This window comes from Pseudoliparis swirei, chromosome 17, assembly GCF_029220125.1.
Source record: "Pseudoliparis swirei isolate HS2019 ecotype Mariana Trench chromosome 17, NWPU_hadal_v1, whole genome shotgun sequence".
NCBI lineage: Eukaryota > Metazoa > Chordata > Actinopteri > Perciformes > Liparidae > Pseudoliparis > Pseudoliparis swirei.
In genome coordinates this window covers 5,658,552-5,730,640 of record NC_079404.1, presented here as the reverse complement: position 1 = coordinate 5,730,640, position 72,089 = coordinate 5,658,552, and the positions used below count along the sequence as shown (strand labels likewise).

The 72,089-nt window shown below is 41.8% G+C and overlaps 2 protein-coding genes across 3 annotated transcripts in view; one reads left to right on the top strand and one right to left on the bottom strand.

Moving 5' to 3' along the window:
* Positions 1-5,316, top strand: part of LOC130207394 (sodium- and chloride-dependent betaine transporter-like) — a 16,614-nt gene extending 11,298 nt beyond the window's left edge. The window contains exons 6-10 of one of the 2 annotated variants that reach the window (XM_056435975.1): positions 333-470; positions 555-657; positions 1,281-1,381; positions 4,908-5,061; positions 5,182-5,316. In XM_056435975.1, the coding sequence (XP_056291950.1) occupies positions 333-470; positions 555-657; positions 1,281-1,381; positions 4,908-5,061; positions 5,182-5,213 (528 nt within the window). In that variant the 3' untranslated portion in view covers positions 5,214-5,316. The remainder of the gene's footprint in view (positions 1-332; positions 471-554; positions 658-1,280; positions 1,382-4,907; positions 5,062-5,181) is intronic. The other variant, XM_056435976.1, reaches the window with a different exon arrangement.
* A 13,138-nt stretch (positions 5,317-18,454) lies between these two features.
* fbxw4 (F-box and WD repeat domain containing 4) lies at positions 18,455-67,616 on the bottom strand. Its single transcript, XM_056435584.1, has 9 exons — positions 67,296-67,616; positions 65,950-66,045; positions 65,401-65,586; positions 65,075-65,207; positions 63,828-63,913; positions 38,868-38,933; positions 25,143-25,280; positions 18,958-19,099; positions 18,455-18,696 (listed from the first exon to the last, which is right to left on the bottom strand). Exons 1-9 carry the CDS (start codon positions 67,478-67,480, stop codon positions 18,520-18,522), a joined length of 1,209 nt encoding a protein of 402 aa, XP_056291559.1. The 5' UTR covers positions 67,481-67,616; the 3' UTR covers positions 18,455-18,519.
* Positions 67,617-72,089: the final 4,473 nt, after the last annotated feature.

Sequence of the window (72,089 nt, the reverse complement as noted above, 5' to 3'; positions counted from 1 at the left end):
AGCAGTAGGAGGAGGAGGAGGAGAAGTAGTTGTAGTAATATTACTAAGTAGGTGATCAGTCTGCATTTGCATACAAATGAATATGAATTATTCCAATGATATCTGTTGGCCACACCTACTTTATATCGTCTGAATAGTTTCTCCTTCAGTTCATACAATTCCCGCAGTAATCATAAAAAAATGTCACACCTGCAGAGTGAATTGATCTAACACCCGACACTCGAGCCCAAAGGAACATCTTTGAGTAAAAGTTAAACAAGACAAAGTGCTTGTTTAATGTGACAATGATGTGAAGTTTCTTTATTTTTTTCGTCTGTTTGTTCATGTGTTAGTTTGCAGGTCTGGAAACTATCATATCGTCCGTGATTGACATGTTCCCGGGACAGATGCGCAGACCTTGGCGCAGAGAAATCGTCCTCTTTTTCTTCTGCTCCATCAGCTTCATCATACAGATCTCTCTCACCACTCAGGTATGACTAACAGGCCCAAACACACACAAATGAAGACCATTTGGAGGCAACACTTCATGAACGTAGCTCTTCTGTGGTGTCCAGGGAGGAGTGTACGTCTTCCAGCTGATTGACTACTATGGTGCCAATGGAATATGTGTAGTATTTGTGTCTGCGGTCCAGTGTGTGGCTGTTGGATGGGCCTTTGGTAAGTGGTTTACACACAATGTAAAAATTAATCTGTAGCCCACAAGATATAATAGCACTACTCATGCATCTTCCCAAGAGCTATTCAAAACAAAGGGACTTTATGAGTTTTCACCAAAGGATCGAATGGGCCACATGTATCATGTTCATATTTGACGACTCCACACCTCCCGATTTTGCAAATTTCATCCGATATCAGCATTCATGTCTGTGGATAGAGTTGATCATTTAAGTTCCTCTATCATAGTTGATGAACCCACATGTCCTCTTGTAGACGATAGATTTCGGATAAACCGTGAAATAAATAGTTCTGAGAACGTACGGTACATTGTTGTTGTGTGCTGTTTTACCGCTTTGTTGATGCAGTAAAGTGTTTAAACAAGGCAGACATTTGGAAAAATCAGAAATAGTGTTTAATTATTAGAGTGGTGTCTACAGATTTATATAATGCTTTATAATGTTCTTTTAACATAAAATGTCTTTATAGTATGAAAACCATTTGGTTTTAGAACCCATTTTTTAAAAAGTGGTTTCCAGCCAATCTATGAGTGCCCTGCATCATGCTTCTACATCAGCAGGTCTTGTCTTTTAAATTAGCACCAACAAACTTTATTAATCATACAGGAGCTGACCGGATGTGTGACGCGGTGCAATTTATGACAGGACAGAGGCCGTGGGGTTATTTCACACTGTGCTGGCGCTACTTCACCCCTCTGATATGCATGGTGAGTTACACACTGTAAACAGCTGCAGGGGAAATGTCGGGAGGATGCAGATGGCAAAAACTGGTCCATCTACCTTTTGATTGACAGGTGTTTATTTTGTAGAGCCCAAAATCACAAATTTGCTTCAGAATTGTACACATACAACCTTACTGACCTTTGACCCAACATCGGATTAGGAAAAACTTCCCCAAAAAAGGATCCCTCTCCCCGGATGGACAGATGTGTCATGTGTACAGAATCAACAGAGATACAAAGCATTCAATGAATATGACAGACATTATTAATAATAATTAGTCATGGACCAAGATCCAGACCTCCACAATCCATGAAACAGAAAGAGGAAGAGATGGTGGAGGAATCAGCAGGTCCATCGAGGCAGGAGGCCGGCCCAACAGGCAAGAGGCATCGCGAAAGAGGCCAGACCAATAAGGCCAGGCCTGTGAGGCAGGAGGCACAAAGAAGGAGGAAGGGCAATTTGGAAGTAGGCCAGGGCTGGATGCAGAGGCAAGGAGGAAGGACCCATGAGCCAGGACCAGCTTCAGAGACAGCCAGGTCCAATGGAACCTATAAGGCAAGAAGGCACAAAGACTCCAGGGTGCAGTGCAATGAAGATATCTAAATGAGAGAGTGGAGAGGAGAGAGGAGCTCAGTGGATCCTAAAACATCCCCCAGCAGCCTATAAGCCTATAGCAGCATATCAAGGGGCTAGACCAGTACAAACCTGATTCAGCCCGAACGATAACCACTGTTAAAGAGGAAAGTCTTAAGTCTACTCTAAAATTTGGTGACTATGTCTGACTGAAAGTGGAAGCTGGTTCTACAAAAGAGGAGCTTGATAACTGAAGGCTTTGGCTCTTATCCTATCCTCATTTAGTGAGCGCAGCGCTCTAGTGGGGCAATATGGTACTACAAGCTTCTTAAGATATTTTTGTGCATCACCAATCAAGGCTTTATAGATGAGTAGAATAATTTTAAATGTGATTCTTGATTCTACAGGGAGCCAGTGCAGAACAGAATACAGGAGTAATGTGATCTCTTTTCTTAGTTTTTGTGAGTAGGGATGTAAGAGACTTATTAGAGCAGCCTGATAATAAGGAATTGCAGTAAACTAGTCTAATCACTAGTTTACTGCAATTCGAGCTAATCGCTCGAAATCCAGGCTGTTTGCTGTCCTTGCTCCTGATTGGTGGAATGAGCTCCCCACTGACATCAGGACAGCAGAAAGTCTCTACATCTTCCGCCGGAAACTAAAAACACACCTTTTCCAACGATCTGGATTAAAACACAGATTAGCACTTCAGTGGCACTTAAATGGCTCTTACTGACAATACTTTTGTAGTTCGACTCTCTTGAAGAAATGTTACTTTCTGTATTCTTGTTGTTCTTAGTTTGTACTCTTGGTTGAAATGCACTTATTGTAAGTCACTTTGGATAAAAGCGTCTGCTAAATGACATAAGTCATTTAGTCTAGAAGTAACAAACGCATGAACCAGTTTTTCTGCAACACTTTGAGACGAGATGTACCTGATTTTTTAAATATTACATCGATAAAGAAATGCAGTCCTTGGGGTTTGCTTCACGTGGGAGTTAAAGTAGGGTGACCAGACGTCCTGTTTTCCCCGGACATGTCCTGTTTTTGAGACCTAAAAAATGCGTCCGGCAGGGATTCCAAAAACGTCCGGGATTTTGCTTCGTCGGATATTTGTGTTTCTCTGGGTCTTTCACAAACTAGTATTTACCCCTTACAAGTTTTGGAAATGGTATCTCCCTTACGTTCCACCTTCTTGCGCGAGCTCTGACTGTATAGAGAACAGTTATTGGTCGACCGATCTCAGTGTTGCCAGATACACGATAATTATCCTCCAAATACGACCATTTTGAGCCTTTGGTACGATACTTCACCATTTCCAATCTGGCAACACGGAGCACCTTGCCGCCTCCACTAGTTCATTGTTGTTTGTGCGGCATGCTATACACTACTACTACATGCTATACACTCCTACCAGCGCCGCCGCTCCCATAACGCGCACTACGCGCTGTGCGTAGGGCACCAAGTCCTGAGGGGGCTCCACAAAATAGGCAACTAAAAAATCCTCATAGTTATAATAATTATAATGCCGATATTATTTCAGTCTAGAAATATTAGGCACCTTTTAGGCATGTATATCACAAAACAGGCAGAACAAGAGAGATGTTTAATCGCTCAGCACCACCCCCCCCTCCCCCCCGAGGCGAACCTCTTTTTCACAAACACAAATCTGGTCACCCTAGTTAAAGGACAAGTCCAGATTGACATTGCTAACCAGAGCAATATACAGCATCTCTACGTCACTCCACAGCAGTCCAAGTCTAAACACCTTTGTTCACTGGTTGCATAAAACCAATATGGCGACGACCAAAATGCTAAGCTTGAGGCTTCAAAACTGCAGTCAACAAACCAATGGGTTACGTCACAACGACTACATCCACTTCTTATAATCAACCTGCACTCAAAAAAACGATTCAAGCCCTTCTTAGAGGTGACACATTTAAATATTGTTTGATACATTTAAATAAATCAATTACAAAACGAAGATATTTATATTGAATGGGTGTAACACAAAATGTCGGAATACTTTCATTTATTAGATTTATTTAGGTTACACTCACAAAACGATTCAAGCCCTTCTTGACACATTTAAATATTGTTTGATACATTTAAATAAATCAATTACAAAAATAGATATTTATATTTAATGGGTGGAACACAAAATGTATGAATTCTTTCATTTATTAGATTTATTTAGGTTAGATGGTGCATATCAACTCAAAATAAATGTGTTTCATTGAGGCGCATGCGCCAGTTGAAAATCAGTTGTTTACAAGGTGAAGACACTTTCAGGGCTGTATGGTGGTGTAGTGGCTAGCACTGTCGCCTCAAAGCCAGAGGGTTGTGGGTTCAATTCCCAGTCTAGTTCCTTCCTTCTGTGGAGTTTGCATATTTTCTTAGTTAGTTAGTTTATATTTTGAGTTGGACAAACACAAATTAATTTAATTTAATGAATATCGTTATTTAATTTGAGATGTATTTGAAACAAATGAGTTGGACAAACTTAATTACATTTTATTGCACTGATGTGCTAAATTTGAGTTGGAGTTGCATATAATTATTGGATGGAAAACCTGCCAACAATTTAATTGAGTTCATCCAATGAGTCATTTCTTTGAGTGTGTGTTTCTAGTGACTAAGAGAAGAACAAAAACTAAATTACAATAATCCTATTTGAGACAAACCTGCAGGACGCAGCAGAGAACACATGCTTTAAATTAGGCTATTTCATTCACAATTGGGGCAATGGCCAAAAGCTGGGAGTAAAAATCTGTACCAACCTCAAGACTGGATGCGCATTTATTTTCAATACTCAACTTTTTTTGAATGCTAATATTGGCTCTGAAAACAGACACTAGGCCACCGTGATGCAAGTCCTATCGATTAACAGCGTTGGCGTGTTTGCCCAATGAGTTTGTCGCTCTGTTTCCCCTCAAGGTTTGCTTCTTCGGCTTCTTCCTGAACCATCAGCCCCTGACAACCAGTGGGGGCTATATGTACCCAGACTGGGCCTACAGTGTGGGCTGGGCCATGGCCCTCTCCTCGGTGGTCGCAGTACCCATCTGGGCTCACAGAGGGCACCCTCACACAGGCAAGAGCACCAACACATCCTACTTACTTACAAAAATGATGCTTTACTTTTGTCATATTTTTCATTGCCCCCAATAGACAGTGTATTAATATAACATTGTATTTTTACTTTCCTCAACAGCGTCTGTCTTTCTTGTGCCGTCCGGTCGTTGATCATGTTGATCCCAAGTTAATCAAAGAATGTGGAACAGAGATGAAACCAATGCCAGTCCTTTAATCTGATGTGTTATGAGTCAGAATAAAATGTAATTCTGAATATCTTGTGGACAATTACTGACTTTTTATAAAATTTGTTCTGAGTGTGATTAGCCCAGACTTTATAGTATACATAAAAAATTATGTATCTACTGTTAAAATTTAATTCAGTTTATTTTATATAGCCCAATATCACAAATGTGCCTAATATCACAAGTGTGCGCTGGCTTTCTCACTCTGCATGTAATGTCTCTCTCAAAAACAGCCAGGATTACAGCCAATGAGTTGCACTCAAAGTAAATGATGCACGCAGTTCAGTTCAGTTTATTTGTATGGCCCATTCTCACAAATTACAAATTTGTCTCAGAGTGCTTTACAATCTGTACATGTATCCCAGTCCCAAAACCTCACATCGGATCAGGAAAAACTCCCAAACAACCCTTCACTGGAAAAAAGGGAAGACAAATCAGGAGAGCAACAGAGGAGGATCCCTCTCCAGGATGGACAGGTGCAATAGATGTAATGTGTACAGCAGGAATCATTACACACATATTAAAACACAGTAACAACACAATCAATGAATGAAAGGGCAATGGCATAGTTGGTAGAAGGCATACTCCACGATCCAGACCTCAATGATCCATCAGGCAGATGGAGGTAGAGAGGAGTGGCGGAGTCTCAGCAGGGCCATGGTATAGTTGGTAGTAGTCATATTCCACGACCCAGATCTCGATGATCCATCAGGCAGATAGGATCTATGTCGTCTCATAGGGTCCGATGACCCCATGAGACGTGAAGTCAAAAGGACTCCGGGGAGAAAGCAGAGTTAGGAATGTGCAATAGAGAGATGACAATTCATCCACAAGGAGGGAGAAAATAGGAGAGGTGCTCAGTGTATCCTAAACGTCCCCCGCAGTTAGTGAGCGCAGCTCTCTAGTGGGGCAATATGGTACTACAAGCTCCTTAAGATATGATGATGCGTCACCAATCAAGGCTTTTTAGGTTAAGAGAATAATTTTAAATGTGATTCTTGATTTTACTGGGAGCCAGTGCAGAGCAGCTAGTGCAGGAATGATGTGATCTCTTTTCGTAATTGTTTAGTGAGTACACAAGCTGCAGCATTCTGGATCAACTGGAGGGACCTAAGAGACTTATTAGAGCAGCCTGATAAAAAGGAGTTGCAGTAATCCAGTCTCGAAGTAACGAACGCGTGAACCAATTTTTCTGCATCTTTTTGAGACAAGATGTGCCTGATTTTTTAAATATTACGTAGATGAAAGAATGCAGTCCTTGAGATTTGCTTTACGTGGGACTTAAAGGACAAGTCCCGATCAAAGATAACGCCAAGATTCTTTACAGTGGTGTTGGATGCCAGGGCAATGCCGTCTACAGAAACCACATCACCAGATAATTGATCTCTGAGGTGCTCAGGGCCGAGTAAAATTACTTCGGTTTTGTGGGTCTGAGGGTCTGAGGGTTCAACCAGGGAGCCACACGACTGTAATTTCAAAGTTAAATTTCGGCGTTTTGATGCCTTAAAACTAAAATAAAAGGGGTTTCGAGGCGTTGCACTAATTGTCAACACATTCCGCACATCTCCTGACATTTTCAAGACATTCTGCAGCTCAAATCTCATTTTACACGACGAATCATCGACTGAGTGTCACTTTTCACAAAATATGTTTTCCCAAAATGTCCTGTCAACATTCTAAACCTTAAAACTCAAAAGGTTTCACTGATTTCTAAACTGAGAACACTTTTATGGATTTAAGGGGATACGTTAATAATAAAAATGCTAAATTAAATGTAGAAATGGTCTTACCTTATGGTCCAAATCACAGCCCGGTCCCTTCAGCAGGGGGGTCGTCCTCGGTTCTCGGTCTCTCGTAGTCCGGATCTCGTGTAGTTCTGTTCGCCAACAAGTTTTGTTTCCAACAAAAAGTCTTAAGCAGTGCAAAAGTCTCAGAGTTTCCTTCACAGGTCTGGGTTCACAGGATGGTTCACAGGTGAGGTCCGCTCGCGTCAAAGTCCAAAGTGCAAAGGGGAGAATCATAACGTCCGCGGCCTTAAATACCCTCGGTCCGGTTTCCATGGCATTGACTGACGTGCGTGCGTGCGATTGAGCAATACAGAGAGACATATTAATTATTTCCCCCATATTTTTTAAATATATATTTGATTCATACGAGTTATTATTATTATTATTAATCAGTGCTCTGTTGCTATTCAGTACAGCTGTATGAGCTGTAAAGCCAAAATGGATGCTAAATGAAATATATTATATTATATATTATTATCTTATTATTTAAGAGGGATCATTTACAGTTAAAACATAAATGTCACCATTTGATGCACTGCACCAGATTGTAGTTTCAGCTAATTAGCATCTGTAGTCTCTTGACAGACCATAACACAAGTTTCAGTGATCATTAGAAAAGAAATTTTGCCGATGGGTGACCTTTTTTGGGAGTTTGAGCACCTGCCCCCCAAAATGTCTGTGCATGTGCCTGCACACACACACACACACACATATATATATATATATACACATACATATATATAATATATATATACACATACATATATACATATATATCCATATACACATACATATATACATATATATGTATGCACATACATATATACATATATATACATATATATACATATATAATATATATATGCACATACTATATACATATATATACATATATATAATATATATATAAATTATATATATATAATATATATATAAATTATATATATATATATATATATAGAGAGAGAGAGATAGATAGAACAAAACAAAAACAAAACAGTAGTACAAAGATGTCACCAAACAAACAGTCTAACTGTGTTATAGTTGAGTGATTGATTTGACCAGAGGTATTGTAAAGTGTTATTGCAGTGGATGATCTCCTGTATCTGTCCATGTCTTCTTGTCCTTGTCTCCTGTCTATAGGAACACGTGCTCTGTTGTCCCTGCAGTAGGTGGTTGAGCCGACCTTCTTAACCAGTTTGGTAAGTCTGTTGACGTCTCTGGCTCCAATGCTGCTTTCCCAGCAGACTCCAGAGAAGAACAGTGCAGATACCGTTCTCCAAATCCCTGACACCCAAACCAAAATGAATTACAATTAAAGTAAACAAGCAGAACCGTCCACATAAATCAAGCTCTCAAGTAAATGAGAGATTATCTTGGGATTTCGAGGTATCTCGTTAATTTCAGAAAAACTAGAAAAGATTTTATTCGTCACGAACATTTTTCTCAGAATAATCATGTTGTTGCAAAAAACAAACAAAAGAAATAAATGCGATTAAATTAATTACACGCCTCAAAAAACGATGTACGGTTCAAATCAGAAATCTTCTCTATTTTGTTCACAATTAACGACAAGAAAAAAGGTTTTCTGAGCCAGCCAAACAAACACCGCTATTTTATAAGCAGACCTCCGGTATCAAACTCGTTAGTTAAATTCGAGCTAACAGCTAACAGCTCCGTCTCCCAGCTGCATGCTCTATTGCAACCAAAAGCATCCTCGTGTTGGTGGGGAGGACGAGGCTGCGAGGGATCCTCTTCAAAGCACCCACGGACCATAACCGTATTATTGGCCCTGAAAGGCAGCTCTACTTCTCCATCCTCTCTTGTTGAACCGAGGACCGACTGGACGCTACAGAGACCGGACTTCTGACCCCTCCAGTGTTCACTCTACACAAGTCGGACAGTTTAACAGTGAAGTAGTTAGTTGACTGTCATGAATCTCTTTTGTAGTGACATAAAGTCGGCCGAGTTAACTTCCCCTCCTCTCTCTTCCCCTTTCCTTCCATCTCTCTTAGCCCGGCGCTCTCTTCTCCTTTGAACTCTTCCGACCCAGTCCGAAGGGACAAAAGCGAACAAATCACATTGTCCCTTCTGGGAATTTCGGCTTGTTCGCCGCCTTTCATGACCTTCTTCTTTTAGGCACCTCTCTGCCTCCGCTCATTCAGGTTCCCCCAAGAAAGTCAATGGTTCCTTACATCCCAGTTTGACAAGTCAGGAGGATACGCGCTAATCCCCTTAATCTGGCCTTTCTCCCGTGAGCAGCCACAGGGAGAGAAGGACCACAAGAGAGTAATCCTGTCGGAGAGACAATAGGATTAAGGGCCCGGCCCCGTGAGTGACAATCAGGTATCCCCTGACTGATCTGCAAAGCAGGAGCCCGGCCACTCTCCCTTTAATGTGACTTTATTTTTGTTTGGCAGGGCCTGAGAGGGATGGGGGACGGGTGTGTTTGTGACAGGAGGGAGGATATGTCTTTGAGGGGCCGCTGGAGGTCCGACAGGCCTGTGGTCCCGTGAGCACCAGGGACCCGGGAATGACTGACAGGTGAGGGGTATAAGAGCCAGGAGGATTTGGTCTGGGAGGCCGGGGGCGGGGGGGGGGGTAGGTTAATTCATCTTCTAAAAGGTATTTTAGATAATATGAGTATTCCTGATGTGACAGAAGATGCAGCTACACACTCTCACACACACAGACACACACACACACACACACACACACAAGTGTGGCAGTCACGCATAGTCGTTTGATCCAATGTACAAATATCCACCTCATAAATACAAATATATGTGTACATTTAAAGAAAGAAAAGTTCAGGGATTTACGTAAAAAGACGGTTACTGTAGCTTTATCGCAAAAATTAATAAAACAGAGCGATAGAGAGCATTCATTGGTGACTGTTTCACTCTTTCGAGTAATACAGTATGTAATAGTAATATTTAGTGTGATGTCTGAAAAATGAAAGAGCGACGAAATTAATTGACCTCACACGTGAATGTGTGACCTTATGTGACTTTATGTGACCTGATATACCAGTGGAGATGGTTGTGGATTTCCAGAAGAACGCATACCCGCCCGCCCCCATCACTCTGTGACTCCCCCCATCGACGCTGCGGATTCTTTCTGCTTCCCGGGCTCCATCATAACCCAGGATCTTTAATGGAAGCCAAACATCAGCTCCATCACCAAGAAGCAGAGGATGTTCCTCCTGAGGCAGATGAAGAAGTTCGACCTGCCAAAGACAATGATGGTGCACTTCTACACCTGCGCCATCATCGAGTCCATACTCTGCTCCTCCATCAGCGTGTGGTACGCAGCAGCCACGAACACTAGGACCAGAGCAGGCTGCAGCGCATCATCCACTCGACTGAGTGGGTGATTGGCTGCAATCCATTCAGTTCAATTCAGTTTATTTTCTACAACCCAATATCACAAATTACGAATTTGCCTCAGAGGGCTTTAGAATCTGTACACATATGACATCCCTATCGCAGGAACTCACATCGGAGCAGGAAAAACTCCCAAGAAATAGAACAAAAAAAGGAAAATGTATAAATAATCTGCCGCCCCTTCAGGAGCTGTTCGTCTCCAGGACCCTGAAGCGAGCAAGAAAGCTTTCAGCCGACTCGTCTCACCCTGGACACTCCCTGTTGGAGCCCCTTCCCTCTGGCAGGAGGATGCGGTCCATCAGGACCAGGACCTCACGCCACGAGAACTGAGATCTTTCCAACACTTTTCTTTCACCAAGACAATTTCAAACACCCTTGCACATGTATTTTTTTTCTTATTAAATTACACGTGCCACTTTTTCTAAAGTACTGTTATCTGTTTTTATTATATATTTTAATTTACTGTTCTACCTTTCACGGAGTCAAATTCCGTTTATGTGCAACATACTTGGCTAATAAATGATCGTGACTCATTTGGACGGAACAGAAGCACGAAGCAGCTTTCAGTTTAGTTCCAATGTGAACATTAATTTCATAATGTTAGAGTTTTCTCACGTCCGCAGCAATATTTTGTAAGATGGGGGAATTAAGGGGTGGAACAGCGTTATGATCTCAAGGTAAAGAGTGTGTTGACTATCTTCTCTGCTGCCACGTGAACTTCACCGTGTGAACACCAGATGGCCCCATTGGTACACGTATGTCCTCAACAGGACTCTCCGGGTTGAACGCCCCCCCCCCCCCCCCGCCCCCACCTGAAGCCCTAAGATGAAGCTCCTCAGGTCACAGGAAAGCCAGCCTTGTACCAACATATTGAACTAAACAACGTGACTAGAAACCACACACAAAAAAACCTCGAGCTGCGAGTGTTTGCTTCTGATATCTGATCCTCCCTCCCCCCCCCCCTCTCCCACCGCCGCCGCGGCCGGGAGCCGGCCTGTGAAGGCCTCCGAGCTGGAGGAAGCAAGCCTCGCATCCAGTGAAAAGAGACACGGTCCGCTCCATTCGGCTCAAGTGAACTTGGCCAAAGAAAGCGGCGGTCGACTCTTTGCATCTCCTCGTGTTACGGTGGCGGTGCTGTTAAGTGCTCGGGGTAAATTACAGGTTAGCCATTGTGTGAAAGGGAATGAGTCATGAGGCCGGTGGATTTCCACGCGTGACAGGTGCCGGCGGTGGTCGCTCCGTGTTTGTTTAGGCGAGCTGGAGCGGCGCTCGGAGTCGATACCCGTGGAAGTTCCCACACAAGGCTCAGGTGAGGTGTCAACCAAGTGCTGACCAATCGCCGTTTACAGTTCTTTTGCCTGGACGGAAGAAGGAATATGCATTCTGGGAAAACTGCTTGAATGTGAGAAGGAAATGGATGTAGAACTCATGCTCCAGTTTTAAGCACAGAGTCAGACTGCAGGTTAGCCCATAAAGACGGTGGAGGCCGGTGGAAACAACTTAGCCCGTTAGCAGAGTATAGCATGCCGAAAAAGGTCCTACTAGTCTGAAAAAGTTAAAAAAATTCATCTCAGTATCGTAGAAGAAGTTAAAAAAAAAAGTTTGATTATATTGTAGCTCATTGACTAAGGTGTTGTATCTCATGTTGTCTGCTCACAAACAGATATGCAACACCCACAGTTTGTAGTTTTGGACTATTTCTTTATAGAAAACTGTTAATTCGTCCACTCAGAACCGGCTGCTCGCCATCCCTGGACTTCTTTCACCTAAAAAAAAAAAAAAGTATGAAGGATCACAACAGTAGCAGCAGCCTCAACAGGTGGATCAGCGTGTGGTTGGACACTTTGCCGGCCCTCAATGTATAGCCTACGTTAAATGTGCGATTCTATTTTAGACTTATGGCTGCCACTCAACGAAAAACAAAAGAGGTCAAAGGTGAGCGTAGCGCTCGACAATATTCCATGAAAAGACAGAAACTAAAGAGACGTGGAGCAAATGCAGCTGCTTCAAAAGACCCCCTCCAAAAAAACAAAGGCTCGTTTGAAGTGTGTGGGTGAACGGTGTGGCATGTTTTTTTATGGGGCCGACGCTCGACAGCAGCTTTGTGCCTCATGATGTAGCAGCACCTTCTGAAATGGATGATGTCACCCGACACACAGGTATCAGGGATGAGAGGGCAATGCGGCGGTCTAAGCTCCCAAACCCTGAGTGACACTACAGAGGAGGAAAGACATGTGCAGACAAGAAACCACAGCGCTCAATGCCAGGCTCGTTTATCCACTGGACCTAAACATCTCCGACAGAGGGAACACACATGTTGTCGACGCTGAGATTTACCGGAGTGGCAGCGTGGGTACTTTCGTCATTGAAATGTGGTTTCGTCCTTTTGGAACTAAAAGGCAAGTGAGGTTTGATAAAGGCAGCTAAGACAGATTGTATTGAAAAAAACAACAATATTAAGAGTGTTTTTGTAAAAGAAGCTGGCAGAATTGTTCTTGTTATTTGGGTTATTACAGTGGGATTTTAAATGAAGTTTTCTTACTTGTTCCACCAGAAAAGAAATGTCGGCATTGTACGCTTTTCTGGATTGGTTACCAAGCGGCTATTATAGGTCGTAACATGTACCTATATACAGGGTTCATACACATTTAAAAAAAAAGGATTTCCATGACTTTTCCATGACTTTAAACCAAATTTCCATGACCAAACATTTTTTTTAAATCTTGGTGTATACACGAAAAAGTGAGAACATTTATAATTTAATGTAACAATAAGAATTCTAAAGCATAAATGAGACAAATTTATGAGAGACAATAGTTCGATTAAAAGAGTAAACATTTCTGTCTTTTCAGTTAAGTTAAAAAATGTGCGAGTACGAGAGCAAATGCCATCTTATATTTTGAGTGTCATTCTTTTAAAAATGACTTTCCCAGGTCTGGAAATAAACATTTTAAAATTCCAGGACTTTTCCAGGTTTTCCATGACCGTACGAACCCTGTATATACCAATACATATGGTATAACTTGAGTATTATAAGTGAAAAAGTATACTTCGGGCGGATCAGAAGGACTTTCACACCCTAACCAATATTTTACGTTGAACGACGTTGTAATGTTTTTATTAGAAGACAACCGGTACCAATTTTTTAAACTGTAACCAAGTAGCCTAAACCTGGTTGGTTGGTTGGTTAGATAAATAAAAAAAACAGAAACAACATAAAAACATCATCAAACATACAATAAAAGACATTTGACATTGACGACGAGGCCGATTGGAGTACTTAGTGCTAGAGAGGTGACAGAGATCTGAACTAGGGACATTGCAATGGCCGTTAACCAATAGGCCGCTGTGTATTAAACCTTCTTTATTGTATCATGTGTACTGAAACACTCAGTGACTGCAGTGCGGTCTTGGCCACACCACTACCGGTACTGCTGCTGTTTAGACAGGTGTTGCTTTTCCTTGTATTATTAGCTAAATTACAAACTACGGATCGTGTTTGACAAAATCCTCCGCCAAAAAGAATCTGGCGTGTTGTTGTGGAGGCGCCAGCCCCCGCCCTCGATGATTAATTCAAGTGTCCGGAGTCCCTGGGGGTCACATCTCCTGCATGGGTGTGCAATGTCTGTACGCACCCTGACCACTCCTCTTATGTGACCCTGGCATATTAGCTAATGGACGACATGATCTAATATATGCCATTAATGGACAGCGGGGACGGCCAGTGCCCAGACTCACAGTGTGTGGACAACCCGGGACATGTGGCTGCTGTTAGAGTTCTACTGGATGATTCACACCTTTGATGTGAATGCCGTAGTCACACAACAACTTAAAAGGTTGTGCTTCTCCAACTTCAGTCGTATTCATAAAATTCCGTCCATTATTTCATCCAGTTTTATCCGTTGGGATCCCATTTTACTCTCTGGGATCTGGGAACATGATAATCAGACAGGATGGAAACAAACCGACATGTTATCCAGAAGATCTAAACCAAATTATGAGGAGGTCAAATTTACCTAGGATGAAATGCCTATAATTTCTCGTTGGACTTAGAAACCAGTGAGCTAGACCAAACTACTCTAACAGCAGTACTTTAAGATGTTCATATGGATATTGTACTGTTATACAATACTAGTGTCAATAATAAATGAATGGTGATATTGTAAGGTTATATAACTACATTTAGAAGAATATTAGCCAATTATTCAAGGGCCAGACAGGATGTCAATGTAATTATGAGGGGAATTTCATAAAAAGGTGTTTTAACAATTTCTTTAATTGCTTCAAAGTAATGAAATATTCAATCTCTGTGAGACAAACTTGGAAAGCAGCAGACTATAGGTCTGGGTATCTTGCAAATTGTGTTTGTAATCTGAGGGGAAATAAAAATATGAGAAATTCATTCAGGCCGTTCCCATCAAGCGTATACCTACAAAAACTGATGAGCCGCCATTCATAGATATCCCACGAAATAATTGTGTATGTTATCCATAGAATCATGAACCAGGTGTAACACCCGGTTCTGTTTCTCCTGTGTTCCGTGTCTCCTATGTCTCCTCTGTGTCTTCTCTGTCTTAATTGTTTAATTCCCTGCACCTGCCCTCAGCCACTCTCGTCTCGTTACTGTCTGATGTCGTACACCTGTTTCCCCCCTATATATTGTGTCAGTCTTTCTCTTGTCTGCTGTCGGATTGTCATCTCTAGTTCCGTGTCCTTTTCCCGTCGTCCTGTCCGTGTTCCTGGTTCTGCCTGTTGACCCTGCCTACCCCCAACCTGGATTCTCTGCCTGCCCCGTTTGGACCTTGTTTTTTTGTAAACTGTTTTGCCTCATTAAAGAGGGCTTTTTTTGTTTGATGCCCAAATGAAGTCAAAGTTCGATGGGCAATATTTGCATGACGAAGATCGGCCATATTGCCCAGAAAATAGTTTTGTTGCTGCTGATGCAACAAACCAAACAAATCGACTACAGGAATGCACTGTTTGTCATATTTTTACTTCTGTAGGAAATTGGCATAAAAAAAACTGGCCCAATTCTTACAAATCTTTTTCCTAAATCTCTTGTAGAAGCCACTTAAGAACTAATGTGTTTCTAGGAGTGGTTCTAGCATGAAGCCCAATGAGAGCAATGAAAAGAAACGGCGTTGAATTCCCCGTATGCTTACACACCACAGACTGTATAAAAGAAGTAGACGTCATCGTGTTGGTGTTTTTTTCGCAACTATTGAAATGAAGTGACCATATTTGGACTGCGGAGTGATGGTGACGCTGAATACGGCTCTGGTAGCAACCTGTCAATCACAAAGTAACCACGGCCAAAGCATATTCTGCTTTATGGTCTGTTTTACTCTTGACCCTGATTTACAAAATGAACAGTAAGCTGTATTGAAGAAGACTTGTAACTACAGATTGAGATGATGAACTCAATTTTTCAATATTTTTAGGCCCAATTTCCACAAATTACTAAATTTTCTGTCTCGTACAATTTACAATCTGTAACACAGACATCCCCAAAAAAAACCTCGGATCAGAAAAAAAACCCCAAATAACCCTTCAGGGAAAAAAAAGAAGGAAACCTGCAGGAGAGCAACAGAGGAGGATCCCTCTCCAGGATGGACAGGTGCAATAGATGTCATGTGTACAGAAGGACAACTCATGTTTACTGAGGTAGTCATTTTATCAATGACTTCCATACAGTCGGACTTCTTTTTGCAACTTAACAGATGAGTCGCCCCCTGCTGGTCAGTAGATAAACCGCAACACGCTTTCGCATTGGCTTCACTCTTCCGAACCGGAGGTTGCTGCCTGGTATAAATATTTGTCCAATAAAGATTATTCCGATGAAAGAAGATTGGAAGCTTTTTGGGTGCCTAAGAAGATCTTATTCAGCGTTCAGTTCGACTAAGGCTCTCCCTCTTGGGTCACCTCTGGTTGCAAAAGACCAAAATGGCGACGGCCAGAAACCACAACTGTTATCAGAAGAAATAAAACTGCTGCCGCCACTTAAATTGAATCTACTCCGTATTCCTGAGCAGTTTGAGCCTTCATTCCTTACAACTGACCACCCACAACCACCCACATACGCACACACAACCCGTTCCTGTGTGTAAAACTCCAGGTGCACTGTACCTGTGGTTTGATAATCCCAGATGTGCGAGAGGACATAGATTTGAGCCGCGTCCATCAAATAGATTATAACATTGTACCGTGTGGATTTGGTGTGTGTGGGTGGTGGTGTGTATGGAGGGGGGGGGGGGGAGGGGGTCAAACACTCTGATCCCCCTCCGGTGTGTGATCTCAGGTGCATGGGTCAAATGTATGTAAACCCAAACAGTGTGTTTCCACAGTGATGAGATGTTTTCTTTTTTTGTCAAGAGGCTAATGTGCCTTAATCCCTTGAGAACGCTTCAGGGTGGATCCAGGCAGCCACTCCAAAGTGTTGGGGGGGGGGGCAGAGCTGTGTTTTTCCTCACCGGGACTCTTTCACCGGCTCTGCAGACAGTGTGCGCACATGATTTAGTTTTTTTCTCTCGATGGGCTGAGCATTTGTGCTCACGCAGTGCCTCAAGCTAACGGATTAGCCCTTCTTCCCCGGCAGGCACCAGCATGCTTCGCACCTCCAGTAGATAAGTCTTGTCCAGCTGACTTTCAGCGCTTTTCCGTATCGTTGCTATTCAAAAATCACATTGATACTTGTCCAATGCTAACAAATAAATTGTAAATGGACCCGACTTGTAGCGCTTTTCTAGTCTTACGACCACTCAAAGGTCTACAACACTACATGACATCATTCAGCCACTCACACACTGATATGAGGGGCTCAGGTTCCACCTGCACATCAGTAACTAACATTACTACACATTCACACACTGTAGGAGACTTTGTTGGGCTTAAGCAAGAAAACATAGACATGGGCGAGCGGAGCTGGGGATCGAACCTCCGATCATCTGGTTGAAGGACGACCCTGTTCACCACTGAGCCACATTGTGTGTTCTTTAACTTTCTGCTACATGGTTTGTGGATCCATATTCATCTCGATTATGGATAATAAGCTCCAGGTACAGCAGCGGCTAGTCTTTAAAATCAGTTTTTTTGTTGGGGATTCCGCTTGCCAGAATAATAACCATAATCAGATTTAGTTTTGTAAAAACGTTTTGATTCATGTAGGTCTCTACTTGGCTGATAGTGGGTACGGAAAGTATTCGGACCCCAATGTTCACTCTTTGTTTCATTGCAGCCATTTGCTAAAATCAAAAAAGTTCATTATATTTCTCATTAATGTAACTCAGCACCCCGTCTTGACAGAAAAAAACTGAAATGTAGACATTTAGAAAGGGGCTGGATACTTATGACCATGTGATATTTCAGTTTTTCTTTTTTAATAAATTTGAAAAAATGTCGACATTTCTGATTTTTTGCTGTCAAGATGGGGTGCTGAGTGTACATTAAAGAGAAATATAATGAACTTTTTTGATTTTAGCAAATGACTGCAATGAAACAGAGTGAAAAATGTAAAGGGGTCTGAATACTTTTCGTACCCACTGTACATAATATATAAATATAGAAACATATAGAGATATACATATACAGAATATATACATATACATATATTTATACAAATATATATATTTATATACATGTTTAACAATTTATATATATATATATACATATATACATCTATATATATGTCTAACAATGTGATAAACCTGTGTTCATCATCTCCAATTTTTGAGATGAACCACTTAAGTTGTAATAGTTAGTTGATGACATTTAGAAATAATGCAGATTCAAGGCACTTCTTTTTCCCCTTCACTTTTTAGAGCCAATGATTGCAGCCGGCATTAACCAATGAGCACACCAGTGACTAAAGGTCCACCCACTTTTTGGAATGTCATATCACTGTGACATGTAAAAAAACCAAAAAACTGTTCTTCCAAAACCAAAATCATGGAAAGTACGTTGCCGGATTAGAAAAAGCAATTCCTTTCAAAAAAGTGTATTATGCGCGAAAATAGACAGCTTTATTAAATAAATGAATTTGAACAGTGTGTGTTTGTGCGTATCATCTGATGCGGATGGGGTTCTTTCCGAAGTCCAGTGAGCGCAGGGAGGTGCGGATGGGGTTCTTTCTGAAGTCCAGTGAGTGCAGGGAGGTGGCCAGGGCTGCGTGCAGGTGAGAGCTGCTGAACCTCAGGCAGTACACCGGGCTGCTCACCGGGTGTACGCTCAGCTGGAAGAACTGCACACAAAACAGATCATGAAATCACAAAGTGTGAGGAACATTTCGGAGGATTAATTGGCAGCAATGGAATAAAATATTCACAACTATGTTTCAATTGGTACATAATCATGTATAATTCGTGGAGGCCGAGTCAGGTCTAGCTAATACCCCCCCGACGTGCCCAAAGAGGCTGATTTAATTGATTAATCTAATGTTGTTTGAAATAGGTCTTTAAAAACAGCCAATTCACTCCTTGAGGATGTAATGGAGCCCACATACCTGCAGGCATTTGGTCTGCCGCTTGTCCCAGAGTCGCACGACGCCGTAGTAAGAGGAGCCGCTGGCTATCATGTGATTCCCGTCCGTCTGGATGCAGTAGAGCGCGCTGTCATCAGGCTCCTCCCATTCCATCACACACTTCCTGTTTGGGTCGGATGGGAGAGTTCAGACACGTGTTGAGATGGAAGCGCTGCATGATGTCCGGTTCTCACATGCTTTTTAAAACTTAATATGTCCGTCTGAACTTCTTGTTGACGGAATGAAGAGAAAGTTGTGTTTGACGTTTTTATATTTTATCCAGAGGCATTGAGGCGTCTTGCAGATGAAAAGATCATAGCGTAGTTGTAATGCATTAGACCCGCTGACGCAGCATAACGTGTTCATACATTATAATTCATCAATGCAAAAACAACACATTGTCAAATTTATTTTACGTTGTCATAAAATCACATTAAAATGCTTTAAACAATTATTATAATGCAACAAAATGTGTCCTATTCCTTTTCTATAACTTAAATATTGAACTCATTGTTTATTACATACATACAAATGAGTTAAATGTATTGGACTAATGAAGAATACCTAAATCAGGTCAACATATTTCCTATTTGAATTGGTGACTGTTTGAAGTGAAAGGGAAAATAAGAGTTATTTTCATTTATTATGTTTTTAGGAAGTTGATTTCAGAGGAATTTACATGATGACACAATTTGAATTAATCAATTGAGAATTCAACACCCTCCAACGTTACCTTCTAATGGCAAAATTGCAAAGGTGTTTCAAGGAACCTTCCTATTCATTTATAATAATAGCAGCATTGTTTTAAGGAATTTTAGGAATATATTGATTACATTAAATCAAGTGACACTAGCTGATCCATCTTAACTGTTTTGTCGGTTGTTTTGAATTCATAATTTTGACCCTTTTTTGTTTGCTAAAAATATATAAGAAATATATATTTTTTTTTTTATATTATTTATATTTTAGTTAGGTACAAAACAAACATAAACATATCACACTTAAACTAAAAAAAAATAATAATTATAATAATTTATTTTTTTGAGGTTTTTGGAGTCAAATTGATCCCAAGGGTAAAATAAAAAATAAAAATATAAATATAAATAGAGAGGTTTTAATTGAATGGGGTCAAATTGACCCGAAGGTAACAGGAGGGTTAAAGTGTCATGGTTCCAACACACAGCCAAAGGCCTATAGTAGTTTATTCTAATCTGGGTAGTTGGAATTAATTAATTTTTATAACTAATAAAAAATATATATAACTAAAATTAAGAAATCAAAAATTGTCCAGCTGAGATCACGGAAAACAAAAATGTCTAACTATTTCAACTCTCCGTGGATGTTGTGGAGCTTTGGAGCCAAATGCTGAAATTACTCTGAGTCTATACTGTTGTTAACAAGGAGGTCAAGTTGTGTGTGTGTGTGTGTGTGTGTGTGTGTGTGTGTGCACATGCTGTAGAGGGCTGAGTGAGGTGCGGTGGCGGGAGCTGTGGTTAAGAGAGGGAAAGTATTTTGGGGATAAGTATTTTCTGCCAATAGACATCGATCCTCCCTGAGTGCAGCCTCATCAATAAGTGATGGAGGGACACTAGCAGCAGACAATGGGGCAGCAGAGACGTCTGGACTCTGTCTTCTCACACACACTTACGCACACACACACACACACACAGACGATACATACAAATGCACGCTCTAATTGTAGAACATGGGGAGGTCATCCATTGCCATTGCATCCTGAAGGTGAGACACACACTTAACTAACTTAACCTTCAGTTATCAAGCTCCTCTTTTATGGAACCAGCTTCCACCTTCAGTCCGGGAGGCAGACACAGTCACCTCATGTAAGAGTAGACTGAAGACTTTCCTCTTTGATAGTCTTATAGTTAGGGCTGAATCAGGTTCACCTGGTCCCGCCCCTAGAGATGCTGCTATAGGCTTATAGGCGGCTGGGGGACGTTTTAGGATACACTGAGCACCTCTCTCCTCTTCTCTCTGATTATGGATGAATTTTCATCTCTCCATCGCACATTATTAACTCGACTTCCTCCCTGGAATTTTTGTGACTTAACGTCTCATAAGGTCCATTGGACCTGGCTGTGTCTGATACGCCGTACCATGACCCCCCCACCCCCCCTCCTCTCTACCTCCTTCTGTTTCATGGATTGTGGAGGTCTGGATCGTTCTGTCATATTCATCAAATGTGTTGTTAATCCTCCTCTGTTGCTCTCCTGAAGATTTCTTTTTTTTTCTTTCTCGTGAAAGGTTTTTTCGATTTTGTTGGGAGTTCTTCCTGATCCGATGTGAGGTCCTGGGACAGGGATGTCGTATGTGTACAGATTGTAAAGCACTCTGAGGCACATTTGTAATTTGTGATATTGGGCTATATATAATAAACTGAATTGAATAACTGTGTGAAATGGGAAGAAGAAAAAATTGTCGAGAAATGGGGCTGGGTGACAAGAAGAAAAACAATACATACTGATGTTCAAAGTATTAAACCGTGTTTTACTGCGATGAAATGCACGAGTCAAAACTTTATGTTGAAAAAGAAAATCTCAATCGAATCATTTGTGTGGACATCAGTCATATAATCATATTATTAGTGAGCTGAAAGTTGATTCCATTAAACCTCATTCCAACGTACAAAACCATTTCAGTTATTTCTCATCTTCATCGAGCTGTGTTGTTGTTACTGAAAATGTAACTTCCATTACCAGTTACATGACACTATGTGATATTCCTCACCCAAGACACATGCTATTTTATATATGGTTGGGTATATAACGTGAGAAAATAGGAGCATCTTCACTATCAGATACATAGTTGGAACATTGAAATGATTCATTTCAATATTAAGTTTCCATTGATGTTATTAAAGTATTTCATTTGTAGGGAGAGAAAAAACGCTCAGAACATAATATAATACATAGTTATAACAATATAAAATAAAAAAATATTGTGATTTTATCTAACTGTATGTGACTTGTTCCTATAGAGAAGAGAACGACAATCATTCATAAGATGTATTAAGCACCATGGGAACCATTTGGTGTTTTATCTGTCACAGTGCATTTCTCTTTGATGGTGAGCCCCCAACTTTCCAGACAACCTAAACCGCCTGGATGACCCTGGGAGGCTTTTTTGAGGCCTGTTCAGCTTGGGTGCATGCATTATTGATATCTAAAGAGGGACCCCCCTCTGCCATCCTTCACCCCAACCCAGCCCCTCGCGAAGTCCCCAGAGCGATCTGCCAATCAGATCTGATTTGTCTTACTTGACTGATCCGCCCCCGAAATACAACCTGAAACCCCTCGAACCCCTGCTGTCCAACACATATGCTGCCCTTCCCAGTCATGTTGCCGGCCTATACCGAAATGAGGGCTGCTGCATTAATATGGATATCGCGGGGGGCTAAAGGTTGGCTCCGTGTGCACACTGCTGGAGATAAAACAGACGGCTCGCAGTGAGTTTTTACGCCTCAATGTTATTCCTGAAGATGTTGCATCCCGACAAGAGACAACAATGAGAACTGCCAAACACTGTGGCAGATTTCACTTCTCATGATAGCACATGTTTGCATGAAGTAAGCAAACTATGTGCGCATGAATACCCTGACTTCAGCCAGCTGACTGGCTCCCTCAAGGTTTAGTTTAGTTTATTTCGATCAGCAATAATATACAAAAATCAAAATTTCAACAAAAGAAGAAAGTGGCTGACCGAAAGGGTCAAGGCTGAAGCTATCAAGCTTATAAGTGCCCTAACCTATGATTTCACGAATAAACTTATTTCAGAGAACCATATACATATACCTATATATTAGGGCTGTGAAACGATTAACATTTTTAATCAGGTTAATCACAGGTTTCTGTGGATTAATCATGATTAATCCCATATATACATTCAGGGTTTTTCCTGGGTCAAAATGGGTCTTCGGTGCTCCCAAAAAATTTTGTTCGTTGAGTGAGTGATCACAGCAGCAGGGTGTCCGCTCGTCCCACCTCAGCATTGATCAGTTCAGAGAAGATCAGACAAGAAGACAAACTCTCCAGTCCCAGTGTTTATAACGGGAAATCTCACACCTGTAATTTATTTTCCTTCCCCCCCCCCGCCCCCCATTATCATTTCTCGGGCGCACGAGCGAGCGCGCGCCGCATTCATGAAGCTCGCGCGCGCGATCGACATATTGAACACCCCTGCATTAAAATATTAAAGGGGGGGGGGGGGGTGCAAGTGACTTTTTTTCATCCCGATGTGCGCGCACACGCCGGCATCCGAGCTCTGCGGCGCGCGAGACGGAGATCGGCGTCGTGTTAACGCGAGACTAGAGACAGAATGACATGCTGCTGGAGAGACGACCAACAACAGACAGATTGGAAGCTCATTCTGCGCATGCGTTAAATGCGTTAAAAAACAAAAACTAGTTAAACCTGTAATTTAATTAACTGAGTTAACGCGTTATTTTTCACAGCACTAATATATACATATATATACACAAACATATATACATATACACATGCACATACATATACATACACATACATTCACACACCCATATATACATATACACACACACATACATAAATCCACACACATACATATTTACATGAAACAATAAACAAAGATAAATCCAGTGGACGGACTTGAGACCAGAGTTCAATTTTCACCTGGCATTGTGGGTTTGAATGAGAGAGAGAGAGAGAGAGACAGACATGCCAAGCTGCCAATTACGATTTTTGTAAATAAAAAAGGAAATCTCTAAGAACTATCAAAATAATGAAGAAAAAAAATATTGACTCTTGAACAAGTTACATTTGTTGAAAGGCTGCACAGAGTTGTCAAAGCCTTGCTTATAAGGTTGCTTGTGCTGCTGTCTGCGCGACATAAAACCATAATACTGCATATGTTTGGTAATTTGACTGGCAATTTTTTTTTGATATATTCGACCGATTGGTGCATTTTCCTAAAACCTCTTTGGAGGAGCACACACATCCCTCTATGCAGGAAAAGCCCCGACGTCAACTGCTTTCATTTTTGAAATGCTTTTATCTTCTGCATTTTTGTTTTCAGTGCTTACTCGTGGAATTTGAGTCCGACCACTTTCACATCAGCAGACAGTTCACCTGCTTCCAGCTCTTTCATTTAAACTATTTGCATGGTTTACACACAAACTGACAAAAGCTGAAAGCAAGAAACTAACATTTCAAATACTTACAGTATACTTAATGGCTTCAGATTACACCTCAACCTCTTTTTAAATGCATACATTTCCACCTGACACTTCAACATCTCCCAAGCAAATATTTATGGACATTTGAACGTGTTTACTGAGTTTTTGAGAACATTCAAAATGTTCTACTTCACCAATAATGTTCGGAGCTGTGGTAGGATGGTGTGCATTCCCCCAAGTGTTGAGTGCCAAGACCCTGAAATCCCGTCATAAGTGTGCTCTATGGTAGATCTGGTGTCAAGCACACTCAAAAAAACGATTCAAGCCCTTCTTAGAGGTGAAACATTTAAATATTGTTTGATACATTTAAATAAATCAATTACAAAAATAGATATTTATATTTAATGGGTGTAACACAAAATGTATGAATACTTTCATTTATTAGATTTATTTAGGTTAGATGGTGTGCATATCAACTCAAAATAAATGTGTTTCATTGAGGACTACCCTTTGCGCATGCGCCAGCTGAAAATCAGTTGTTTACATGAGGTGAAGACACTTACAGGGCTGTACGGCGATGTAGTGGCTAGCACTGTCGCCTCAAAGCCAGAGGGCCGTGGGTTCACTTCCCAGTCGGGGTTTTTCTTCTGTGTGGATTTTGCATATTTTGTTAGTTTATATTTTGAGTTGGACAAACACAAATTAATTTAATTTTATGAATATCGTTATTTTATTTTAGATGTATTTGATACAAATGAGTTGGACTAATTTAATTAAATTTTATTGCACTGATGTGCTAAATTTGAGTTGGAGTTGCATATAATTATTGGATGGAAAACCTGCCAACAATTTAATTGAGTTCATCCAATGAGTCATTTCTTTGAGTGCATGGTGTGGAAAAGGTCTGAAGCACTGTACAGTGGATGCACTGTAGGTGTCACTATTTAACAAACAGATGCTGCGTGGTCTCAGGCAGACTGAGACCACCATGGTGGCATACCGTGGGAGTCGGAGGTCCCACAGTCGGATGAAGGTATCGTAGCCGCAGGTGAAGAGCTGGAAAGGAGACTCAAACACCATGTCCAACACACCGGCCCCGCGGCGAAACTCAAAGCCCAGACTGCATACAGACTTCGACCTGGTGGAGGAGGGTGGGGAGGTGTGTGTGTGTGTGGGGGGGGGGGGGGGGGGGTGACAAGAGAGGAGAAATATGAACATGTCAAATCTGTGTTTTCACATGTGGGATGTGATCATTCCCATGTGACGCATCCAGGAACCACATATGCCTTCATGTGAATTCCATTAATTCATAAAAATGGAAAGAGGAACAAAATAATAATAATAATAATAATAATAAAATAATAATAATGATAATAATAATAATAATATTAATTCAAAAAAGAAAATACCAGTTTGGCTTCATTTAAAATGCATTTAATTTAACCAAAAAACAGACTTGTATAGCATTTCTTATAACAATTAACATAATTAACAGATTTAATAATTTCTACCTTTTTACTTAACCCTTGTGTTGCCTTCGGGTCAATTTGACCCAATTCAATGTTTCACCCTCCTGTCGCCTTCGGGTCAATATGACCCGATTCAATGTTTAACCCTCCTGTTACCTTTATATTTACTAACATATTTTACCCTTGAGGTCAATATGACCCCAGCTATTAAAATCTCCAGAAAATTATTAGAATTAATATTGTTTTACAAGTTTAAGTGTGAGGTACTTTATGTTTGTTTGTTGACTCCCGAAAGAACACCGACATTAAACATTGAATCGGGTCAAATTGACCCGAAGGCGACAGGAGGGTTAAATATTGAATCGGGTCAAAATGACCCGAAGGCAACACAAGGGTTAAGACCTCTTTTTTTTTAAACACTGAAAATGAGGACGATCTGGAGTAGATAATAATGAGAGTAAATAAGAAACCTATTGTAAATAAAGAGCTCGAAAGAAAAAATGTGGTTGGAATTGAAATCCAATACTCTGATTAAGCTCGTTTACAAGATATTTAGTCAATGCTGAGTCATAGAGGAAACCATAAAGCGCATGTTTGGATAGATGGAAAACAACACTGAATGGAAATGCCTCTGACTCTCCGAGCCAATAAATGACTGTCCGGTTTAATCAATTACCTTTAACTTTAACCTGAGCTGATATATGGAGATTGTTGGGAGTGTAAGATCGGTGGGCTGCTTTTCAAAAGACACACATCTGGTAAAGCCACTCCAACCGCATTCAGTATCACACAGTACCTACAAAGAATGTACACACATTTACTGAGAGGAATATATTGAAGGCATGGGTTAGGGTAAGGCCCCTGATCACGTACGGTACATCCATCTACCGTTCCATTCCCCGCCTATCTCGGACTGAGTAATGGTGGCAACGAACCCCGGAAGGTAGCTCCCAATAGGGAACCAAGAAGCGTGCCCAAGCTAGACAAGATATACAGTATACTCCTTCCATTTTATTCTGGGTTTACCCAGGGGTCTCCTACCATACTTAGATTGGCTGGTGGCTGTACACCCCATCCGACCTGTACGACGCCCCTGTTAGTGCTGACTCACCAATCCGCTTGCTCAATCTTACCCTGACTCGTGAACAAGACCCTGAGATGCTTGAACTCGCTCAATTGGAGAAGAAACTTGCTTCCAAGCCGGATGACACAATTTGCCATTTCGTCCTTGTGGGCACCAACTCTCAACCCGAATGCAAACACGCCCCAGTGATTCCTGAAAAATGGTCCACAAAAATGGACACTTGTGCTGCCACAGGCTGCACTTTCAGATCCTCTCCTTAAAGATCACAAATGGAGTTGGAGACATGGGACTAACCCTCGCAGATCCCAGAGACCCACTCTGCCTGACTGCTATCCTGTTATCAATCCATTTAATGTCATGCTAAATCAAAACGTACACTACCGTTCAAAAGTTTGGGGTCATCCAGACAATTTTGTGTCTTCCATGAAAACTCACTTTTATTTATCAAATGAATTGAAAATTGAATAGAAAATATAGTCAAGACATTGACAAGGTTAGAAATAATGATTAATATTTGAAGTATTAATTTTGTTCTTCAAACTTCAAGCTCAAAGGAAGGCCAGTTGTATAGCTTATATCACCAGCATAACTGTTTTCAGCTGTGCTAACATAATTGCACAAGGGTTTTCTAATCAGACATTAGTCTTCTAAGGCGATTAGCAAACACAATGTACCATTAGAACACTGGAGTGATAGTTGATGGAAATGGGCCTCTATACACCTATGGAGATATTTCATTAGAAACCAGACGTTTCCACCTAGAATAGTCATTTACCACATTAACAATGTATAGTGTGTATTTTTGATAAATGTTATCTTTATTGAAAAAACAGTGCTTTTCTTTGAAAAATAAAGACATTTCTAAGTGACCCCAAGCTTTTGAACGGTAGTGTACATCGTATGCTGGAAATTACTTTTAGAAACTTGATTCCATTGATTTATTGTTCATATCATAAAAAATGGTTGACCCGGGCAATTATAAAATCCCCTCAGACACACTGTAAATATCCTGATATCAATATATGTATATTTCTGGAAAATCTACTTTATGGATAAAATGGGATTCTCTGTTTTTGTCTAATCCAGTGAATTCAACTATTGACAAACCAAAAATCTACATCACATTAATGTAAATGTATAAAGTCTCACCGTTCACACTGAACTGTTAAATCCTCCACATTTTAAATATGTCATGATTACAGGTCTTTATTGTTCAGGTTGACAGACGGCTGGAGCCGTCCCATCTGTAGACTGGATACATTTGATAAAATACTTGTAAAGTATAAATAATATCAGTCATTTTTATGGCAGTATTTGATCATTTTGTCATCATTATACCTCCGCCAAGGATGTTATCTTTTTGATTCAAATTGTTTGTCTGTCTGTAGGATGACCGAAAAATTACTAACCTGATTTCCATAACAATTGGTGTAAAGTGGAAGCATGGGACCCTGTTACATTGCGGAGTGGATTGGCATAGGCTGAGATCTGCAGGTCCCTTGTAGTAACTAATAAGTAATAACATTATTGCTGTGTTATATATTTTAGAGACTTAAAAAAAAAAAAGGGTTAACTTGGAATCCACACTAACAAAGCCATGCCTGGGTTAGTGAGTGTGGGAGTGGGACGATGTCCAGGTGATAAATAAAGTTTGTGTGCCTGGGTTGATGTGGGGGGTGTGTGTGTGTGTGTGTGTGTGTGTGTGTGTGTGTGTGTGCATGCGTGCGCGGGTCAAGCTCCGTGCAGCACCATGCTCTTCTGATCACAGCTCCGTCCCGCCTGCTTCTCGCCTCTTGATTATTGGAGAATAACTTGCACTCGGCAGGGCGGATTATTGCAGAATAACTGTCTCTTTGTTGCCACTTAATACCCTCCATGACCGTGACTGTGTGCAACTCTCGCACGTTTGATACCTGCTCCGTAGCAACCATTTAAAGGAGGCCGCCAGCCTTGGCGACCGAGTAGCCCCCGCGCTGCGACTCGTGCCCCCCCTCCCTCGCCCCGGAGCTCAATCTGTAGGCTCAGGCTGGTAATCCCCCAGCCTTACCCCAGGGGGGCCTTCTTATTGGACCAGGGCTTTCCCCACAGGGCACCTTATTGGGTGAGAGCTTTCGCATTGCCAGGGTCTCATGACTAAGCCCGGGCCAATGGGGAGTCTGTGATGAGGCAGAGTTTGTGTCTGTGTGGGGTAGTGACCCCTCATTTTCCCCTTACCACTAAAACCAAGGAGCTTAGCGCATGGCACACAAAAAGAAACCCATTCAAGCCAAAGGGATACGAGCCTGTTCATTCATAACTAAATAATGATGTCTCCATCACAGCACGGGCCACTCTAACTAAAAAGAGATCATCAATTCATAACCCCCAACCCTCGGAAACCCTTCAAACAAGGTGATTACAATCTCTTCTGAAAGTCAAAAACAGTTACAAACACCCAAATGGGGAAAAAAAACAAAAGCCGGGCTTCCATAAAACGGACCCGACATCTGCGCGGGGATCTTAAAGCCGGTAATAGTACCATGCGAACGAGTTGTATCACAGCGCAAAAACAGCAGGGATTCTCAAATTGGTAGGTCGCTGGCTTTTATGAGGCCGCGTGTGATTACAGGATGGGAGGCATGAGTGTGTAATCTGTCAAAATGACTGTATCTGTCAGTGAGCATGCGGCGCGATCTTTCTGATCTGACCATCCTCTCTCAGGGCTTGTCTGAGTCCAGCACTGTTGAATACCTGAGACTGGCCTGAAGCGGGCTCTAAAAACAGAGCCGACTGGCTGAGTCACAGCCGGCGGCGTGCACAGAAAGTGTTGCCGAGGAACTTTGCCGCGCTCTGCGTCGCTATTACATTCACCGACCCCGAATCGGTGGGGGAATGCAGTGACGCCATACTGCGTGTCGATTATGTTTAAATTCATTATTATTATTATGAAGAAATACGTGAATTGGTCGCAATGGTCCACACGAGTTCCCCGGTTCACGGGACTCTTCGAGCCGGAGTGTTCTTCTGGTTGTGATCCTCGAATTTAAGAAGCAGTTGGCAGTCGACTGAATGGTGTCTGCTTCATTGGCTATTAAAACACTATTTTACACCCCAAAAAACTAGTCATAATTGGGCCAATTATTATTTTCTGTTAGATTTTGCGAGCAGGTCTGGTAGAGGCAGGGCACCACACAATTGCGGGTTCAACCGGCTGAATTTAAAATGGCTTGAGATCTTTTATGAACAATCATGATGTAAGGGGGTAGGCTTACAGTAGGTGGCGCAATGCCCATTTAAGGTTGGAAGTCAGCCAAAGCAAAGGTTAAGAGGAAACATTAACAAATACAAATGTTGTAATGTTCTGGCAGAGAAAAATGTTCCTTCTGCTTCATGGATTGTGGACGTCTGGATCGTGGTCCATGCCGACGACTAATAATTCATACGATCCGTCATACTGATTGAATGTGTTGGAACTCTGTAATGCTGTTCATCTGTACACGTGACATCTATTGCTTCTGTCCATCCTGGAGAGGGATCCTCCTCTGTTGCTCTCCTGAAGGTTTCTTCTCTTTTTTCCCCGTGAAGGGAATTTTTCAGTTTTTTGGGGGAGTTGTTCCTGATCCGATGTGAGGTCCTGGGATAGAGATGTCTCTGTGTACAGATTGTAAAGCCCTCTCAGACAAATTTGTAATTTGTGATATTGGTCGATACAAAATAAACTGAATTCAATTGAACGTTGGGTCAAGTCGGTCGTAACGGCCATAGACCAAATTTAAATGTAACAAATACACTGCGCCTTTAGTTATCAAGCTCCTCTTTTATGGAACCAGCTTCCAATTTCAGTCCGGGAGGCAGACACAGTCACCTCGTTTAAGAGTAGACTTAAGACCTTCCTCTTTGACAGAGCTTATAGTTAGGGCTGAATCAGGTTTGCCCTGGTCCAGCCCCTTGATATGCTGCTATAGGCTTATAGCTGCCGGGGGACGTTTTAGGATGCACTGAGTACCTATCTCCTCTTTTGTCTCTCCTTAAGGATGAATTTTCATCTCTCAATCACACGTTACTAACTCTGCTTTCTCCCCGGAAGTCCTTTTGACTTTACGTCTCATGGGGTCATCGGACCCTATGAGACGGCATAGATCCTATCTGCCTGATGGATCGTCTGGGTCGTGGAATTCCTGCTCATGACTACGCCACTGTCCTGTTGAGACTCCGCCCTCCTCCTCCCCACCGCCATCTGCCTGATGGATCGTGGAGGTCTCCATCGTGGAATATGCCTACTATGAACTATTCATACACTCTGTCATATTCATTGAATGTATTTTAACTCTAAATCTGTCCTTCTGTACACATTACATCTATTGCATCTGTCCATCCTAGGAGAGGGATCCTCCTCTGTTGCTCTCCTGCAGGTTTCTTCCTTTTTCCCCTGAAGGGTTATTTGGGAGTTTTTCCTGGTCCGATGTGAGGTTTTGGGGCAGGGATGTCTATGTGTACAGATTGTAAAGCACTCCGAGACAAATTTGTAATTTGTGAAATTGGGCTATACAAATAAACTGAATTGAATTGAATTGAATGAGAGATGGAGACTTACTGAATGTAACTCGCTTGATTCTGAACCAATTTGCTTAATATCTAGATAGTTACGAAGGTGAGAACATTTAACATGATACTGGTTTCTTTTATGAATTACATTAAATTACTGGGGACCGGATCTCATCAACTCTGTGACGAAACGGTAAACTTCGGAAAAGCCACACAATTTCCCTCTGGCACATGTAGGCTCTGATCTATGAATACCGTGGATCAGTGTCCATTGCTCAGAATTAACACTTGATGTGTTGCCGATTATACGTCTCTTTCGAGCTCAATGCGATATGTTTGTGTGTGATTGTCAGTTAAAGAGGGAGAGAAGAGGACAGAGGGGACAGAGAAAGAGACAGCAGGAAGGACCAGGTGTGGTCGTTGGAAGTTAAGTCAAGCTTGTTATCGTAAATGATTAAATGGTAAATCCACTGTACTTGTATGGCGCGTTTCTAGTCTTCCGACCACTCAAAGCTCTGTAACACTACCTGTCATCATTCACTCATTCTCACCCTGATGGGATGAGCTCCCTATGCCAGGTGCCACCTGCCCATCAGGACTAACTACCATTCATACACAGCAGAACAGGCATGGGAGCAGTTTGGGGTTAAGTGTCTTGCCCAAGGACACATGGACTAGCGTAGCTGGGAATCAACCCGCCGATCCTCTGATTCAAGGACGCCTTACCTCAGCGGGATTAGCCGGGAAAAAAACCACTTAATCTTTTACTTACTGTGGAAAATTCCAACCAAGAATTTTCCTTAACTAAATGAGGGTGCTCTGTGATCTGAGACTTTTTATTCCCAACCACAACTTTTACTCAACACTACAATAGACCACGCAACTAATTCCGTTGTTTCTGATATTGTGTACCTCACTGAATTACTCTTATTAAATTACGACTTTATTATCTTAATATTAAGATGTTTAAAATATATATATATATATATTTTTACAACTCGAATATATACCTTTAGCACGTAATATAACTTTAAACAGAATTTCAATAAATTCAGAATATTTGGAAAAAATGTGGTTGGTATGTGCTTGCTATTATCAATTAAGCAGACAGAGCCATGCATTACACGATCTCAACATAGCATTTCATCACGTCTTATTACATGAGCACCCAGGAGGTGACTCTTCAGGTTGCAAATTGAGTCTGATTGTATAGAAGTCTATGAGAACATGACTCTACTTCTCTCTTGATTTATTCCCGCCTGAGTTTATTGTCTCAATTTCTAGTTTCAAATATTCTTCAATACAGCATGATGTTCATTTAGTACATGATGGTCCATTTAAGAGTCAAACAGACCATAAAGCAGGGTATGCTTTAGGGCGGGCTTAGTGTGATTGACAGGTCGCTGCCACTACCAGAGCCGTATTCGGTGCCTCTACGTCACTCCGCATTCCACACACGGTAACTTCTGTTCATCGGTTGCGTGAAAACCCACAACCGCCATCAAAGAATGAACTATTCATACACTCTGTCACATTCATTGAATGTATTTAAACTCTAAATCTGTCCTTCTGTACACATGACATCTATTGCACCTGTCCATCCTGGAGAGGGATCCTCCTCTGTTGCTCTCCTGAAGGTTTCTTCCTTTTTTTTCCCCTGAAGGGTTATTTGGGAGTTTTTCCTGATCCGATGCGAGGTTTTGGGGCAGAGATGTCTACGTGTACAGATTGTAAAGCACTCTGAGACAAATTTGTAATTTGTGAAATTGGGCAATACAAATAAACTGAATTGAATTGAAAGATGGCGACGGCTAAATCGCCGAACTCTGGGCTTCAAAACTGCAGTCATGATGATGACGTCCTCTTCTTACATACAGTCTATGGTTGAAAGATGATACATGATCAAAGTGAATTATTGCCCAGCCCTATAGTCATAAACACCAGTTATACATTATAATCATAGGTCACGTGGCTAACTGATGGAATAAGAATCTAAAAACAAAGCTAGCACCACCCTGATGAAAACAAGATATACTCTACTGGAAAATATAGAAGTAATACTACAGTGTTCCATTTTGGATGGATTTACAATGTTATTGTAACAGAAACACACAATGGCAAGCTATAATGAATAGGAGCCAGAGGAGTAACCTAATCAGAATGATCCTTTAAGCCTCATGTAAAAATAAAAAAACGACAAAGATTCAAATGTAAATCGCGAGAATCATTTTGTTGCTCGAGAGCAAAGCAGTTTGAGCTGCAGCTACTTTGTGAGATGGGCAGACCGGTGGCCGTGCTTGGGGGGGGGGCATCGACTTAGTGATTGTTATGAGAGGACTGCTGGCTGTGTGACATACAGGGTCTAAGTCCTGATTTAAGCCTGTCTGGTCTCTCTGCAGGAGTCAGGTTGGCTTTATAGGGGCCACACACACACACACACAAGTTGTGAAAGGAATCATTAATGAACTGACAATGTCGAGGGAAAAAATAGAAGAAGCCGAGGGGCATTATCCTTTCGTGGTGGGGACGGCCAAAGAAAAGCTGTGTGTGTGTGTGTGTGTGTTTAGGAGGCTGAGCTTTAAACAGGAGCCCGGGGGACGCACTGGGAAAACAGGCCCTCTCGTCAAAAGCCGTCAGACAGGTAGAGAAAAGACGCCCCGCTGAGGTTTTTACTCCCTAAAACAAACAAGAGGGGAGCAACCTGCTGCACGTCAACCCAATTTACCCGACACCTCTGAGCACGCCGCGCGGCAGGCAGGAATGCGAGCTTTCCCCGGTGAAGGAGGGAGGGGCCATCGTCAACGACCACCGTTTAAAAGAAATGTTGCATACGTGTGCGCCGGCGCAAAGACAATGCCCACTGCAATTTGTAGAACAGAGAGTTCAACCCCGACGCAGACATTTCACTTCGCTCTTTTCAGTGTCAGGAATGTGAGGAATCCGAGCCCGGCCATTTGATTGTGAAAAAAACTGAAAAAGGAGGGCTCCTTTTCTGAAAGAACAGAGGGGAGTTGGGAGTGATGGTCAGGGTCCTTTCTCTTTGATGCCGTCTTCACCCCCTCTGTGTTTAGCCATGAGCGAAGACGGTGTGAAAAAAGTCGGGGTGCTGCTCCAATGGCGCTACTTCTGTGGGATGCCCCCCTCCATCCGGCCGATCAGAAGAGCTCTTTGTGCCGCCGAGATGAAAAAAGACAAACAAAAAAAACAAAAAAAGACAGAATTGATTGCATCAGAGAATATAAGAGAAAGTGTTAAATGAAAATAAAATCAAAGCCGCAAGAGCTCAATGGAAGCTTTTTCAACCCGCGGTGAGCCAATGGGTGCCGACCAAGAGAAAATGAATGATGGCTGGATAATTTGAGTAAAATATCTAACTGCAGTTTTTCTGACCCAAACTGGGATTGTGATCTAAATTATATTTAAACTTTAAAAAATGTTTTATTCGGCCCCTGGTGGAACTTATTTCTGTAAAAAAATGAGAAAAGTTGCTTGTTGTCGAGGAGCTCCAGTGTTCATTTCTTCTAATTAAATGTTTGAAGAAAAGTGAAGTTACAGGTAAACTTGACTAAAGTTGTTTATTTAGCAGTTCACTTTTTACAGTTTGCTTTCAAATCGTAAAAACGACATGAAAATCTTATTCTTATGACTTATTCTGCTCATCACTGAGCCCCTAACAGCACATCCAAAATAATGATTTGACAAAAAGGAAGAATTCGGAGACCTGGCAGTGAGACTTTGCCACCACAATGTTTTCCCCACAGAGACAGGAAGTGACTGCTGGAATCCTTCCTGGAAATGTGCGGTCTCTTTGCTGTGATCTGGCGGCGGCGGCAGCTGTTTTTGCCGGACGTTGTTTGGCGCTGCAGGTGGAACAGTATTTAGACTCCTGTGGCTTTCGGATCAAAGGAAATGCTGTTGCGCTAATGCACAGGGTGGAGGCTGATGGCGGTGCGTAGGGGCTGACGGCGCTGTGTCATGGCAAGAGGTCCACAAGCCACTAGTCGTCATTACGGAGTATTCTCCATCCACAAAATTCTTAACTCAACTTCCAGTTACAAAATACATTTAGAAAATGAGCCAATACAACAACAGATCTGTTAATGAGCAACTTCTTCTCGTACCCAACCCTCGGTAAGTGGCCCTACAAGTTACGTAACAAGTACTTTAATTACGTGAAGCAAGTAAAACAATTTATGTAACTGCCGTGAGTTAAGATACTAATAAAGTAAAGTAAAATCAGTCAGATTACGCTTGGACCGCACATACACATGGTATAAGTAGATAAGTTACATAACGTAAATAAGCTCAAATAAGTCACGTGGGACACAAACAGAGGTTTCCTGGGTGACAGTATGTGTTTGCTTGAGCAGTCTGGTGCTTCTCATACAGACGCGTAAGGGCCGGATGCTGAAAATGGACCGTCTTGTAAATGTGGTATACAGACATGATCCTTAGAAAACCCCTCTTTCACGTGTTCAGTCTTTAGCGGTAAGACGTACTCCCAAAGGTAGTGAGACCACTGACTGATAAACATCTCACAGACTGTCGAGTGGAAACCGGTTCGACTGATTCTCCAAATGCAACCCAAAATGCAACTCTTGAACTGGTAGCATGTGTGTACAGTTTAAGTGCTTGGGCGTACACGATAAGAGTAAACATGAACAATGGACCCTGATCACCCACACCCGTCTGACTGCTCACCCACACGCAGCCTGCTATGTCTGGGTGAGACACCCTCAGGGTGCTCGTCTTCCATGGACGATAGCAAAGAACCTGTCGACCTGCCATTCATGAGCAATAACTTTTTAAAGGTAAGGTAAGAGAAGAAGGAAAAATCCATAAATTACTATTGCATTCCCACTAGAAAGACTACATTCTTTAATTCGTCCCAGACTTGTAATGAATAGCAAATATGCAAATAAAAAACAAAGTATCCTCACATCATATCTTAACTGGCTCCTCAAGTGTTTTTTTCTGATAAAAGTCAAATGTTAACGTCTGTCTTCAAAGTAAAAAACTCAGTTAGCTGTAGCCAACAAAACTACTTTTAGGTTGATGAAAAGATCATGAAATACTAAGTTAGGTTTCGGCAAAAATTGTGCTTTTGGGTGAAAAATAACTACGGAAGTGGCGTTGCTTTAGTACGAAAGTTACGTGACGAATAAATTCACGGTGACTTCTTGTTCCTCATGGGGCGCTTCACCCAGCGGTCTCCTGGTTGTTGGAGCGATTCACCTCCACCTCCACTTCCCAACCCAGCCGCGACGTGTGGTCTTTATGCAGTCTGTATACCTCCGGGTTCACGATCACGTGGATTATAAACAAATTCGTGACGCGGGATTTCTACAAATTACAGTTTAACTAATGTGTGTAGGTGTAGCTACGCACGCCGTATGAGAACAGCCGGCTCCGTCTCTTACAGAAGTCTCTTCTTTGGAATTCAGATATCGGAGTTAGTGTTATCGTTATGACGGGACAACCTAATCTCACGGGTTAACTCGTCAAATGCCGAAGCGGGTCAGTTACCCCGCGGCGTCCGATGCTAATGGAACTTTAGCGTCTATATGAGACACAAAAGGCTTACAGCTAGATTGGATAGAAACACATTCGCATCATTAGCAGACAACTGAGGTAGTTTAAAGAGTGAGAAATGTCCTCTTCAAGTATTAAAAAAGCGAATGGATTATTATATTGTTCCTGAAGATTCTGTAAACACAAATAAATAAGTCACCGTGACTGACATTCATTATCCAGGTCTGCTACACGTTGTAACCAAGCCAATTCCCCCCCCACTATACCTGCAACCTCCAGCATAACCTCCCCTTTTCCTTCCTCTTCCCTCTCCCTGTGTCTCCTGTCTTCTCCCCTCCTCAGATTTCCAGGCCATTTGGGCGCAGGAAGCAGCGTTTTGTGTGTTGTGTCGCGTCGGCCCGTTTTAATTGGCCCAGGTAAAGCTGGGAATTAAAGCAGCCTCAGAGGGGATGTATCAGGTTTAAGCCTCGCTTTTCAGAGACAGGAATTTTCAGAGGCCCCACTCATTTTGAGCTGCTCCTCGCTCAAGAATAGCGCGTCCCATGGTGTTTTGAGAACCTGCGCTTCAAGGGAGGCCGCGCTGTCGCCGCGCGCACGCACCGATGCAGTCATATTGTACGCTGGAAAAAAAGTCACGTCAACAAAAGCCGTGTGGGAACATTGATCTGGCAAATTAGTTGTGCAACTTCTCCACAATCACAGTGCGTTTAACCCATAATGCACCTGTACTGTCGCACGGGAAGAGGAAGGTGGGCTAGACCGCAAGGGAGGAATAGTCGGACTCTGCGGAATGTTCCGTCCCTCTTTCATTGGACACAACTGTGTTTGATTTAAACTATATAAAATGTCCATGATAAAATGACCCACATGAAACTAACCCAACTCGTGCGTGTTTACTCTGTAAAAGATGATCAATGTCTAGATTGATTACAGAAGAGTTCAGTTGCTTTTGACACTTTGGTTGTTCTTAGAATGGACCGGATTTCCTCATTAATTTGTGCCTTTTAAAGTTGTTTGATGAAGACGTATCCGAGTAATGATCAAAATGAGCAAATACAGTACTCTTGTAGAATTAAAGCTTCTTACTCGAACCACCCAGGGTTGTTCGGCTTGTTCCCATTGGAGAACCCTTTTCGGTTCCCGTAAGGACTTTATTTTATAAAGGTACCACCTAGAACCCTTTCAGGTGGTTCTACCAACAACCCAATTTAACAACATGGAACCATCTGTGTGAAGGTGCCACCCAGAACCCCGTGTGAGCGATTCTTACAGAGAAGGGTTTAATCTAGAACCCATCAAGTGGGTTCTACCAATAACCCTTTTATATTCCAAGAGTTTAATCTAGAACCCATCAAGTGGGTTCTACCAATAACCCATTTATATTCCAAGAGTTTAATCTAGAACCCATCAAGTGGGTTCTACCAATAACCCTTTTATATTCCAAGAGTTTAATCTAGAACCCATCAAGTGGGTTCTACCAATAACCCTTTATATTCCAAGAGTTTAATCTAGAACCCATCAAGTGGGTTCTACCAATAACCCTTTTATATTCCAAGAGTTTAATCTAGAACCCATCAAGTGGGTTCTACCAATAACCCTTTTATATTCCAAGAGTTTAATCTAGAACCCATCAAGTGGGTTCTACCAATAACCCATTTATAGTCCAAGAGTTTAATCTAGAACCCATCAAGTGGGTTCTACCAATAACCCTTTTATATTCCAAGAGTTTAATCTAGAACCCATCAAGTGGGTTCTACCAATAACCCTTTTATATTCCAAGAGTTTAATCTAGAACCCATCAAGTGGGTTCTACCAATAACCCTTTTATATTCCAAGAGTTTAATCTAGAACCCATCAAGTGGGTTCTACCAATAACCCTTTTATATTCCAAGAGTTTAATCTAGAACCCATCAAGTGGGTTCTACCAATAACCCTTTATATTCCAAGAGTTTAATCTAGAACCCATCAAGTGGGTTCTACCAATAACCCTTTTATATTCCAAGAGTTTAATCTAGAACCCATCAAGTGGGTTCTACCAATAACCCTTTTATATTTCAAGAGTTTAATCTAGAGCCCACCTAGAGCTGTAGCACGTCAGAGCAGCTTCTCGACTTACCGTTCAACGTCCCAGACGCGAAGAGGGGAGAGGTTCTCGCAGCATGCAGTGCCTGTTACAAAGGATCTGTACACACACACACACACAGAGAGAGAGAGAGAGAGAGAAATAGAATGAATAGTCTCACACAAACCACTTAAACCCGCTGAACTCCAACTCTGGAAAAAGGGGTTAATAACAATAACATAAATATGTTATTTGGGTTTCAGGTAGCCCATACTAACTGAAAAGTACATAGGATATGTTCATATGTTCAAAACAGAGTCAGCTACTAAGACAAACCGAAAGAGTCAGAGCCTCATTTATCATCGGTCAATAACTGGCTGGGTTTATTTGACCTCTTATTTTCAGAAGCTTGTACTTTGGACCAGAAAAAGCGCTGCAATTAACCATTACTTTCATATTTTGTTCATTTGTCAATTACTTTTTGATGGAAAGAAAGACATCATTTGGTTCACATTTATTTTCTGCCAGCTAAAAGATGGCTGGATGCTTCGTCTCCCAGTGGTAGTTTTTAATGTCCGTAATGTAATATGATAAGTTAATTTTAAAAGTAGCGTTTCCCAACCACTTACAATTTTCAGACTTCATATATCAGCTGAATTGACCCATGCTTAGTTCTACAAGTCACACTTTTCCCTGAGTGGTACTCAAGGATCTCTCTTGGTCTCAAGACCCGTTTCTGAAGGTCTCGGCCTCGTCTCGCTAACCGGACGCATTTTATACTCAGTCGTGTCTCGGTCTCTGACAAAGAGGACTCTGGATTGTGTAACACTGACCGTGTGGGCCTCGCACTGGTCCGGTCTTGAATTGGTTTCAATACCTCAGAATCTCGATCTCGATACAGTCTGGTCTTGTTCATGGCTCGGTCGTATTTTAAGTGGTCTTGAATGCAATTATTGACTTGATTTACCAAAAGTTAACGTACACAGGGAAAAGGTCATTTTTTTTGCATCATTAAGTAGGAGGGCGACCATTTTAGTCACATCTGTCGCTGTTGTCAACTCTTTCCGTGAAGTACACTTCAGTTCTCACACACTCACACACACACACACACACACACACACCCCTGCCTCTATCCACCAAACATTGTTTCCCAGCAGAAGAAAAGAGAAGAAAACTACAACAGTCGTGATCCTTTGATTGGAGTGGCAGGTTGGAATTAGCAGCCTAGGTATGCACAGTGAATACCACGCATGTGGAGAGGTGGGGGAGCGGTGAAAGGAGAGGGGAGGAGCGCTGTGGGAGTGGGGCTGATGGGGTATGCTGGGGTGTTAGAAGCTATGTAGAGGGTGGGGTGGTGGCCAGGGGTGCTGGTGGTAGGGGGGCTTCTGTTGGGCCGGGCCCGAGTCTCAGGGCTTAGTGCCCTCCTACGGGGTTGACGGACAGGGGGGAGGGCCCACCTTTTACACACAGAGATAGTTACTGACAAGTGCTGTTGGCTGGATGATGAATACTGTAGGTGGAGGGGAAAAAATAAACTCCATTTCTTTGGAATGACAAAGCGGATGGAGAAGGGGGATCGCTGCGGAGAGACATGTCCGTTGAATTCTTGCGGCTGTTGGGCGGCTCTGGAGCCGGAACAACGTAAATGTCGCTTCCAGCTTGAACAACGCTGCCAGGCCGATATTTAGACCCCAACTTCTGGTAAGCCGAATAGAGCACTCTCACGTTACGGGCATCAACTCAAAGGCTGTGGATCTTAATGTACTTAACATGGTTCTCTCCTTATTCTGTATTGAAAGAGTTAACACACAAGGACACATTATCAACCCACTGAACACTGAAGCAGTTTCGGGCCGTTTCTTAGCTCCCGTCACATTTTCCTCTTTGTAGCCTCGAAGTCCTGCGCCTCGATGGAAACACCACAACAATGGCTAGAAGTAGAGATAACACTTCACGTCAGTTGTGCAGTGTAACACAGTTACAATGCCATAAATCACAATAGGAAAAAAGAAAAAATAATTTTACAAAAATGTACAATGGAATATATATATATCCAAAACGTTTCCAAGTTGTGACAAGTGTTACCAATGTTAGGGGGGGGGGAAGTGCCATATATATCTCCTGAAGGTTTCTTCCCTTTTTTTTTCCCCCTGAAGGGTTATTTGGGAGTTTTTCCTGATCCGATGCGAGGTTCTGGGGCAGGGATGTCTATGTGTACAGATTGTAAAGCACTCCGAGACTAATTTGTAATTTGTGAAATTGGGCTATACAAATAAACTGAATTGAATTGAATTGAATATAAGTGAGGGAACTGGGGCAGAGCAGACTCAAAAGCAGAGATAGACACTGGAGACGAGGCGAGGTAGAGGGCAACGTCCTTTAAGAGGCACAACGGTCATACACAGGGGTCAGTCAGTAGAGGCAAATAAGTCCGATGGGGAGCAGGCAAAAATACAAAATAAACGAGAGTAAGGAAAGACTCATAAGCCCTGGAAGCTAACAAGGGATAATACTGCTGGAAAGGTGATGAAGACACGAGGAGGGGCAAAGACAATATGGCACCGGAAAGGGGAGAGCAGAGGAGTATGTCTGGGGTCGCCAGAGGGAAACACCAGGGGCAGGTGATTGAGCACAGGTGTAGGGAATGATCAATCAGGAGGAGACACTCATGGGACTAACGGGATGTTACACTATATGTTGAGCTCTTCACATCTTTACAACCTCTCCTCAATGCACTGTGGTCTGAGGAAAATAAATGATGGCTTATAGTTTTTAATTGAAGGTTTTAAATAGTTTATTCTGAGACAACATTGTAGATATTTGAAATTTCATGAATTTAAGACAAGTTTCGGTTGCGTTTTCTCACGGAAAAGTTGGTCACACATGATGTGTTCAAGGACCGAAAAGATGAGCATCTGATGACAGTTTTTACAGCTTCTGGCTATGTAGACGGGAAAGTTTCGACACATGCTTTTCCTTCCCGTCAGTTTATTCTGAATTAACCTGACTACATTTATAATTTCATTATAAATCAAGCTGAAACCCAATTGATTATTCTGTTGATTAACTAAAGATACATTTGTTTTAGTATATTTCTTTGAAGAATTGGCCAAATCCCAAAACCTATTAAATAAAAAATATTAACTGAAACTAAGAAAATCAACAGCTGCTCAAATTTGAGAGGACAAGATAGCCAAATGTTTGGTGTTTTTGAATAAATATACAGAAATATCAGAAATTTACAGGGGACGTAATCCAAGTGTCTGTTTCATCATTTCATTAGCCTTTTAATTCAGTTTTCAATTCAGTTTATTTTGCATAGCCCATTATCAGAAATTACATATTTGCCTCAGAGGGCTTTACAATCTGTACATGTAGACATACCTGACCTTTGACCTCACATCGGATCAGGAAAAACTCCCAAGAAATAGAAAAAAGCCTTTCACAGGAAAAAAAGTAAGAAACCTTCAGGAGAGCAACAGAGGAGGATCTCTCTCCAGGATGGACAGAAGCATTAGATGTCACGTGACCAGAAGGAATCATTTCGGAGGTGCAACACATTCAATGAGGATGACAGAGAATTTTAAAATGTCAACTGAAATATGCATAATGTATCTAGTCTACATAGACCAATAAACCTTCAAGGATTGTTTTTTCGTGAAAAAAATTGCTAACGAATCTTTTGCAGCTTGTGGATAAACCCGGTGGCCTTATGAAGATGTGTATTATAAAACCCCAAAGATTGTTTCAGGGACTAAACTGTATGCATATTCAAAGCAGAAAGCACATTTATGTTGACCCTCGGGTTAACTCCCTGCCTGTTAACCGCAGTGAAGGGAAGCAGGCTATTAGCTCCAGCTGTGGTGGAGCCATAGGTCAGGAACACTGTCAGAATGTCCACACGACTAACGCTGCTGTCACGTTGTCACGTTCTCTTTCTCATTTGAAATGAAAGTTGATACGGGACTCGATAATGCTAAATATTATTGGACCGCTTTGAAAAGGTTGCTGAATTAGAGCAGTGCGGTTTGTTTAGAGCACCAGCAGAGCGATGATGATGAAGTGACCTCATCAGAATGTGAAATGTAGCTATACTCTCACCAGCGGTGTGCTTTTAGTTGCCCACAGGATGGGCCTGCATATGTACTGCATCTCAACAATGTGGCACTTCATTGAGTCATGATTGGCTGCTGGAGATAAGCACTAACATATCACGAAGATACATATTTAAACACTGTAAGGCCCTGATCAAGTGGGACAGTCTTAACGTACTGACCAACAGCTTATTGACAGTATCAGTCTCGGTATTTTAATGATGATTGTTTATTAGGCATCTACCAAATGCATGCTAATGTGAGCTTAGCACAAAACAAAAATGGTATGTTATCTTATAATTTAAAAAAAGTACTATGACTGAACAACCGGCCAGAAAGTACCGGTATAATTTGCCTCCAGACCTGCCGTTTTCAGTTCACAACGCGATAACTTCGGTTGGTAAAGTCATATCGCTCTGGGAATCCCGTAAAAAAAGTCACCGTAACGAGACAAAATATTGACGTACGTCGAGAACTTTGTCCGCTATGAGCTGAACTGTCTTCCACCTGAGGCGTTCATTGCAACCTCCTTCCCTCTTTCACCAATGCGGAAGTGTTTTTAAACTTCTAAGAGCCAAATAGACCATAAAGCAGAGTATTCATAGGGCGGGCTTGTCGCTGCCGCGACCAGAGCTGTGCACGGTGTCTCTACGTCACTCCTCCTCATTCGAATATGGTAACGTCTGTTCATGGGCAGGGAAAAAAAACAATTAGGCGGCGGCCGTAACCAAACAACCCAAAGGACAGCGAAATCAAAGGCAAACTCCAAACCAACAAATCAATAGGTGACGTCGCGATGACTACGTCCACATATCTATGGCCGAAACATGAGGCGCATAGGGCTAAAAAAACATGAATGGCTCAGCAACTCAAAATCAGCTCTACAAAACGTTCCACTCTCATTGAAGACGGTTGCAAAAAGTCGCCCTGTGCTGCTAAATCACATGCAGTGTCTGATCAGGGGTCTTAGACAACAGAAACTGAAAAGTACTTAAAAAACATTGAAAAATAGAATATTTTTTTCAATTCTATCTTAAAACAATAGTCACCTGACCGTCCGTACGATAAAAGAGTTGTTGGTTGCTGTAATTGTACCTTCTGCCCATATTGGCTGTTGATACAAGACAATTGCTTAAGAAGCCTAATAATCTATTCCATGTCATTTAGTTGTTGCTTTTATCTCAAACGACTTACAATCCTGTTACATTCGTCCACTGTAGACACAGTTACAGGGAGCCACTCAGGGTTAATAGTCTTGCTCAAGGACATCTCGAATAGGGCGGGGATGGAACCGCTATCCCCCTGATTGAAAGACGGACCTGCTAACCACTGACCCACAGTCAAATATATATTCAAGTTCCCCACATAATGTCTTGAGTTAGGTACTCAGGTGGGAACCAGGAGAGGGTGCTTTGTACTCATACAAAGCATGTTCATAAAGGGTAACTTCCTTATTTTTCATCCTGGAGCCAATTTTTCCAAAGATAATGTGTGTAAGTGACTAATGGGGACTCAAATCGTGGTGCTTGTTTTTGCCACCGACAGGCTCAGATTATGATCACAAGTGTCTGACAACAGTATGGAAAGGACCGTGCTTAGTCTTGTCGCATTTCGGATATATATCGAATATGCATACAGGCATACCGGCTCTGTGTTAGGAAGGGATCTCGTCAGGGAGAAATTACTCTTGCAACCGATAACCAATAAGACTTCTGGGAAAGACTTTCAATCTCAAACTCAATGTCAACTTTAAACACACCAGGGCACCTCGAATTAATGACGTTTAGCCTAAGAACTGCTGACACTAACCAGCTGCATACAATCCTTCAACCCTTCATATTTGGTACTTTCCCAAAAGCCACCAGTATTGAACAATCAATCAATAGCCCATTTAAAGAAAGTTCTCTGGAGAGTAATGATACAAATGGATTATCTATTACAAGGCCTTCATCAACTAACCTAAATGTGAATTTAATTATGGGTAGTACATCAAGACAGTCCCGAAACCCAAATAACCCAATGCTAACTAGGGCTCCCCAACACAATAACCAATTTCATAATAGTGTGCTACTAGAACTGCTATGCAAGAACCCCTTCCTGTATTCTGTCCCCACTCCTTTTAGAAAACCTACGCCCTGGACACAAATTGTTTGGAGATCTAGACTGGACTTCACTCACTGGACTTCTTATCAAATGCCTTTTATTAAAACAGTGATATTCAGATACATTTCATTCCAAAGGCATATCAGATCTTTTTTTCTTCTAAAAAGAGGCAATAAAGCTTTGCAGCGGTCCACAATGGAGCAAACCATGACGCTGTTGGCATCAACAGACACACTGCCAAGGGGAGAGGTGAGAAGCATGACATGTTGTGGGGCTTGAATGGGTGGCAGCACGAGGGTTGAGGGTGGGTTTGGGGGCTGAGGACGTCTAAGTGCGGCATACAGGCAGCTGTCAGGCCCATTAAGCAGTGTTGCCCATCGGCAGTCCCTCGGTGATTAGTGTTGGTAAACTCATTTATGGCCCAAATGGGTCGGGTGGGGCCGGGACCAGTATGCGTGGTGGATGACCTCTGACCCCGCTGACACAGGATACAATAGGGTTATGGTCACACTCACTATCTGGACCCTATTACTCTCCATTACTCAAATTACTTCCCCCTCACTGGGTCGTGGCACTGGCAGAGGCAGAACCGGCCATACAATGAAAGTACGACTCCCCCCTTGTCTCTCCAAGCTCTCTTGGCCTGCTGAAGGGCCAACCAGGCCTGATCTGGGGTCAGAGCTTGCACTGATATTATAGCTGCTAAGGTCAGAGCCCCACTCGCCTAATGTGGGGTAAGTGCCCCCCTAAACACACACAAACGCGCGCACACACACACAGTCATATCTCTGACCAAACAGGTTCCCGATGTGTGCCTCCCCCCCCCCCCCCTCATCATTAGCAGCATGCTGGGCCTCTGCTGCCGTTTGGGGAACCGCATCAGCTGGCTGTATTATCTAAGGGCCTGTGTGGCAGGGTCACACAAACTCCTCAGTGGGAACCCAGCCTCACTCTCTCACACACATGCACACACACATCACAGAACTGAAGCGAGGGAGGCACATTAACACACCTTCATAACACTGTGATGCGAGCAAACACACACTCGGCAGCAATAACACACACACACATACACACACACACACACACACACACAGGGACACATACAAAGTGTGAGAGCCCCTGCTGGGAGTTGAGTCCAACAGTACCAACATTGTTAGCTCCAAATCAACACGCTGGCCGCACAGGGAGCGCCCCGCGTTCCCAAGACCACCACTCACACTGCAGCTGTCCAGACTGTCAGCACACACACACCACACAGCTATTGATCAATAGCTGCTACTAAAAAGTGTCTCTGTAGATTGTGAGGTAGGAGAGTGAAATATCGCAATATTCGATCGTGAATGCAATTAGTGGAAGTCGTAGGACTCCAGTGGCTCCTCTGCAGCTATGGACTAAGACAATATCCCAAAATGCAACAAATCACTTGTTATCCACTGGAAGTGAATCATCGAGGCCACTTTGGTTTAAGTTTTTCTCCACTGAAAAGATTATCCTCGAGGGCACTTCATCTCATTTTCTCACTGGAAGGGCATCTTAGAGGGCGCATCATCTCATTTTCTCCACTAGAAAAGCATCTTAGAGGCCACTTCATCTCATTTTCTCCACTCGAAGGGCATCTTAGAGGGCACTTCATCTTATTTTCTCCACTCGAAGGGCATCTAAGAGGACACTTCATCTCATTTTCTCCATTGGAAGGGCAATCCTAGAGCGTACTTATTTTCTGGGGTGTTAATAAAGTGAAGATGATGTTGCGAGTGAAGGTTACGAGGCATTCACAGGCTCGGAAGTGAGCGACATGCTAACATGTTTACGGATTCAGTGTTGGGTCTTGTTTTTTTAAATGGTCAGTGAATAAGACTGAAAACACACATCCGTCTGATTGTCAGCAGTCTCGGACCTTGATTAGTAGGAAGTTTATGACTCCTGAACTTAATTTTACACAAATGCAGCAGAACAGGAGAATATCCAAGAGAACACCAGCATTGTGTGTTTGGCTCTATTGAAAATCATAGAGTGGAAGTGATGGTAGAGTCGGAGGTGACACATCCGAACCCGATGATGCCGTTTGTTCCAATTGATTAGTTAATCATTTAATATATGAAAGTTTAGACTTTCCAAAGTGGGAAATGAAATATGTGTGAGACCAACAGTCGAAAATCTAAAACCTTGTACTCTCACATTATGTAACAAGCTCAAACAAGTAAATATTTGGCATTTTTTCCCTAATCAAATGTTTTTAAATGATTGGTTACTTCAAACAAATTAACTTACTGTGAGATGGAACCCTGTTAAAGAGGGAAGAGAGAAGCCCATTCATTATGTGTGATGATGAATGTCACTGTGAGCCTGTGTAGCTGTACACTTCTGCTCTTGGTATATAATACAACTTACATTCTTCCAAGTCCAAAAGCGTACCTAGTTTAAAAGTTTGCGACTTCAATGTGTGCAACCTGGCTGTGATGGCGCTCGTGACCCTGAGTGACCAATGGTTTAAATTCTTCCACAATGGCCATCTTGACTTTTGTTGGAAATTAGGGAATTCCAAACAAGTCTTCTATTAAGAGGACATAATGCAAACACAAAAAAAGTAAGTCAGCATTTATCTCAGCCTCTGCCCCGAGGACCAATTACACATGAATGCAAGAGAACAGCCCACATCCCCGCGCTGGGAATGCGGAGGCATTTGGCTATGGACTCCAGGGGCGGTTTAGCTTTGCCCAGTCAGCCCCCCCCCCCTCCCTCCCGTCAGAAAGAGGGTTGTTAATTTGTTGCGCTTGACCCCGGGCTTTGTGCCCGACGTGTATCTAGTTTGTAAAAAGTGCTTTTATCTGCTTTCTAAATATGTCTGAGCTCTAAGGGTTATGACGCTTTTATATCGGTCAGGGAGGGAGACAATGGCCAAAGGGTGCAAGTGCTGACCCCCGCTGACACACACACACTCTCTCTCTCTCTCTCTCTCTCTCTCTTTTGATTTCTTTCTTTCACTCCCAGACTCCTCTCCCTTGCCCCCTCTAGCCCTTTCTTCCACACCGACATGCATGGGCAAACATATGCATGCACACAAACATGCACTTTCTCTTACAAATTCACACTGTTATGCATGGACACACACACACACACACACACACACACACACATCTATGCCTGGACACTGTTGTCCCATCCCCACCCTCCCACCCCCATGGCCCTTTTGGCTTCTGTTTGTGTCTCCTGTGTGTAGGGTCACCAGGACATTCCTCAGCCGGCCCCTCGGCTCTGTTCACCCGGCTGGAACAGACTGGGACCCCGCACAACCGTCCCCACGACACACACACACACACACACGCACCAGACACAACAACACGCTAATGTTAGCGAGCCGTCCCTGTCGGCGCTGTATATATGAGACAAACTCTCACTGTTGCCACAGGCTTCCTTTACGGGATAAGGAAACTGGACATGTAGCATAATGTATTTACACTTATCTTCTTCATTTTTTCCCCTCATAAATTAATTCCGTTATGGGAGTTGCTGATATTAGATCATTATTATTATTGGAACTGGTCACACGACTTCTGTATCGTGGTAATCCCAAAATATAACCTTGGACCGTGAAACCATATATATTCAAAAACCCCAACTATTAAAAAATCATATTTTTTAAATCATCACTTATTTTGTGAGTTTTTACTTTTTGTGTATACGTTAATAAATATATATATATATATATAAATATAAACACATGTAGGTTACATCTGCAACAAATTCAATATATATATATATATATATAAACACACACACCTTAACTTGAAGCTTCTTGACTCGTATGTATCACATGTTGAAAATTTGAGAAAGAGTTCATTAACTCAATGAGAAATAAATAAATAATTAATCTTAAATCCTTAACGATATGATGGATAGATACTTTAATTGATTGATTGATGGATGGATTAATGTTCTCTAATCAACGGATACTTAGGAATGAGTAAAGGTCTTCAATGGGAGGAGACACACTTCACCGCACTGAGCCACATCTATGAGCAAAACTATTTGGACTTCTTTTGAACGAGCGACTCAATGAATGGACGCTTTGGGAGGATTTGTGCAGAAACAAATGAGAAAACCTCAGCGAGTTACAAGTCACAATCACTCTGTGACATGTTGGTCTAGAGTCGGTGAAAGGAGGTCTCTGTGACAAGTGCTTGTATGGCCGGGGTCAGCGAGAAGCGCGACCGACAACTTTTATATTGGGATCCACTAGAAGCGGAGCTCCAGTGATCACAGAGCTTTCTGCTGCTCGAAATGTGGTGGGAGTGACGCTCATTAGGATAATGTGCTGTATGAATAACACGGCCGCCGGTACACAGCGCACACTCCCACGCTGCCCGGACCACCACACACACACACACACACACACACTTTAACACGTTGGGAATAGTGGTTTCTCTGAAGAATTCAAAAGGGTATAAAAACTTGCTAAATATACTAAACAAAAGGAAAATAACTATGACAAAAGATCATCTGACCGGCTGCTTTAACTCCAAATCTTTTATTTGTATAAAACTGTAAGCTTACTAATGAACAACTCAAATAATTAATTACACGCTGAAAAATTATCTACAACAAGTTACTTATTAAGTGATAACACCAAAAATTCTCCAGTATGAGGATAGATCAACTGTTTAGATTATTAAATAACCACCATTCCTATAGGTAACCTATACTAAAATAAGGTAACACCTGACTAACTCCCCCCTGTCTATTAGGAAGTGTATAAACATTTAAAAAATGTGTTTATTACATTACATTACATGTCATTTAGCAGACGCTTTTATCCAAAGCGACTTACAATGACACATTTGACATCATGAAGTTATGTTACCGCCTCATTTGATAATAACTATAACTGCATCTAAAAAAGACATTTGAATTATTATATTTTAACTATGTATATGTAAATACAGCTGCCTCCACTGTGTTGTAGTTCTTATATTAATAAACACTGCTTTACAGTGTATGATGCATGTAATAATGACAATGGAGCAGTTTGTTGTATTGATAATAAATGTGGTTATTTTACATGATTTTGCATACTTTTCCCAAGAAATGTTGTATGTATTAGGTTTGGAAAGATATTCTTGTTAATATTGTGATTAGAGCTGTAATGTTTGTTTTGATTTTAATCTGTGCATTATTGAATGATTAATCCGTCAATCAATTTGTGCAAATGTTTTTTTTCTAAAATAACAACATTTTTTGATTCAGTGATGAAATGTGAATGACTGAACTAATTAACTGATTATTAAAATGGTCAACAATTTTATTTTAATGAACTGATTGATTATTTCTTTATAATATTATAATAGATATTTATTTTTACAATTTCAGCCTGACGTCCCCAAAAAGCCCTCATCAATGTAAATAATAATAATGATTACAGTTTTTGCAGTCTTATTAAATGTATTAAATAAGCATTGCTGGAGGATATTAGAAGTGTAACTAAACTAACTTTAAAGGCACAATGAGAAGAATTACAACATTCAAAGTTGGCTCCTCCTCCCCAGTCACGCTTTCCGAGGAAGACGTTTGGATCTGGATGCTTTTATACTTTTGTCTCCTCGAGGCAAACCGATGCTCCTCGTTAGAAACTTTTTAATATTCTCCCTTTTTCTCTGCCTATCTGCAAGATTAAAAAAATGTTGGATGTGCAATGTGAAAGAACCCGGCGCAAGGCCCCCCCCCCCCCCTCGGGCGTAAAGGGGCGTGTCTGCCAGTGCAACGTCACTTTGGCCGTGCAGGGAACAAGCTGTATTTTATTAGCGCTGTGTCCGCCATTTTCAAACCTTTCTCTTGAGAACCCGCAATCTGGCGCCCGGTTGAGGCCCAGCCATGTGCAGAATGTGGGCAGAGTGTAGCGTCTGTGCTGGTACAGACACTTTCACACACTTTCAGTGAGTCATACGTCGGGATAAACTGATCCGATTTGTTTGTACGCCCGTTACCTACACCTGGACTTTAGGTACCAGCCGATGCCGAGATCCGATCCGATACCGGAGTTTGATCAATAAGCCGCATCCCTCGCTGTGTGGAAGTGACCGGGGTCAATCTCTCATGTGTGAGATAACACGCTTGGCTTAAACATTACTTTGTTAAACTAAATGTAACAAAGAAAATATGTATTCATCATTATATAGTATTATAATTGGAACACAACAAGAAAAACTAGCTTTTTCAGTATGTTAGCCATTTTAAATTATTTAATTTTATGAATAAAAAAATTTGTAAATTTAAAAAATCTGCCAAAACTTGAGCAGGAATCCAAATTCCAGTATGTGTTGTACACACTATAAAAACAAAACATGTAATAAATAGATCGGCCTCCTTGTCCTCTATACCCCATTCAGACCTTGGAGCCAGCATTGGCCTGATATCCGATATCGATGCATCAATCATAAATCGTGATTGAGAGCGATTACTTCCACGATACATTGCGTTTTTAGGAAAATCAAACTTGTTCTTTAAATGAACAGAAACAAAAGGCAGGCTACAGGAGTTTAACAAGCTGAGAAATCTGTCTCGTTTATTGTTTTATAATATGCTGTGACGTGTACACTTTGAGACACATTAGCATCTCTATCATTCATTATTCTGCACGTCGGAGTTGTTTGGTCGCAGACTTGGACCGTTGTTTGCGTTTCTTACGTGAGGCTTGAGTGCGTCTGGCGTGAAAACACTCTTCCCCGGTAAACCTGAGACCTGAGAACACCTGTATGAGGCCAGCACGTAATGAGAGGTCTTCATGTGCCGAGGTGTGTGTGTGTGTGTGTGTAGTACGAATGTGCGTGCAGTAAGTGTGGGGAGTCTGCAAGGTGTGTCTCTCTTCGAAGAGAATGTCTGCCTATAATACGTGTCCGCATGAAGTTATCTGTGTGTGTGAGGAATGCAAGGTGTGCGTGTGCGTGTGTGAGTGTGTAATGAGGGGGTTCAGAGGGAGCTGTGATTATTCTCGCCTCCTGCGGTGCGGGTCCTCTGGCTCCGTGGGCCCCAGGGAAAGCGCCCTGTATTTAGCGTGTGGGAACGCACATTCTGCCCCCTTATCGCTGCATTGTTGCAGCCTCGCTCTTTTCTTCTCTTTTTTTAACTAATTGAATTCTTGACTCCTGAGCCACAGGGACGGCTCGGGAGAGACCAAAGAGAGAGACATGAATTTGGGGGCTTTTTCTTGCGGTTGAGTGGGGCAGAGCAGTGGGGGTGAAATTGGAGTGTGTGAAGCCGGGTGGTGGTGGGGGCGCAGTCGGAGCGAGAGAGAGAGAGAGAGAGAGGGCCGGCTCTGGCTGGCTGGGTGGCTGCTGTGGCGTCACTCTGTACTTTGATACCAGGGGTCAAAGGTCGTCCTCCCCCGGCGGTGGTGAGAAAGTGACGAATCGGGGACGGTTTATCCAACAATCATTTTCTTTTGGAGACTTTCAAAAGCGCTTTTGGCCCCTGCGACATCTTTGTAGTTGTGCTTGAGGAATTCTTGACAAAACAATTGTAACCCCCCCCCCTCCCTGTTCTCACCTCTCTTCAGGGTAGCTTCTCCCTTCACTGGCTTCTGCCCAGCCCCCGCCCCCCTCCCCCTGCCTTCTTCTCTACACTAGTGGTCAGTGTAGCGTACCCCCTTTCCCAAAACGCCAAACCCGAACCGAGCTCCAAATCAGCATACTCGCCTCGTCTGGCTGGAAATCTGCACATGGCGATATTGCTGTTGGCTTTCAGGCTCTACGCTTCTTGAGGTATCGTGAGAAGGGTGCAACAGTTTCTTAATTCGCACTGGATTGTCATTTAAAGTGTTCAGACATGGAATACATCTTCATCCCTCTTCATGTGGCCCCTTGTGTCTACAGCTTTCAAGGCTTTACTATTCATCGAAGGAACTTCTTTAGAGTCCAATGGGGATATTTACCAAGGTGTTAGAGTGCATTTTAGGTACCGAACAAACCTCATTTACGATGGGAGTATCAATGTTTTACCAAAAAAACGAAACGAATTTTACCAAACTCCTTTAATCAATGATCTTTCAATGGAGCTGGAAACTGTAAAAGGTTATTAAACTAATACTTTCTCACATACAGCCGTCATCTTGGAAGATTACGTTTGTCAATTCCGTTTATTTCGTAAAATGATCACACACTTGCCTATTTCGGAATGATCTCGTCTTCAAGCTTCGTGCAAGTTATGTGGCGACGTCACACAAATATTGTGGCGAGTATAAACGCATCTTTAGAAAATTCGATGACAAATGATGTGATGACGACCAACACACTAAAGCTGAAAGTCTATATCTGTCGCTCCTGCAGACAAATGCATGCAGCGGTGTTTAGACAGCCACAAATCCCAATCCCCAGCTGTTGGGGATCTATTCATATTTCGCAGGACTTGTACTTCATAAGACACAAAGGTTCTATTTAGCAGCAGCATCATCATGGATGTCTGGAAGAAAATAACAATCTCAAACCCCATGCCCACAGAAGACAACCATGCTGGACTAACCTTTGGACGAGCGCCCAGCTCAGAGTCAGCCTCGTCCAAGAAACCTAATCGCCCGTGACTCGGTGGGAGAGCTGACCCGCCGCTACACATCTGCAGCTGCCCGGCCCACACTTCAACCTGTCGGGTCTTGTTCGAATGACAGCAGGGTCGGCAGGAAACACCTCAGTCAACTATTAGCTAACCACCTGCCCCACTTCCAACTGCCTGGACCCGCACACACCAGGCATACAGCAGCAGAGAGACAGGGGGGACAGAGAGACGGGCAGAGCTGACGAGCAGGAGACTCTTCACTCATAGAATCTGTAGTTTTGAAATTCAAGCCGATATCCAAATGATTGCAATGGTACTATAATGGGTGACATGGTAAATCCTATTTAATGTCCTTTTTCCACAGCTCTAATTCCAGTCATGTGACAATTCAATTCAATTCAGCTTATTTTGTATAGCCCAATATCACAAATTACAAATGTGCCTTTACAATCTGTACACATAGACATCCCTGTCCCCGGACCTCACATCGGATCAGGAACAACTCCCAAAAAATAGAAAAAAAACCTTTCACAAGCAAGGCTGCTACAAATCGGGGGTATTTTCCGTCAGATGACATTAATTGCATAACTAACTAGAACGGGCACTCGGTAGAGCGCATACCTTCGCATATCACAAGATTGGGCATTGAATTATGAACATGTTGGCGTTAGTTGCATGCCAATTGGATACAAATTGACCGCACTATGGTAAAAAGATGTTGACCTTTTCATGACCTTGACCTTTGACCCGATTGATCTCAAAATCTAATCAAATGGTCCCCGGATAATAACCAATCATCCCACCGAATTTCATGCGATTAGGTTTAATACTTCTTGTGTTATGCGAATAACACACATACAAATAAATAAATAAATACACAGCGATCAAAACATAACCTTCTGCATTTTCAATGCGAAGGTAATAATGACTGAGCCTACAACAGCCCAAACCATATAAGTGGCAGAGAGAGCCTGGAGATAGCGCAAGAGGGAAACCATGAGGGAAGTAGCGAGCTAGTGACCTGGACACAAGCTGAGGTCTGATCAGCCTCAGCTGTGGACGAAGGTGTATGATGTCGAAAGACCCGAGACACAAGAGGATTCTGAAGCTGTAGAAAGGTGGCGCGGAATATAAAATAACAAGCGCATGATTTTAGTTGTTTGTGTGAAAAAGAGTAAGCGAGAGGTACGGTGAGTTTTTCTTGGCTACCGATTGAATTGGCGCTGTGGAAAAGCACATTGTACTGAATGTCACAAGACAAAGCTTAAACATGGAGGATGTTTTCAGTTTGCAATTAACATGAACAACGAAAATGAAAGACATGTAGTTAAAGAATAAGCGTGCCCCAAATGAAGGTTTGAGTCTCTCTGCAGTAGAGGTCACAAAGGTCATCATTGCAATTTCAACTAGAACGGGCACTCGGTAGAGCGCATACCTTCGCATATCACAAGATTGGGCATTGAATTATGAACATTTTGGCATTAGTTGCATGCCAATTGGACAAAAATGTATCGTGCTATGGTAAAAAAAAAGATGTTGACCTTTCCATGACCTTGACCTTGACCCGATTGATCCCAAAATCTAATCAAATGGTCCCCGGATAATAACCAATCATCCCACCAAATTTCATGCGATTCGGTTCAATATTTTTTGAGTTCTGCGAAAGATTTTGACCTGTTCATGACCTTTGACCTTGACCTTTGACCCGATCGATCCCAAAATCTAATCAACTGGTCCCCGGATAATAAACAATCATCCCACCAAATTTCATGCGATTCGGTTCAATACTTTTTGAGTTCTGCGAAAGACTTTGACCTGTTCATGACCTTTGACCTTGACCTTTGACCCGATCGATCCCAAAATTGAATCAACTGGTCCCCGGATAATAAACAATCATCCCACCAAATTGCATGCGATTCGGTTCAATACTTTGAGTTTTGCGAATAACACGCATACAAATAAATAAATAAATAACTAAATAAATAAATACACGGCGATCAAAACATAACCTTCCGGCATTTTCAATGCGAAGGTAATTATGGAACAACGTTGGGTTATTTAATCCAAAAACAACCATTAACAATTGTATTATTTGGGATTTATTTCTTGGTCCCCCAATGACCAATACAAAGCATGTTTAGCAGTTGTTTGTCTTCTACAGGTCAATCAAGACATTGCACAGTAATTATTTCATTTATTTATATTTCGGCAAATTAAAATACGTTTTCAGACCGCTTTTTTTATTTCATAAAATAAAGCTCCGGGAGTGTGAGCATAGTATAAAGAACAAAGAAGCCGACCATGTGCGGGAGGAATTGGAGGTGGCTGGGACAAACAAAGGGACTTCCTACCAGGAGACCCGCTGTTTTTGTTCCAACATTTTTTGACTTATTTTTGAAGTTCTTCTACTTCAATTCAGTTTATTTGTATAGCCCAATTTCACAAATTACAAATTTGTCTCGGAGTGCTTTACAATCTGAACACATAGACATCCCTGTCCCATATTTTTTTCTTCCTAAACACAAGTTTGTAATTTTTTGCCTGAGCAAGCGTTTTTGTTTGAATTCACACCGTTAAAAGTTTGACTCGCTGTGCTACCCAGTGTCGCCAAGAGTCCTGACCAAACGTCAGTGTGTGACAAGAACGTGTTGGAGAAAACGCCGATACCTATGTGAGCAAAGCACATCTGACCCCGTTTCACCCCCGTCACCTCCTGTAGTGCCTCGTCATAGTCCAGTGAACCTGTCCAATATGAGCTCCGTCAGTGGACATAGAGTGCGAGGACACAAGATGGTGTGGGAAAAGAGATACGAACGAGAAAAGCAATCTGAATGGTGGTGGTGGTGTGGTGGAGGGGGGGGGGTGTAGAAAGCCAAGGTCCAAAGCCACTGATAGGATCGATATGTTTTCCGAGGCAGCGTGGACGGGGGCGCCGTCCAGCGCTATAGCCTTGGCATTTCAGCGCAGTCACATAATCCTCACCCGCAGACCTTGAGATGATATCCAGTGGATCAACAGAAACACAGGGATGGAAACAGAGGTGGGCTGAGATGTGTGTGTGTGTGTGTGTGTGTGTGTGTTCTGGGTGGATTAATGTTAAGTATGTAGATTATCAGTTTGACAAATAGATTTTTTTCCAGGTGGTTGATGATAAATGGAATTATCAGCATTTGCCGCGCACCAGTCGATGCCTGTATACGAACAGATAATATGGACAGCGACCATTTATTTGTATTCATTATCAAACTTAACCGTCGTCTAAAAAACTAGGCACATATATAACAGTAGAGTGGCAGACAATGAGGTCTGAAGCCCCAAAGAGATAATACAATATAATAGATCTTCATTGGAATCATCGTTTTTTCATGAATTAGGAATTAGTTGTAGTCGTGGGTCGATAAATTGCTTGATTAATAGTATAGTATATTCATAGTATCTGTATAGATTCCCTGGAAGTATTCAAAGGACAGGAGGAGTGTAGCAGGGACATTTCTAAAGCCCCTTTTCCCACTGGACCAAAACACCACCAACACCCGCTGACAACTGGCTTTTGTCTTTAGTGGGAACGGTTACCTTCAGCATGCGTTGCCGGGACAAATAACTCGATTAGCGTGTCTTCTCGGCAGTGATGGAAACATGACACCCAGGTGCATGCGCTACTTTTCGGGTGTGATGAAAGGTGAAGGAAATCCACGATAATATTATCAACAGGAATTCGGACAATTATAATTTATTAGCAAACTAAATACAATTCATATGCTCTGCTTACAGCCACCAGCCAGTCAGTCAGATAACAGCAATGTTTACCTCGCTGGTCATCGAAACTTGACAGAAACCAAATACGACTCATCTAAACTGCCTTTGTTTGTCTTTCTACTTTTCCAACTGTCACCAAATGTGGTTTGGTAGACATAAATCTTGAATTGACCGAGTTAGATGTGAAAAGAAACAACAGTTATGAGCGCTCCTCAAAGCCACCAGACTCCATTGACAGAAAGTGATATTTTTCCTCGCTGATCAATGTAAAACACACGTCATTCAAAAATTAAACAAAACCCATGAACAGGGTTCATACACATGTTGACCAATGGACCCTAACCCTTCTTATATTTTGTGTTTTTTTTTATTTTTTTTATTCTTGTGTGTTGCTGCTACTGACTCGACAAACATCTCCTTGGATTAATAAAGTATATATCTATCTATCTATCTATTTCCATGACTTTTCCATGAACTGCCCATGACGTTAAACAAAATTTCCATGACCAAACCTGAACATTTTGTGAAATCTCGGTGTATATACGAGTCTACCTTAAATGAATGAGAGACAATAGTTTGATTAAAAGAATACATATTTATATAAATGTTTATTCATTTAATCAAACTGCGTTAATGAATATATGAATACAACAAATTTCCGTGATTTTTACAAAACCTTCGGGATTTAATTTTGTTCAACTTTTCCTGGCCTGGAAATAACCATCTTAAAATTCCATGACTTTTCCAGGGTTGCCATGACCGTACGAATCCTGCATTAAAACTGTCTTTGTTAGTCTTTCCTTTGTTAAAACAATCACTATCTATGGTTTATAAGATTGAAACCAAGAAAGTTACAACGACACTGTGATATTTTCACTATTTACTAAAACCTTTTATGCCCCAGAAAAAAGATGAATTGGCAAACTAGTCCACTGGCAATGGGAAGTAATCCATCTCCTATTTCAGTAAGTGTTCCTGTGTATAGCAACGCCTGCATTAACGGACACATGTTGGTGGGAAAAGGGTTTAACAGAATCTGCTTTCAACAAACATGTGGAAAGAGGAAGGCAGCCGTGATTTACCTCAATCACTCGAAACCTTAAAACTAACAATCTTACACTTTCCTCAAAGTGGCACATGGCACGAACAAATGCCACAAAGTGTTACACAGAGTGAATTATGGCAGCTGCCTTGAGTCGTACACCTGGGAAGAGAATCAGCCCCTTGAATGGAAAAAGGCTGCTAGAGACCAGGGTTTAACTGTCCACATCATATCTCTGTTCAGCAGACATTTAAGAACATCATTTTAAACTAACAGCACATGATTAAATAATCATTCAGAGCCATCTCCCCAAAACATTTAAAGTGTTGTTGTAGTATTATAAGCATTGTCTTCAATGAAAGCCTCCAGGAAGAAACAATTAAACTGCACATCGAAATACTTAAGAACGATGTAGATTTTATATTCTAGAAAAGGCTGCATCCCAGACGGATTCCACAGATCTTAATTCTGAGTTTAAAGACAAGACACTGAAGACGGTAACTTCCACACAATTCTGAGACGAGATTTCACCATTTCTCAACATCGTGCTGAAACATCGATGTTTCATTAAATATCATCAAGGCATTGGCTTAGACCAGGGGTCAGCAACCTTGACGAAAAGAAAAAGAGCCATTTTTGGCCAGAAAAAATATATAATCTCCAATCACCGCCGCCTCCACCTCCACCAACCAGTCACAGAGTTAACATCCATGTCCGTCCAAAATGTTATCACTTCATCATTTTCTATTTTTAGACATTAGTGGCCACTTGTCAAAATTAGCAGAGAAATACTTGAGTTACAAGTTCAACCTTGAGTAGACGGTTGTGCCAGATTTTCCAAAATTGTCTCAAGGCGTTCCGGTGATATGTTCAGGAGAATGGGGCGGATGTGAGGTCACGGTGACCTTGACCATCACCAATTAAAATCTGGTCATCCTTGAGTCCGAGTGGACGTGCCAAGTTTGAAGAATGTTCCTTAAAGCGTTACGGAGAGTTCTAGAGTCCAAGAGAATGGACCGGATTAACGTACATACAGACGGATTGAAAACCCGAAAACATCATTCTAAAAATCAGCTCAAGCCAAAACAGACCATACTTGAGCCATGTAACAAAGGTAACACTCATTAACTTCAATGCAGTGAGGATCCAATTAAAAATTGGAGGCAGGACATTGAGAACTGTCTCAGGAGATTTGGTTGGATCTCCTGCTGGCTTTTCAGCCAATGCAATGTGACTGTTCTGGAAAAGTATTTCTATTACCTGTGTTGTTGTTTGCTGCAGCTAAAGATGGATAGGTAAGCGACCAATGTTGGCATTAAGAGCACACAAATATATTGATGCACTTTTAAATTCTCTATTTTCCTCATATTTGGAGATTTTTAGTCCATACCGAGCCTAGCTTAAAAAACTCAAGGCCACCGCTGATGGTGGTTCAGCCTTGAGGTAGACTATGAGCCGGTCTGGCACACAAAGTTTTATAAGTCCCATTTTCGGGGGCCAACAAAATGTCCAGCCTTTGTGCGCATGTACACTTTTAGTGCGGCTCTGAGGCGCTGTTTAATAAATGAGACTCCTTGAATGTCTATCTTCCACAAGTCCATTCTGCAGTGGTACTGTGTGAAAACAGATATTGTAAGAAAAGACTTTCAATTCTATAGTAAACGTGTAACTACTGCATCATAATGGTGTGTCGTCGTATCCTTTTGGAGTTTTAACTTGTGCTAAAAAAACCAGGGTGAGTAAGAACCAGGTGGTTTTCTAGGTGTGCTTGGACAGAAGTGAGTTCAACAGGTTTATTGACACCTGGGTTCCAGAAGAAATTGCAATTAACCAGGCCGTTGGTCAGTGAGAGGCAGTTTACATTATGAGGGGGCAGCAGTGCTGAGGCACGGCCTGCTATTTCAGCCAGCAAATTGGAGAAATTAATGATGTGGATAATCTGCCTGCCCCTCTCAGATCTGAGAGACGCTGCGAGGCCGGGATCAGACGGAGGAGGCCGCCATGCATGTCTGGATCTATTACCTTGTGTCCCTTCGGTTCCAATTTTTTACCTAAAATCAGGACATTTTATCACCTTCTAGTATTATGTATACGGCTTTGACTGGACTATGGTTAGGTTTCAAGGATTCAAATTGCTTTAAGATCTTTGGTAAAATGGGTTAGACCTGCTCCTGTACGGCCCAGTACTGAAGAGTTTCTGTCCAAATTGGATGACTTCACAATGCAATGCCAATATCGGAAGTAATGTGTCCTGTATGTAGGGATGAAGGTGCATCCGACCCAATCCAACAGTTCTCAGAGGTTTGAGACGCACGGTACACACTACTAAAAAAAAAATCAATCCCTTTTGTCATTTAAGCTTCGGACTCATTTCGTGCGTTTCCTTTTTAGGTACGTAGCCCCGAACAGGAGACAACATTGTCGTGATGTGCGTAACACCGTCACGTAGCCGGTTCCTAATTTATTTATTTATATTTTAAAGCCGTGGGAGCTGACAGTAACCACTAAGCTTGGTTTTGAATGGTTCCTGAAGCTGTAATGTGGAGGCGTGACCGGTGATGTTTCCACCACTTAGCAGCCAGATGGACGATCACCTGCCTCTCTTCTCTGGACGGCCAGGTGGGTGAAGTCAGGATACTGTTACCGCGCTCGGCATCCGCCTGTGTGTCGTCAATGCTGTGTGGAAGCGCGGCTGAGAAATCAAAGGGCTCCTCAACAAGCATCACTACAAAGAGCTTTGGTTCTGCTCTCTGAAGCCCATTTCAGTCAGTAGCTTTATGGGTATGTTTCACCTCACACTGGTTGTGTGCCGACACGGCGTGGCGGAAACTTTTACTATATTTTATGAAGCGTGTACTCGTGTTAAAAAAAATTAGAGAAGGGAAATCAGTGTGCATGCATTAATCAATGTTGAATTTTATAAAGTGCCATGTCTCACACACACACACACACACACACACTTTGAGCACTTTCACAGATGTCTCAAAGACACCGAAACGCAGACTTTTCCCCAATATATAATAAACATATATTAAATATATGTTTCTTTAAAAATATATTCAGTTGAACAGAAAATATGGCAGTAACACTTTGTCCATATTTATATTGCATTTAAAAACATGCGTATGATGTTTTATAACATGCTTTAAGCACTGAATAATTATAGTTATCAGCACTCATAAATATTCACACAATTTGAATTCATTTGTTTATTTACGACTTGTAAGGTGGAGTAAAATAATAATTCATAACTGCTGGTCACTCACTGCCATTTAGTTTTTGCAACAATCAACATGTATCATAATCCCCAAAGTGATATGATCTTTTTTTAATCATGCATTACAATCACTGTTATGTTGCACTATAATGTGATTCCTGTGAGTGGGCGTTGGGTGTTTTGTTAAACTCAGACAAAACTGAAGTTAATTTACTCGGCCCAGAGCACCTTATAAATCAATTGTTACCCTAGCTTCCAGCACCACCGTAAAGAATCAAATATTTAAAATATCAGGCACATCTCGTCTCAAAGCAATCCAGAAAAATCTGTTCACGCATTTGTTACATCTAGACAAGATTGCTGCAATTTCTTACTGTCGGGCTGCTCTAAAAAGTCTCTTGAATATCTCCAGTCGATCCAGAATGCTGCAGCACGTGTACTAAGAAAAGAGATCACATTACTCCTGGATTAGCTTCTCATCACTGGCTCCCTGTAAAATCAATTTAGTATAAATTCTTTCTCCTCACCTGCTTACAAATTCTTAATTGGTGAGACACGCCTAGGAACATATTAACCCACTAGAGAGCTTAGAGCAGGGGTGCTCACACTTTTTCAGCATGCGAGCGACTTATAAAATGACCAAGTCCAAAGCAAGTGACTTTTTTGTATGCTCCGTCCCGATGCCTGCAGACACATCGGAGCTCTGCAGCGCGCGAGACGGAGAGCCGAGAAGTGTTAACGCGACACGTAGAAACAGAAATGGCGGCTGTTTAGTTTGTTTAATAAAAGAACAAAGAGGTGCTCTTTAAGAAAAGGGACCTTACATTACTTCTGCTGTAATCTGGCGCCATAGAAAGAATTACAGGGTGGCGGGCCAATTTTTTTTAATGTCATGCGATCTACCAATACTACACCGCGATCGACTGGTAGGTCGCCGCGATCGACGTCTTGAGCACCCCTGGCTTAGAGTATCTATTTACCTTCTGGAGAGCTGATGGAACCATATTAAATCTCACCTCAGTCACACATATCCTCAAAAAACCTGGCCTGGATCCTGGCAACCTCAACAAATACCCATCTCCAATCTCTCTTTTCTGTCTAGAATACTTAAACGCACCGTTGTCAACCAATTCAAAACCCACCTGGACTCCAACCAACGATATGAACCATTTAAATCCAGACCAAGATCTCCGCACGGCACAGAAACCGGCCTAATCAAAGTCACCAATAACCTCCTCTTCTTCCCCGATAACCACTCCCTCAACATCCTCATCCTACTGGACCTCAGTGCAGCCTTTGACACCATCAACCACTCCATCCTCATCTCCCATCTTGAGTCCTCCCTCCACATTACTGGCACAGCCGTCTCGCGGTTCAAGTCATAACTCTCTGACCGCCAACAGTTCGTTATCAGCAATAAATGCATTGAATAACTGTTCACTCAGTACATATGACACATGCAGATCATTCCCATGTTGCTTTCTCTAAGGTTTCTCTCTGATTCGATGTGAGGTCCTGGGATAAAGATGTCGTATGCGTACAGATTGTAAAGCCCTCTGAAGCCAATTTGTGATTTTGGGGCTAAACAAAACATTAATTTAATTGAAGTTAATTGTATTTGTGTGAATAAGGAAATTCCTGAGGTATAGTCCGATATAAGGAATTACAGGCGGGTTATGAGTCACGATAAGTGGTAATTGTTCGTAAAAAAAAGTTAAATAACATAAAATAAGTAATCCAATTCGACGACATTTACATTTCAATAATGTAATGTCATCCAAAGTGACTCCAGAAAAAGAAACCTTGGTACGAGGGAGGGAGAGAATGTATTCTTTAGTTTTTTTTTCTCTTCCAGTTGTGTAAAATGTGACTATATATTTTATATTATGACCAGTTAAAATAGGTGTATTATTTTTTGGGGAATACGTGTTATTCCTGTTACTTTACTTTTCTTATATCTTAGCAGCCGAACAGGGGTTACCTGAAGAATGGCCGGTCATAGAGGATATTAATATAAACCCTAATATCACAGGGCTGGAACTGTGGGATCCAATGTGCTGGATTTGAATAGCACAAACCGAGAGCATGCAGAACAATAAACACTCAATCAGGATTCTCTTGGTTTTCATAATCGTTGGAGACCAAAATCCTAATTGAAAATCTAACGGCCCCCAACTGAGTTTAAAGAAGATGAAGATCGATATCGATCTCTCTCTCTCTCTCCAAACTTGTGAGCGTGATTTGGAGCAAATGCTTACCTCAATGTGGGACTAATAGCAACAGACCACACTCTGTCATACATGGGAATGGTGTCTCTGGGGCCGGTGGAGGTCAGAGTCCAAATCTAAAGAAACAAAAGTGCCCAGTAAGCTCAAGAAATAATGTATACATCCATGATCTGTAACCACCTATCCTATATAGGACTGTGGAGCCCAACCAGTACATCACAAGAATATGTTGTGCACATGACTTAGAGCCCTTTTCTCTTAGTAGACATGATGACACATTTAGATGGAGACAGAATAATTACTCAACGAGCGAGCACATTTTTTGCGACTGTTCTTTTTTTTGTTCTGCACGAGTTTCTTGAAATATGTCTCTTGATAGAGTTAACATTAGCGTACGACGTAACGCCAATCATGTACACGCCCGACGAAGAGAGCAAAGTGCATTGTTTAGTTTGGTTTGGTTTAGTTTAGTTTATTAAACTCTACGTAGTGGAGACTATTCTTCCTGGGGTCCAGGCAAAAATACATTACAATACAATACAAATACATAAAATGCAGTACAGCATGATCAATTATCACAAAAACACTTAGACTTAGAAAACAACATTTACATTAAAAGTAAAATAATAATACCTAAATACCTTAAATATTTAAAAAAATAACCTAATCTACTCTAATTTCCTTTCTGATTATTGCTGCCTTAAGTTTCCTTTTGAAATCACATTTATTTTATTGTAAAAAATAAATTTATTGTAAAGATAGTTTATAAATCTTTGGATGCCTGTAATTTACCTGCTAAAAGTGGCTAAACCAGCATTGGCAACAGTTTCCCAAACTGCAAAGCAAGCCCGAACAGGAAGACCCCCCGAATCAAAAAGACGAGCAGCGAGCTTCCCGCTTCGGTTAGCGAGGGGCTAGCTAACTTATTAGCAACGTTGTCTAAAACCTATTAGCCACATAGTCTTGGATCATAGTTTCTCATCGCAAAGGTATGCGTTCAAATTATTAACAACTATGGCACCCAACGACCAAGCAAGATGACATTCTCGATGTATCACGTTATCCTTCATCTTGCCTCCAGCTGACCAATAATCATGGTATTAGCTCTGGAAGGGTCTTTACTGCTGAATTCCGACGATGATAATGGTGAATTTAATTATTCTGGAGAATTGTCGAGTTGTGTTTCAACGCAATCAATTCCACGTACTGCAGTCTTCCTCTTAGCGAAACAAATGTGCACTCTACTCGTCACGGAACATGTAAGAGGTCGTTCTGACCCGGGTTGTTCGGTCCCTGGATCCACTGACGATGAGTCCACCTTTAGAGTCCAGGCAGTTGACTTCCTGGTTGTGACCCGACAACTCTATCGACATGTCCCGCCTCCTGCTGTGAACCAGGATCTTGCCATCACTGAGAAAAGAGGAGGGATTTTTTTTTAGGACTCGTCTGATATTTCCACCGGCCCAACTATCAAGAGCACTTAAGCCTTCATGGAGGAAGAGAATACAAGCAAGCCATCTTCCAGCATGGATTGAGGTCCTTGTACCACTGTATGAGGGTTATAACCTCAAAAAGGGAAGAACAAATAGAACGCGAGCTTCACCTTCCGCCGCTGATCAGGTGAGAGTCCGTCAGGACGAAGCGGCAGACATCGCCCGTGTGACCCGAGTACATTTCAAGCGATTTACGTTGCAGCTTCCCGGAGTCTGTGCCCAGACGGTACGCTCCGATATCGGCAGCCTGAGACAGAAACAGGACGTTCCCGTCCAGCTGCAACCACGGCAACAGTCTGAAGACAAGATACATGATTAGAGAGGTGGGACAGTGATGCGCTTTCTTGGAAAAAAGATGGATATCAATCTCATGCCCAATCCATGAGGAACAGGATATGGTTATCATAGCTTTAAATAAAGCTGGGTTGTTTATTTTGTTACAGCTAGCTTTAAATGTACCCTTTCATCTAGGCTAACCCAGCTAAACCTGGCCCCAGAGGACTTATTATTACTCCTGTAGAACACATCATGCATCGTACACACGCTCTGAATTCTCGTTTTTATTGTAATTTTCTCATTTATTACACTGCATATTTGATATGAGAAGAAAAAAAACAAGTTCAAAGTATTTTAGCTTTCAAACGAGGCAAAATACTCACTTTGTTTTCCATTTGAGATTAATTGCTCTTTTGCAGACTCCGTCGTACCAGTTTTGAGCGATCTTCACCCTCTCCTTCAGCGGGATGGAAGGGTATCTGCAATGACAGCGACAGTTTCACACTAGCCTTTGACCACTGGATTTTAAAATTATCAGCAAGTTTTTAATTTGTGATTTTGGGCTAAACAAAACAAATTGAATTGATACATGGAAGAGGACATATTGGAACACTGCGTTTAATAGATTGCATATGAAGTATAAATGAAGAACGATGAAGTTCTATATGTTTTCTGATCTGAGGTTTAGACGTCTGTGTGATTTCTGTCTCAACTCCGACACAATGGAGGTGAATGGGATATATGTTGTGGTGCTCACAGTATTGAAAAAACGAAAGAAAAACAGTCAAATCTGTTTTTTAAATGAGTGGCCCCATAACTCAGGATCCTCTTTTTGTCATCCTGTTCCAAAAAGATTTGCTCTTGTGTCATTACAAAATAGAAATGGTGATTTGCTATCTATATAAGTTTTCTTGATCCTCCTGAAGCAAACAAGTGTCAATTAAAAACTGATTCTGATGACGTGTCCTTTGTCAAATTGGATCACAATTTGTTTTTGTGCCATATCCCAGGATGCAACTTCAGACTTGTGGTTTAACCTTTTGTTGAATGTAACATTGCTGGAGAAGCCTTTGGATCTCTCTCTCTCTCTTTGTATATAAATATATATATATATATATATATATATACATATATATACATATATATTAACATATATATATATATGTACACATAGATATATACATATATATATACACATATATATATAGACACATATATATATAAACAGAGAGAGAGAGAGCCTGAATAATGACCATGCCTATTATTACAGTTTTAACTCATATCTTGCACATTGCTTCACAAATGTGCTACATCATTGCAACACAAAAATGAGATATTGCATAAAGAGGTTTAATAGAGCAGAGGTGATATGGTCATGGGTGTGGGGCACTAAACTAATACAATAGTAAGTCATACAATGGTGACTGAAGTCATTCCTGATCAAAGTGAAATGAGATACACAGGAGTGCTTTGCCCCCCAATGCACCACAACATGTGCAGACTGCCTGCAGCCAAAAGTCAGGGGGAAACTAACACACACGTAGTGTGTAGAATGCATTGCTGTCACAGGTGTACTGTGCCCTGGTTTATGACTAACGGTAAATATATTGTGAATAATGTGGCCCAAAGAGAGCGCTCAGGAGACACTGGCAACGCACCAGCCGAGGCTCACGTTGGGCACAAACAAATACACAACAGGCTGGTCATCAGTGTGCGACTGTTAGCTTACATGTCCGTCCCGTTCCGAGTGATTCCGGTGTTTAAAAACTCTTTGGCAATCTTCCTCCACACCGCGTCCCGGTTCACTAAGAGGTAAGTGGTTTTACAAACTTGAGAGAGGCGAGTGAGGGATTTATAGTCCAAATAAGACAAGATGTGATAGAGAACATCTTCCGGCAGTTGCGACAGCAGCATGCTGACAGCGCTGCTGCTGCCGCGTGCGGGTCTCGGCCGTGCCGCGCACGCGCATGCGGGGGCTACTTTGTAAACACGCGTCTCGAACGCAGGAAACAGAATATCTTCTCTTTAGAGAGCAGCGGGACTGTCATGGTGAGCGTTACGGAGGGAACCGGAAGTCATTCCAGCGACGACACTTGATGACGTGATGACGTGTTGACGTGCCGGGTTATCTGTCCAAACTTTCATCCGTCCAAATACGACAAAGTCTACGTTTTATATTTCATGACGTTGTATGAATTCATGTCTGTTCGTTTCTTGAAATAAATTCGTTTATTTTAATGCACTATTTTATATGTACCTACCTTTTAGTATTGAATGTGCACGTATTATACTTAACTGTATATAGGACTTACTTTTTCATTTGAGCGCTGACAATAAAACAATAAAATTAAACAATAAAAAATAACTACAAGAAATCAGGAATTATAATCACACCACAGCAAAACGTTATTCAATTCAGTTTATTATGTTACAGTTATCGATAATCCCAAATAACAAATTACAAACTTGTCTCAGAGGGCTTTATACACATATGGCATCCCTGTCCCAGGACCTCACATCGGATCAGGAAAAACTCCCCAAAAAACCTTTCACGCGGGAAAAAAGGGAAGAAACAGAGGAGGATCCCTCCGCCTGGCTTAACATACTCAAATATCAAATGAAAACAAAACAGGTTAAAACAAAGTCAAAAATGTTGATTAACAAAGAGTATACATCTGCACCGATTTGTTGACGGGTATCCTTAAAAACAGGGGAACGGCTGTTTAATGAAAAGTTAATTTCCAGAAGGTTTTTTAACAGATTTGAGATGGTCAGGCTGTTCAAGCGATACAAACAACCTTAGAGCGCCTAAGGCTGGGCAGTGGCTGTGGCATATATTGACTTCACATTTCAACAATGTTACCCGAAAATATGCTGATGCCTATTCGGGTTATGGTGTGTCATTAGCACATAGTTATTATAGACTGTGTGTACGAAGTGGACATAGTCGTTACGTCAGCCATTGGTTTGTGGACTGCCGTTTTGATTGCATTTTGGATTAGGGCCCTAGTCATGTGGTTTTTATCGCAACCAATGGGGCGACATAGAGACAACGTATACGGCTCTGGTAGCGGCAGTGACCTGTCAATGACAGTTAGCCCACCCTAAAGCATACTCTGCTTTGTGGTCTATTTGGCTCAAATGGTCCATACATTTTCTATCATGCTGTTTTGAAGAAGACTTGGAACTAGATATCGGGACCATAAACTCATGTTTACAATGTTTACTGAGGTAAGAAATCAATTGAGACTTCTATACAATCAGACTTCTTTTAGCAACCAGAGAAATCGCCCCCTGCTGGTCAGGAGAGAGAATGCAAGTTCTAAGACACTTCCTGATTGGCTTGAATCCATGACAATGGCCGGCAGAAATGCAGCTTCTTTTTATTCAGGCCGAAGTAGCTATGGACCTGTTGAGTACCACAACCAGCGCTCTGTGGAACCGGTGCCGTTTGCATCTTTTTATAAAGCCGGCTTATAAATTTAATTGATATGAATGGGGATAGTTTATATTTTTTATCTTGTCATTAAAAATCATGTGCAGATGCAAATGACATGTTCCTTAATTACCACAAATTATATGCTGTAGTTAATTGAACTTGAGTTACAATATAGGCTCTTTTCTTCTAAGCAGTAATCTCTCTTGTCTAGGATTAGGGTTAAAATATCTCATGTTTAGAGCCTCTCTATCTGTCGGGACATACCCCTCCCAGTCGACCAGGTGTTGCAGTCCTTTTCCCCCGGCAGTAGACCCCAGCTAGACTCGGGGTGGCTGTAGCTCATGGGGCCACAAGGTACCACTCAAAGTGTCTTTGAGCAAGACACTTGCGCTTCACAGCAGCCAACACATTTCATATATGTACGTAACTATATGTAATATGAAAATACAAAGTATGGTTTTCATACTTGGTGTGTACGAGGTTGACTGGCCGATGAATCAGGATGGCAGTTTGTTGGACTCCACTTACAAAAGGCCCCCCAAAAAGGGGTAAGGTGCCACAGCAGTCCTCCGGTGAGACCGGGATGGAGCAGGACTTCAGCCAGTTACGAAGGCAGCGGCAGATTAAAGCCTGGACAGGTCAACCACGTGCGTTGACAAAACTCCCCCGATGTTGGACTCCATCGTGACTGAATGCAACATGTGTGGCAACATGACTGTATTAATGGATGAATTCTCAATAGATGTTAGAAAGCTGCTGCTGTTGTTCTTGCGCTGGACTTTTCAGAGAGGGGGCTCTTAAATTTAGAGTTGAAACTATTTCATTTCTTTTTTAACAACCTAGCACACAAAAACCTGGAACAAGTAAATTATAGGTATTCTAAGGCATTCAAAATATAAAATAATGTATATATATATACATACATATAAATATTTATCCACATACATGTATATGTATATATATTCTATATATTTATATATATTACCGTTCAAAAGTTTGGGGACACACAAAAAGTAAAAAAAACTTAGAAATGCCCTTACCTTTTCAAAGAAAAGCACTCTTTTTTTTCAATGAAGATAACATTCAATCAATCAGAAATACACTTTATACATTGTTAATGGGGTAAATGACTATTATAGGTGGAAATGTTTTTTTATTTTCAATGAAATCTCTACATTGGTGTATCGAGGCCCATCTCCAGTGTTATCGCCTTAGAAGACTAACGGAGGGGTAGAAAACCCTTGGAACCCCTTTTTATGTTAGCACAGCTGAAAACAGTTACGCTGCTGAGAAAAGCTATACAACTGGCCTTCCTTTGAGCTTGAAGAACCACATTAATATTTCAAATAAAAATCATTACTTCTAACCTCATCAATGTCTTGACTATATTTTCTATTCATTTTGGATGAAGGTATTTTGGACCATTCTTCCTTACAATACATCTCCAGTTCAGTAAGGTTTGATGGGTGCCTAGCGTGGACAGCCCACTTCAAGTCACCCCATAGATTTTCAATTATATTCAAGTCTGGCGACTGGGATGGCCATTCCAGAACATTGTAGTTGTTCCTCTGCATAAATGCCTCAGTGGATTTGGAGCGATGTTTCGGGTCGTTGTCCTGCTGGAACACACAACTCCGCCGTAACTTCAGATTTGTTCCAGATTCTAGAACATTATTGTCAAGAATTTGCTGGGACTGAGTTGAATCCATGCGACCCTCAACTTTAACTAGATTCCCAGTACCTGCACTAGCCACACAGCCCCACAGCATGATGGACCCCCCACCAAATGTTACTGTGGGCAGCAAGTGTTTTTCTAGGAATGCTGTGTTCTTTTGCCTCCATGCGTAACGCCTCTTGTTGTGACCAAAGAGCTCTAGCTTTGTCTCATCAGTCCACAGCACTTTGTTCCAAACTGAGCCTGGCTTGTTCAAATGTAGTTTTGCAGACCTCAAGCGAGCCTGTTTGTGGCGTGTGTGCAGAAAAGGCTTCTTCCGCAATGCACAGTGACACCATCTGCAGCAAGATGACCTTGCCGGTCTTCGGAGGTGGTCTGAGGGTTGTCCTTGACCATTCTGACCATTCTTCGCCTTTGCCTCTCCGATATTTTTCTTGGCCTGCCACTTCTGGCCTTAACAAGAACTGTGCCTGTTGCCTTCCATTTCTTAATAACATTCCTCACAGTGGAAACTGATAGCTGAAACCTCCGGGATTTTGTAGCCTTCCCCTAAACCATACTGCTGGACAATCTTTGTTTTTAGATCATCCGAGAGCTGTTTTGATGCCCCCATTTTGCCACTGTTCAGAGGAGAATCAAAGAGAAGCACAACTTGCAATTGGCGACCTTAAATACCTTTTCTAATGATTGGATGCACCTTTCTATGGAATTGAAGGCTTAACGAGTTAATCAGACTAATTATGTGTTGCAGTTAATCAGCATTTAGTAGGTACAGGTATTCAAATCAACAAAATGATAAGGGTGCCCAAACTTTTGCACAGCCTATTTTTCACATTTGATTTAATTTCACACAACTAAATACTGCTACACTAAATATCTTTGTCTGGAAAACACCCCAGCACTCAGTGTTAACTAGAAAATGAATATTACACAACTGTGATCTTTTTTTGGTGAAGACAGAGTAAATTATCATGCAGCCTCAGAGGGGTGCCTAAACTTTTGCATACGACTGTATATATATATATATATATATATATATGCATAGAATGTGTTGTAACTGTTATGTTGTTCTTTCGGTACACATGACATCTAGATAGATAGATGTTTAATGTATTCATCCCCCGGGGGACATTTGTTTGTTACAGCAAGCAATGTAACAGAGTAAACATAAAATATTAATATTAAGTATGAAACAATGCACAGTATATACAATACAATAAACTATTCTATCTATTTATATGTAAATAGTATTTCAGTGGCTGCCGGGATAAGAGCTTTTCAAATTCTCTAAACGCAAAGGAAAGGGTGTTTCAATGCTTCCTTTATTCTTTTATTTGACCTCAGTTACAGATGAAGAAACTCTTCCGTGGGAAGAGGAATGCGGCATTGAGTGCAGCAATGCGTGTCCC

Bases quoted from the DNA above. Each gene is read 5' to 3' on its own strand.
- fbxw4 (XM_056435584.1), bottom strand. From the start codon at position 67,480: ATGCTGCTGTCGCAACTGCCGGAAGATGTTCTCTATCACATCTTGTCT. The intron at 65,587-65,949 runs GTGAGTATTTTG...TCTTGTCTTCAG, and splicing joins AATCTCAAATGGAAAACAAA to ACTGTTGCCGTGGTTGCAGC. The intron at 63,914-65,074 runs GTCAGAACGACC...TTGTTTCTTTAG, and splicing joins CCAGGGACCGAACAACCCGG to ATTTGGACTCTGACCTCCAC.